The sequence below is a fragment of the Quercus lobata genome, chromosome 3 (genome assembly GCF_001633185.2).
Source record: "Quercus lobata isolate SW786 chromosome 3, ValleyOak3.0 Primary Assembly, whole genome shotgun sequence".
In the NCBI taxonomy this organism is placed as follows: domain Eukaryota; kingdom Viridiplantae; phylum Streptophyta; class Magnoliopsida; order Fagales; family Fagaceae; genus Quercus; species Quercus lobata.
This window is the reverse complement of record NC_044906.1, coordinates 17,369,802-17,440,831: the sequence shown is the minus strand read 5'-3', so window position 1 is coordinate 17,440,831 and position 71,030 is coordinate 17,369,802. Positions and strand designations below refer to the sequence as shown.

General features: G+C 32.3%; 7 protein-coding genes and 1 pseudogene across 8 annotated transcripts; 2 read left to right on the top strand and 6 right to left on the bottom strand.

Moving 5' to 3' along the window:
- Positions 1-6,092: 6,092 nt before the first annotated feature.
- Positions 6,093-7,243, bottom strand: LOC115980459 (annotated as a pseudogene).
- A 6,091-nt stretch (positions 7,244-13,334) lies between these two features.
- LOC115978648 (galactinol synthase 2-like) lies at positions 13,335-15,798 on the bottom strand. Its single transcript, XM_031100481.1, has 4 exons — positions 15,388-15,798; positions 14,449-14,769; positions 13,974-14,108; positions 13,335-13,868 (listed from the first exon to the last, which is right to left on the bottom strand). Exons 1-4 carry the CDS (start codon positions 15,706-15,708, stop codon positions 13,638-13,640), a joined length of 1,008 nt encoding a protein of 335 aa, XP_030956341.1. The 5' UTR covers positions 15,709-15,798; the 3' UTR covers positions 13,335-13,637.
- An 8,159-nt stretch (positions 15,799-23,957) lies between these two features.
- On the bottom strand, positions 23,958-25,891 carry LOC115979234 (galactinol synthase 2-like). Its single transcript, XM_031101214.1, has 4 exons — positions 25,453-25,891; positions 25,014-25,334; positions 24,585-24,719; positions 23,958-24,476 (listed from the first exon to the last, which is right to left on the bottom strand). Exons 1-4 carry the CDS (start codon positions 25,777-25,779, stop codon positions 24,246-24,248), a joined length of 1,014 nt encoding a protein of 337 aa, XP_030957074.1. The 5' UTR covers positions 25,780-25,891; the 3' UTR covers positions 23,958-24,245.
- A 7,168-nt stretch (positions 25,892-33,059) lies between these two features.
- LOC115978626 (galactinol synthase 2-like) lies at positions 33,060-35,374 on the bottom strand. The gene is made up of 4 exons (XM_031100459.1): positions 34,791-35,374; positions 33,930-34,250; positions 33,549-33,683; positions 33,060-33,444 (listed from the first exon to the last, which is right to left on the bottom strand). Exons 1-4 carry the CDS (start codon positions 35,112-35,114, stop codon positions 33,214-33,216), a joined length of 1,011 nt encoding a protein of 336 aa, XP_030956319.1. The 5' UTR covers positions 35,115-35,374; the 3' UTR covers positions 33,060-33,213.
- Positions 35,375-45,935: 10,561 nt separating this feature from the next.
- On the bottom strand, positions 45,936-50,571 carry LOC115979907 (chloroplast stem-loop binding protein of 41 kDa b, chloroplastic). The gene is made up of 10 exons (XM_031101999.1): positions 50,385-50,571; positions 49,211-49,345; positions 48,949-49,035; positions 48,718-48,808; positions 48,549-48,603; positions 48,098-48,158; positions 47,419-47,640; positions 46,946-47,062; positions 46,724-46,813; positions 45,936-46,359 (listed from the first exon to the last, which is right to left on the bottom strand). The coding sequence occupies exons 1-10, from the start codon at positions 50,484-50,486 to the stop codon at positions 46,180-46,182; spliced, it is 1,140 nt and encodes a 379-aa protein (XP_030957859.1). The 5' UTR covers positions 50,487-50,571; the 3' UTR covers positions 45,936-46,179.
- A 2,502-nt stretch (positions 50,572-53,073) lies between these two features.
- Positions 53,074-56,650, top strand: LOC115979908 (Golgi apparatus membrane protein-like protein ECHIDNA). The gene is made up of 6 exons (XM_031102000.1): positions 53,074-53,206; positions 54,093-54,149; positions 54,243-54,446; positions 54,599-54,658; positions 54,981-55,107; positions 56,252-56,650. The coding sequence occupies exons 1-6, from the start codon at positions 53,183-53,185 to the stop codon at positions 56,338-56,340; spliced, it is 561 nt and encodes a 186-aa protein (XP_030957860.1). The 5' UTR covers positions 53,074-53,182; the 3' UTR covers positions 56,341-56,650.
- Positions 56,651-57,821: 1,171 nt separating this feature from the next.
- On the top strand, positions 57,822-63,157 carry LOC115978992 (AP-3 complex subunit mu-like). 2 transcript variants are annotated; one of them, XM_031100932.1, is made up of 8 exons: positions 57,822-58,072; positions 58,315-58,414; positions 59,024-59,134; positions 59,233-59,322; positions 60,029-60,276; positions 60,845-61,054; positions 61,292-61,499; positions 62,268-63,155. In XM_031100932.1, exons 1-8 carry the CDS (start codon positions 58,038-58,040, stop codon positions 62,511-62,513), a joined length of 1,248 nt encoding a protein of 415 aa, XP_030956792.1. In that variant the 5' UTR covers positions 57,822-58,037; the 3' UTR covers positions 62,514-63,155. The 2 variants fall into 2 exon arrangements, with proteins under 2 accessions (XP_030956792.1, XP_030956793.1); XM_031100933.1 differs by lacking the exon at positions 57,822-58,072 and having other exon boundaries at positions 58,314-58,400; positions 62,268-63,157.
- A 6,489-nt stretch (positions 63,158-69,646) lies between these two features.
- On the bottom strand, positions 69,647-70,261 carry LOC115981454 (wall-associated receptor kinase-like 20). The gene has a single exon (XM_031103602.1). It carries the CDS (start codon positions 70,259-70,261, stop codon positions 69,647-69,649), a length of 615 nt encoding a protein of 204 aa, XP_030959462.1.
- Between the last annotated feature and the right edge of the window lie 769 nt (positions 70,262-71,030).

Here is a 71,030-nt window from a genome sequence, read left to right as displayed (position 1 = left end):
CTTACCCGCACTTGGACTGATCCAACACTGATCAAACTTCAAGTCAGAACACAATTTCCTTAGCCTAGCTTCAGCTGACCACGTCTCGGCAAGGAACATGGCAGTGGGGTCTTGTGCGCGAGTGACTACCTCGAGCTCTCGGACTGTGCGTCGGTTCCCAAGCCCACGCACGTTCCAGCAAACCCAATTCATTGAGCTCGGCGGGGCTGGGGAGCAGCCGCCGCCGTTTGGAGGGGAATTTCATTTTGGTTCGCACCATCAAGGGCTCTGCGTTTGGAAGGGAGAGGAGAGATATGTGGCTCAGAGGAGTGTCGTTTGCCTAAGGAAGTTTCTAGGGGGAGACTATCACCGAACTGATTTGGACGTAGCACACGGATCCACTTTCCACCTTCTTGGGCTTGTTTCTGAGTTAGGCCTGGATCCACATTAGTTAAGTCATTAAAAGGAATGGGCTTCTTGAGTTGAGTAACTGACCTTTTGTTTAATGGGCCGGGGGGTTGGTCTGGCAAATAAGTGGAGTCCAGCAATGGGGCGGGAAGAGGGTTATTTGAAATTTGAAACTCTGGCGTCTCCCTGTCAAATCGACTGAGGTCCTTGTCAATGTCACGGATTAGGTCCTCGAAATCCGACTGGATTGGAGATTTTTTCCGGTGATCCTCCGTTATGCATTCCGTATCATCCGGTGATAAGGTGTGTAGAGAGTCGGGGCACATCTCATTCGAACCAGATGGTTTAGCTACATGGGAGGGTGGTTTTGGGGTGGAGGCCAATGGAGATTGGGGTCGGGGGGAGGGTGGTTGCAGGTTGGCCTTGTCGTTGGACTTCTTCGAAAAGAAGCTTGGTACCGAAACCACCTTCTTTCTGGAGGCAAGGAAGGGAGGGGCACGAAGCCATGGACCGTATTGTTGGTCCTCTGTTTTCAGAGTCCCTTCGCTGTCTATCCAGACCTCACAATCTCTGTCAACGTGCGACAGGCAGCCACACCAGTAACATAGATTGGCCAATCTTTCGTATTTAAACGACACCCAATGTGATTCACCATCCTCTAATGTGATAAGTCTTCCCCGGCAAAGAGGTTGAGCGATATCGACCCGGACTCTTACTCTGATGAAACTGCCTCCATCACAGTCTGGCGCATCTTCCGGGTGGAGGATGGAACCTATCGCTTCGCAGATTTGTTCCGCAACTGCTTTGTTCCTGAAGCGGATGGGGATGTCATATGCTTGCACCCAAAAAGCAACCAAGGATTGGTCGGAATGTTTTGTAGCATCTTGGTCGTATCGGGTTATAACCATGGCATGTTTATCAAAGCTCCAATGTTCCGCTGCTAATATTCGATCCACATCGGCTTTGTTGTCAAAAGAGAAGAGAACAACGTGATCTTCAATGTGCTTTATTTTGAATCCAGATTTTGTTCTCCAGAGTGGGGTGAAGGTATTAGCTATGGCGTCCAAATTGAGAGGACGTTTGGTGAGGAATCTTGCTGCTATGGCGTGTATTGAGCTGGCTTGTTCTTTCTTCAAGCTTAGGCCGGAGCCTTCCCTTTCTGACAGGGATAATGACTTCCAGTGTTTGGTTAAAGCTTCCATTTTTTGAGGAGGATATTCGAGCCCCAGTATTTCCCAAGTCCCCTGAAACAAAAGACCACTAGCCTTGCACTAAACTTGTTAGAGCAAGGGACTAAAGACTCCTTCAAAAGAAGGGACGACAATACCACGACCTAACAGAGGTTTCCAAAGAAGCCTTTGCTACAGACGAGTAACCTTTTTTTCCTTTGGATTCTAAACAAACATGTAACAATTCCCAAGATCCTAATTTTATTCTCTTCTATACATGGGTGAGACTCTATTGGGAAAAAAAATCACCGTTATGAAGCTTCCTTAGATTTCCTGCCCCATCTTAGAAAATGTATTTACAGCTTAACGACCCTAGCCGACCATGGCCTACCATGTTAGCAACAGCATCCTCTAATTGCTGCACACGAAACTCCCATGAAGTAGAGGCACCTAGAGAGTCCTAGACCCACTCTTGCAACTCGTGGCACTCCCATAGATGTCTCTCATGTCATGTCATGTCATGTCAATGTTTTTCTTGTCAAACAAAGCGAACTTGTGTACTAAGCTAAAAGGGCAAAACAGTAAAACAGTATTAATTGGGTCCCTGCATGGTACCTTGCTTCTTCCACGTAGAAAACATACAACCATGGCACAACCATAGGCCTCTGGTAGATTTATATTTCTTTTTCCTATTGGGGGCCATATTATTTAGAGGACTTAACCACGGCACTTGGCAAAAAAGGTCACTTTTCTGGTTTTGTTAGTTGGTCCAAAAGGACGACCCATCAATTAAAATAAGAACTTTTCGGGTCATGCAATAAATTAAGATTATGATACATGATATATTGAACAATGGTCCTTAATTTTTATTTTATGTGTCAATTTCATAACCAACTTTTTAGTATTATGTCAAAATATTTATTATCGTTAAATTGTGAATGAAAAATACTAATGTATCTAATACTTTAAATAAAACATTCTTTTTTGCCATGTAGACAAACATATTTGAAGCCACGTTAGCAATTCATTGGAAAAAAAAAATGATAACAACTCATGTGAGAATCTATTATGGTTAAGAATCCCTACAACTTGTTTGGAAAGAAGGAAAATAGTGGAATGAAAATAATAAATCTAAAATGTTTATTCGCTTCTTTTATTTGAGAGTTTTAATGGATGGAATAGAAATTTCATTCCTTCATTTGGAAGTTTAAGGGTGTGTTTGTTTGAAGGTAAAATAAGGTGGATGGAAAATTTTGAAGAGATAATGAGAAGGAAAACCTTTTGGAGTGTGTTTGGTTGGATGAGAAGGAAGAAAAATGAATGGTAGGATCAAAGTGTTTTCTTCCCAGACCCAACAAAAAGTTCTCTCCAAAATGGAGAGAAAACTAAAGGAAAAAATTGGACATCATTTTTGGACAAAAATGCTCATGTGCAATTGCACATAGTCCTGTCCACGTTGCTTTTCTTCATTTTTTTTTTTTTCTATTTTCTTTTTCTTTCCTCTGGACGTTGCTTTTTTTTTTTTTTTAAATTCTTTTAGGGGCAGGCTTCCTACACGTCTAGTGTTCATATATATATTCTTTTGCTTTCTTTTGTGTTTTTTTTTTTAGATGTGATTTTTTTTTTCTAGACATGATATTTATTATTTAATAAATTTAGGTGATTTTTTTTTTGTTGTTGTTGTTGTTGTTGTTGTTGTTGTTGTTCCCTTTTTTGGTTTTAATTTGGCATCATTTTTTATCAAGAATATATGCGTAAATTTATACAAACTCATTTTTTCCATCATTCCATTTTTTCACTCTTAACCAAACAAAAATGAGAGAAATTAAAATCTTTTCTATCCTCATACTTTTTCACCCCTCCAACCAAACGGACCTTAAGTGGGAGAGAATGAACAGGACGGCTCTACATAGAGTCTAGGATGGTCATAGGACCACCTTGACCTGGAAAAAAATAATTATTACGTATAAATCTTTTATCTTTAAAAAAACTTTGTGACCACCCTTTTTAGACCCAACATAATTAAATTTTGGACAAAATTTGACAAGAAGCTTGATTATAGACTAAAGTTATAACTCTATTCAATATTTTTTTATTGGATGTTAATTTTAACAAATCCACCATTTAATTAAATTTTTCTCTTACATTTTCCACACTTGCAAAATTTCAAGAAGATCAAAAATCAATAGCTATGTCATTAATCAAATGTTTAAATTTCTAATTTTTGTAGTCTAAAATTATACATAAAAAACAAGTTTAAGGATTGAATAGTAAATCACATACAATTGGCATGAAGTTTGATATGTGTTTTAAGAATATAGATAACATACAATTCAACGGTTAGATTTTTAAAATATGTAGCAGTGTTAATTTATTTAGTAAGAGTTATAGCCTTAGGCTACCACTAACTTTGTAGTCAAATTTTGTACTTAAACTTATGTTCCCTTAATAATATATATGGTCTTTACAAATAAAAAGAAAAAGTCTAAGAAAAAATTTATTTAACTAAACTTGTGAAGAGATATAGCTTGCAAAATAATAATGAGACTATCAAGCACCAATTTCAAAATAAGAAAATTCAGAGAAAGAAGGAAATTATAAGACTTTATGTTTTGGGTGTGTGCGTGTGTGTGTTTTTTTTTTTGGTCAATGTATGAAGTTCTCTTTTGATTAGACTTTGTATAATTTAAGTTTCTTAATGACCACTTTCAAAAAAATTTCTCAAGCCACCATTGAGAATGGAATGAGGAAACACTAATTACTTTCTATTCCCTTAAAACTTGAAATTGTCATTCCTCCCAAAATTAGTAGGAATTGAAGAGAATGAAATTAGATTTAATGAATTTTTTCCTAAAACTCTCAAATATGCCTATATATCCTACCATTTATTTTAAAATATGGGTCTGATAGTAATATTGTCATAAAATGACCTAATTCCTTTCCTTCTATGTTACTCCCAAACAATGTGACTTACATTCCATTCCTTTATATTAAAACATCCAAACAAGATTACTTAATTTAATTTAATTCCTCTCTTTTTCATTCATTTTCATTAAATTCCTTACATTCCATTCCCTTAAATACTTATTTCCATTACTTAAACTTATTCCATTCCATTATATTCCTTTATGATTTACTCATTCCATTACTTTATGAACTCCCAACCAAAATGTAATTGCTCAATCAAATTCAGCACTCACTCACGATTGTTTCGGAGCTCCTCCTCAAATTTGTCTAGAGAAAACAAAACAAGAAAGAACTTTCTTTGTATACTTTAATCTTGAATTGTGGTTTCAAATTCAATCAACCCTTGAATATGGGAGTAGGATATAAGAGCATTTACATCAAAAATGCTAAAAATTATAGTATTTAGCAACTCAAAACACTATTTTATTTATCTAAACACCCCACTTTATAATATACCCAAAATCAAAGTTTTTTTTTTTTTTTTGGTTGAGTTTGTTGCTACAGTGTTTGATGTAGCATTAGACATGTTTGATGTAGTGTGTTTTTTGTGTGTTGATTATTATTAATAGCATTTTTAGCATTAATTTAGCATTCTTCATGTAAATGCTCTAAAGGAGTGTCCAAACAAGGGAAGGAAAAAATATTTTAAAATGATTCTTTTCATTCATTTCCATTTCATTCCATTCCCTTCTCCCAAAAGTTTAAGTATCCAACCTCCAATAAAGATGAAGATTGAACCATATGCAAAAATCTTGAGACAAAATAGCAGACCCGTCTCTCACCCATGTACGGCTTTAATGTACCATCCTCACCCTGCAGTGTTGACCGTCTTCTCGACCTTCATCTGAACCTTATTTCCACAACGTTTGATGGAACTGGTGGCTATGCACCGTCTTGATCATGAGTGAGTGAGTGAATCTTGAGTGAGTGAATGAGGTGGTAGTACACATGTTAGTTTAGAAAAATATTTTTTTATTTGAACCGTTAGTCATATTAATATTTTCATCATTTAGTTAACGATATAAAACATTTTGACACAATACCAAAAAATTAGGAATCAAATTGACACATAACATAAAAGTTAAGAGCAAATAAAACGATAAGTTGCCCTATTGAATATTATCATGTATAATGACTATGATCATGTTTTATGAATATGGACTAAAACCGACCATTTGACTTTGGATAATGTTTTAGACTTGTACTAAAACGTTAAAATAATGTTTGGAAACTGGGCCAAAACCGCCCCTAACGTGCATTAAAACAGTCACAAATTGAAGGTTGGACATTTGCTGACATAACTTGTAAAAAAAGATCCCATAAAATAAAATAAACACTAACAAAAGAGGAGAGAGAGAGAGAGAATTAACAGCTTATATACACCAAAATATTTGTTCCTTTTAAATTGAAAATATAAACAAAGCAAAGCAAGACAAATTGTCCTGAAACTCCTGACAAAATAATAGGAGTGTAAGTCTTCAACTTAAAACAGAAGACCATAACAAAGTGAGAACTGAAAACATATGTAATATGAAAGTCTTCAACTTAAAACAGAAGACCATTCCAAACTGTACTAATAAAAACCAACCCTGTACCCATTACTCCTAATCCCACACAAGCTTCATTTCTATTGAACTTATAACAAGCACTAAGCAGCAGATGGGGCTTTAATATAGTGAACAACAGCCTCTGACACTGCTGTCAAGAATCCTTTCAAGCCATTTTTCTTAGCACCAGCTTCAGCCTCTACGGAAGCAATTGTGTTCTTGTAGTCCAATGATTCATCATTGTATATGTCCCACCATCTCTTCACTAGCAACTTAATGTCTTCCCTGTCCATGTTCTCTTCCACACCAGTGTACCTCCATGGCTTAGAACCCTATAAACCAATCAAAAATATATTTCATTAGTATTATTCAAGGAAAAAAATTGAAATTTGTTAAAATTTGAGATGGTTACTATAAACAAAGTAGATACTCACGTCAGCACAGTAATAAACAATTTTAACTTTGTCAAACTCAATGTTTTCAGGGTGACGTCATAACATGACCAGCACAAAGTTATAAAGCAGAGAGATTGGCTTGTAAATATCATTGAAAAACATATTCAAAAAGTCCTGAAATAATCACAAAATTTTTTGGTAAAGTACTATATATAAGTTGCTAATATTCACCATAAAAATGAATAAAAGTCATAGATTTATGTGCTTCAAAAGCCAATGAAGCACATCCACAACTTAATAGTCCAATGGCTAAAAGGTAGCTTAATATGAATCTAGCTATCAAATCAAGCCACATGACCCCAAAATGGGTCAAGTATGAACATGCAATTATGTGATGCATCATGCATTTATGTGAATATATTGCATGAGATATACATGGTAGTTTTTCAAACACAACTAGAACTAAGATTTAATTACCTGCTCAGCAAAAGTTGTAGGGGTGGTAACTTGAAGGGTCTCAAGGAGTTCATGGTATGTGGATAGTTTAGGCTCATACACAAAGAAGCCAGCATTGAAGTATAGGGGAGGCTTGGGGCCAAGCTCAGCAGGCCAGTTAACCTTGTCAGGGCACTGCTGGCAATAGCCAATCTTGTGTTGTGGAGTTTCTCCAATTTTTCTCACAAAAGCAGTCCATGACAGCATAGAAGTGGTTGTCCGGTAAGTCAAAGAGGTGATCAATGTTTTCAAACACTTGAATGTCTCCATCAAGGTAAATCATCTTGCATTACTCCACAAACTGCATAAAAAAAAAAAATTAGAAATTTGAGTACCATTTACAAAACTGTAGAAATCATTCAATTGGGTGCCACAAAATCCTTAATAAATCATATAATTGAATCAAAAAGAGAGATTATAATTTATATTATAAAAAATAGAAGTATATATTCTACCAATTATGTACAAACGTTTAATAGGAATAGGATAGATTACAAAATTTTCTTTCAAGATAAAGAATAACCTTAGACTAGTTTTGGAAAATTTATAAAATATAAAGTCTTTGTTTACCGCTATAAGAGAAGTTTGGTTCCATTTTAATTTTAAAGGAAAAGCAAGATTCAGGGGCGAGTGGAATTGTATTTTATTAATAAAAAAAAAGCTTTTCCCTAAATATTAGGAAGAAAGATACACCATTTTTCATTAAAAGCAGTCAAACAAGGCGTTATTTGAAACCAAATAGACCAACTTACAAAATGACCAAAACAACCTCACATGCAATTTTCTCATAACAAGTGTCAGAAGCCCACAAACACAATTTCAAAAAAACAAATCCTTAGATTGAATAGACTTTTATTATTTATGATTTTGGGGCGTTACAAAGTGACTCTTCTAATTTTTCATTAATAAGTGACACTCATATTTTCAAGCAAATTTCTTCATTCGAATCTTAGCTTTATATGTATTTTCACTTATCTCTTAACATTCTCAACAGTTAAACTCGATCATTTTATGAGTATACTATACTTATTTAGTGAGTTCTAGTTAGCTTAGCTAGTAAATTTTTTATTGTTGAGTAAGATATCTAAGATTCTAACTCAGTCTACACAAAAAACTAATTAGTATTTTGACCAGATGATAAATAATATTAATCAACATAGAGTACACATCATATGTTGAAACCACTTACCTCTTCTTAAGAAAATAAAATTTTTTTAAAAAAAAAAAAAAAAAAAAAAAAACCAACATTCAGTATCATAGAGCATAGCTAGTCTTATAACACTTCTTTGGAAAGTGTTGGCTAAGTCAAGCCAAACAATTACATTTTGAGCATATAGAATCTCACTAATAAACAAAATATTTTCACTTGTATTTAAGTTTTGTCGAAAACATTGCAAGCACGATAGCCCTCTGATATGGGGGCATAATATAGGAAGGAAAGGGAGCCCAAATGGTGAAAGTGCCAAGGGACGCTGAATTATTCTTTAGATTTGTGCTCAAGCCAAATGATGAAAATTTATAATGTCTACTTCCCTCAAGGGATGGATCTAAAATAATTCACTTATCCCACCGTTATTCCCGGCTCAATTATGAAAGAAAGTAACAAATTCATCTTATAGTAGTGGTTCCCTAATGAAGGATTTTAGGAAATTGGGTTCTCTTTCATCTCATCCACGGAGGGTTTCAGAATCTATCTTAGCAGATTTTTCTAGATCATGAGAAATAATATTCTCTGAAAGAGCTATTTGAAAACTTAGTAAAAAATTTGATTTGTTATCTCATATTTTCTTTTCTTGAAGAAAATACTAGGCTCAAGTCCATAGGCAATGACAATTTCTTATGAAGACTTGTTTTACCCCCTAAAGGGGGTTCTTTTCCCCATTTTCTCATGGTGCTATTGCACTATTAATTAACTAGGAGTATTTAACTCATCACAACGGAAAGTGACTTACTCCCAAGATTTTACTTTTTTTTATCCAGCACCTAAAAAATAAAAATGAAACCTTACAACATAGTCCTTATTGACATGTTAACAAAGACAATTCAAGAAGAGAAGTGTGTCATCAACATAAATAGTATTTGACCATTAATTTATAACTATTTCGTAATATAATTTTTAGAATAAACTAAATATTTCAAGAACCCCCCTAGTTCACCAAACCCCCCGGATTTCCCATGAAAGGAGCAAAAAAATATATATTTCAAGAACCCTTCTCTAATTTCAAAAGTCAAGTCACAATTTTCCAAAAGTCAACACTAGTGAAAAAATCTAATGTTTATTTCAATTTCATTAGGAACTTAATTATAAAATTTAGGTCTTAACCATTAATATGAAGTGATGAAAACAATGAAAATTTGAATATTTAAGATTTTTTTTCAAAATGAATCCAAATTATTCATATTCGACCAAGTATCTTGATTTCATTCATTCTAAAGTCATGACTTATCGAATCAATCATATACATTATTTAAGAGTTGTGGAATTTTATCATAATCATTAGTTTTTTAATTAAAATTTATGATAGTCATTCATACCTACTTTTTTTTTTTTTAAGGCCACATTCATACCCAATCCTTAAAACTAAGAACTAGTGTAATATATGGTACTTTTGACTTTGTAATGTAAAATTAAAAAAATATCATCTAAACAAACATGTAACAATTTCCAAGATCCCAATTGTATTCTCTTCTACACATGGGTGAGACTCTATTGGGAAAAAAAATCACCGTTATGAAGCTTCCTTAGATTTCCTGCCCCATCTTAGAAAATGTATCTACAGCTTAACGACCCTAGCCGACCATGGCCTACCATGTTAGCAACAGCATCCTCTAATTACTGCACACGAAACTCCCATGAAGTAGAGGCACCTAGAGAGTCCTTTTAGCCAAAAAAAAAAAAAAAAAAAGAGGCACCTAGAGAGTCCTAGACCCACTCTTGCAACTTTTTTTTATTAATAAACCCACTCTTGCAGCTCGTGGCACTCCCATAGATGTATCTCATGTCATGTCATGTCAGTGATTTTCTTGTCAAACAAAGCTAACTGGCGTATTGAGCTAAAAGAGCAAAACAGTAAAACAGTATTAATTGGGTCCCTGCATGGTACCTTTCTTCTTCCACGTTGAAAACATACAACCATGTGGCAGAACCATAGGCCTCTGGTAGATTTATATTTCTTTTTCCTATTGGGGGCCATATTATTTAGAGGATTTAATCACGACACTTGGCAAAAAAGTCACTTTTCTGGTTTTGTTTTTTTTTTTTTGAGAATGTTCTGGTTTTGTTAGTTGGTCCAAAAGGACGACCTATCAATTAAAATAAGAACTTTTTCGGGTCATGCAATAAATTAAGATTATGATACATGATAATACTGAACAATTGTCCTTAATTTTTATTTTGCGTCAACTTTATCTCCAACTTTTTAATATTATGTCAAAATAGTTGTTATCGTTGAATTCTGCATGAAAAATACTGACGTATCTAATCCTCTAAATAAAACACTCTTTTTTGCCATGTAAACAAACATATTTGCAGCCACGTTAGCAATTCATTGAAAAAAAATGATAACAACTCATGTGAGACTTTATTAGGGTTAAGAAACTCTACAACTTAATTGGAAAGAAGAAAAAGAATGGAACGAAAATAATAATTTTAGAATGTTCATTTGCTTTCTTTATTTGAGAGTTTTAATGGATAGAATAGATATTTCATCCCTTCATTTGAAACTTTAAAGGTGTGTTTGTTTGGAGGTGAAATAAGGGGGATGAAAAATTTTAGAGAGAAAATGAGAAGGAAAACTTTTTGAAGTGTGTTTGGTTAGGTAAGAATGATGAAGGAAAATAAATGGTAGGATCGAGGTGTTTTCTCCTCGGATCCACTAAAAAATTTTCTCTCCAAAATGGAAATAAAACTGAAGGGAAAAATTGGACATCATTTTTGGACAAAAATGCTCATGTGCAATTACACATAGTCCTGTCCACGTTGCTCTCCTTCATTTTTTTTTTTTCTTTTTTCTTTTTCTTTCCTCTGGACGTTGCTTTTTATTTATTTATTTTATTTAGGGGCAAGTCTAGTGCTCATATATATTTTTTTTCTTTTGCTTTCTTTTGTGTTTTTTTTTTTAATTATTTTAGATGTGGTTTTTTTTTTTTTTCCTAGATATGATTTTTATTATTTAATAAATTTAGGTGATTGATTTTTTTTTTTTTGTTTATCCCTTTTTTGGTTTTAATTTGGCATCATTTTTTATCAAGGATATATGCGTAAATTTATACAAACTCATTTTTTCCATCCTTTCATTTTTTTACTCTTAACTAAACAAAAATGAGAGAAATTAAAATCTTTTCTATCCTCCCACTTTTTCACCCCTTCAACCAAACAGACTCTAAGTGGGAGAGAATGGACAGGGCGGCTCTACATAGAGTCTAGGATAGTCATAAGACCACCTTGACCTAGAAAAAAACTAATTATTATGTATAAATCTTTTATCTTTAAAAAAAACTTTGTGACCACCCTTTTTAGAACCAACATAATTAAATTTTGGACAAAATTTGACAAGAAGCTTGATTATAGACTAAAGTTACGACTTTATTCAATATTTTTTTTTTTGAATGCTAATTTTAACAAATCCACCATTTAATTACATTTTTCTCTTACATCTTTCATACTTGCAAAATTTCAAGAAGATCAAAAATCAATAACTATGTCGTTAATCAAATGTTTAAATTTCTAATCTTTGTAGTCTAAAATTATACATAACAAAACAAGTTTAATGATTAAATAGTAAATAACATCCAATTGGCATGAAGTTTGACATGTGTTTTAAGAATATAAACAACATACAATTCAACGGTTAGTTTTTTAAAATATGTAGTAGTGTTCATTTATTTTGTGAGAGTTATAGCCTTAGGCTACCACTAACTTTGTGGTCAAATTTTGTACTTAAACTTATGTTCTCTTAATAATATATTTGGTATGTTCCCTTAATAATATATTTGGTCCTTACAAATAAAAAGAAAAAGTCCGAGAAAAAATTTATTTAACTAAACTTGTGAAGAGATGTAGCTTGCAAAATAATAATGAGACTATCAAGCAACAATTTTAAAATAAGAAAATTCAGAGAAAGAAGGAAATTGTAAGACTTTATGTTTTGGGTGTGTGCTTGTATTTTTTTTTTTTTTTTTTTTTGGGTCAATGTATGAATTTATTAGATTTTGTATAATTTAAGTTTCTTAATGACCACTTTCAAAAAATTTCTTGGAGCCACCACTAAGAATGGAATGAGGAAACACTTATTACTCTCTATTCCCTTAAAACCTAAAATTGTCATTCCTCCCAAAATTGGTAGGAATTGAAGAGAATAAAATTAGATTTAATGAATTTTTTCCTAAAACTCTCAAATATGCCTATATATCCTACCATTTATTTTAAAATATGGGTCTAATAGTAATATTTTCATAAAATGACCCAATTCATTTCCTTCGATGTTACTCCCAAACAATGTGACTTATATTCCATTCCTTTATATTAAAACATCCAAACAAAATTAATTAATTTCATTTAATTCCTTTCTTTTTCATTCATTTTCATTAAATTCATTATATTCCATTCCCTTAAATACTTATTTCCATTACTTAAACCTATTCCATTCAATTATATTCATTTACAATTTACTCATTCCATTACTTTATGAACTCCCAACCAAAGTGTAATTGCTCAATCAAATTCAGCACTCACTCACGATTGTTTCGGAGCTCCTCCTCAAATTTGTCTAGAGAAAACAAAACAAAAGAGAATTTTCTTTGTATACTTTAATCTTGAATTGTGGTTTCAAATTCAATCAACCCTTGAATACCAGAGTAGGATATAAGAGCATTTTCATCAAAAATACTGAAAATTATAGTATTTAGCAACTCAAAATACTATTTTATTTATCTAAACACTCCACTTTATAATATACCCAAAATCAAAGTTTTTATATATATATATATATATATTTTTTTTTGTTGAGTTTGTTGCTACACTGTTTGATGTAGCATTAGACATGTTTGATATAGTGTGTTTTTTGTGTGTTGATTATTATTAATAGCATTTCTAGAATTAATTTAGCATTCTTCATGTAAATGCTCTAAAGGAGTGTCCAATTGGTAAAGATTGAGAGAAGGACCCTCAAGGCGGAATAAACCGATAAGTTGCCCTTTGTACTAAAACGTTAAAATAATGTTTGGAAACTGGGCCAAAACCGCCCCTAACGTGCATTAGAACAGTCACAAATTGAAGATTGGACATTTGCTGACATAACTTGTAAAAAAAGATCCCATAAAATAAAATAAACACTAACAAAAGAGGAGAGAGAGAGAATTAACAGCTTATATACACCAAAATATTTGCTCCTTTTAAATTGAAAATATAAACAAAGCAAAGCAAGACAAATTGTCCTGAAACTCCTGACATAATAATAGGAGTGTAAGTCTTCAACTTAAAACAGAAGACCATAACAAAGTGAGAACTGGAAACATATGTAATATGAAAGTCTTCAACTTTTTTAAGTATAAACAGCAGAGGAAAGTCTTTAACTTAAAACAGAAGACCATTCCAAACTGTACAAATAAAAACCAACCCTGAACCCATTACTCCTAATCCCACACAAGCTTCATTTCCATTGGACTTATAACAAGCACTAAGCAGCAGATGGGGCTTTAATATAGTGACTAACAGCCTCTGACACTGCTGTCAAGAATCCTTTCAAGCCATTTTTCTTAGCACCAGCTTCAGCCTCTACGGAAGCAATTGTGTTTTTGTAGTCCAATGATTCATCATTGTATATGTCCCACCATCTCTTCACTAGCAACTTAATGTCTTCCCTGTCCATGTTCTTTTCCTCACCAGTGTACCTCCATGGCTTAGAACCCTATAAACCAATCAAAAATATATTTCATTAGTATTATATATCAAGGAAAAAAATTGAAATTTGTTAAAATTTGAGATGGTTACTATAAACAAAGTAGATACTCACATCAGCACAGTAGTGAACAACTTTAACTTTGTCAAACTCAATGTTTTCAGGGTGACGCCATAACATGGCCAGTACAAGGTTATAAACCGAGGAGATCGGCTTGTAAATATCCTTGAAAAACATATTCAAAAGGTCCTGAAATAATCACAAATTTTTTTGGTAAAGTACTATATATAAGTTACTAATATTCACCATAAAAATGAATAAAAGTCATAGATTTATGTGCTTCAAAAGCCAATGAAGCACATCCACAACTTAATAGTCCAATGGGTAAAAGGTAGCTTGATATGAATCTAGCTATCAAATCAAGCCACATGACCCCAAAATGGGTCAAGTATGAATATGCAATTATGTGATGCATCATGCATTTATGTGAATTGCATGAGATATACATGGTAGTTTTTCAAACACGACTAGAACTAAGATTTATTTCTCAAAAAAAAAAAAAAAAAAAAAGACTAGAACTAAGATTTACCTGCTCAGCAAAAGTTGTAGGAGTGGTAACTTGAAGGGTCTCAAGGAGTTCATGGTATGTGGATAGTTTAGGCTCATACACAAAGAAGCCAGCATTGAAGTATTGGGGAGGCTTGGGGCCAAGCTCAGCAGGCCAGTTAACCTTATCAGGGCACTGCTGGCAGTAGCCAATCTTGTGTTGTGGAGTGTTGCTCCAATTTTTCTCACAAAAGCAGTCCATGACAGCATAGAAGTGGTTGTCCGGTAAGTCAAAGAGGTGATCAATGTTTTCAAACACTTGAATGTCTCCATCAAGGTAAATCATCTTGCTGTACTCCACAAACTGCATTAAAAAAAAAAAAAAAAAATTGAGTATCATTTACAAAATTGTAGAAATCATTCAATTGGGTGCCACAAAATCCTTAATAAATCATATAATTGAATCAAAGAGAGAGATTATAATTTATATCATAAAAAATAGAAGTATATATTCTACCAATTATGTACAAACGTTTAATAGGAATAGGATGGATTACAAAAATTTCTTTAAAGATAAAGAATAACCTTAGACTAGTTTAGGAAAATTTATAAAATATAAAGTCTTTGTTTACCGCAATAAGAGAAGTTTGGTTCCATTTTAATTTTAAAGGAAAAGCAAGATTCAGGGGCGAGTGGAATTGTATTTTATTAATAAAAAAAAGCTTTTCCCTAAATATTAGGAAGAAAGATACACCATTTTTCATTAAAAGCAGTCAAACTAGGCGTTATTTGCAACCAAATAGACCAACTTACAAAATGACCAAAGCAACCTCACATGCAATTTTCTCATAACAAGTGTCAGAAGCCCACAAATACAATTTCAAAATCAAATCCTTAATTTGTCACTCACAGACAGTAGAAACTACGTGTGACACATGCAAGCAAAGAATGGTAAAATTAACAAACAATCAAACATACATACCTCCCAAATACGAAGCTTGGAGTAGTTGATCACGTAGTAAGCCATGGCAAACTGAGTTTGATTCTCAGGTGGATACACGGGCTCAATCTCCCTCACTATGCACCCTTGTGAAACCAAAATTTCACGGTGGTCCTCAGGGACATCAGGCAATATTGCAACCACAAGAGGGTACTTAGTCTTGACCTTTCTCAAGCCCTTGGCTAAGCCAACCACACCTTTCACATAGTCACCGTTACCAGCCAAAAATGTGACATAGGCCTTGGTAGGCATGCTAACGGGTTCGGTGGTGACAGTGGTGGTGGTGGTGATGTTAGGAGCCATTTGAAGTGAGTTTTTGGAGAAAATGTGAATTGAACAAAGGATGTAGACTTTGGGATTGGGTTTGAAAAGGATTTGGAGTGTTCGGCTAGAGAGAAAAATGGTTTCTCTAGGAAAATAAGAAGAAGGGTGTAAGTTTAAGGTTTGAAAGAGAGTAGGAGAGGAAATTTATGTTTGCTCGAGAAGAAAAGTTTGTACTTGAATGGTTTTTTTGTGATGGACTAGGAGTGAAGGGTGGGGGTGTTTATATAGAGCTTGGGGTGGATTTGTTTATGGTAAAATATTGGGATTAATGGTAATTAATAAATAATTCCTGTCGGCATGGGAAAAAAAATTAAGATAGATACGGCCCATATAGGTCCAATTGGCCCACTTTTGCCAACACAATATAAACAGACTAGCACATGCCTCAAAACGACGACGTAGCTTAGAGTAACGGCTAATTTATTGGTAAAATATTCGGATCCTTACGTGTGCCATCGATCTGATCTGACGGTTATAAAGAGTCCTCATTGGGCGGTGCACGAAATGGGGGATCTGACGGTTTTAGTCAACTTTTCACGACATTTAAAACTCTTAACTGATTTTTTTATAATTACAAAAAATAACATATTATGGTCTATTTCTTTGGTTGTTACATAAATTTCAGGATTTTTTGCACCCAATAATTAATGCGTATGGTGAAATAAGAGATTACATGGTATTTGTGACGAAAATGGTGGATAATCTATAGGATACTCACATTTCCAAATTTAGCTTGCAATACTACAAAATCAATACGGAGATTTTTAGGGTAAAATTGATTTATGATAAGATTTCATATTAAATGAGATCTTGACAAGGTTTGGATTGAATGATCCAAACTCAATTACCAATAGCTTTGTAATTTGATACTATACTTAGTTCTCTCTAAGTTTTAGTTTGAGGGTGTAATCAATTAGTTTTGGTCGGTGAGAATGGCAATTTTTCAATTGAATCAAAATTGTTGGTCTTGCCTTATTTAACACCGGCATTGACACCAAACCCTAGGGAAGGAACACCAACACCAAACAAACTACATTTTCGTCGGTTCAATTAGGTCATCTTTCAGTTTCTTTTAATTTCTTATTAGCCAATAGGATCAAAGAAAAAAGAAAAATTCAAATCATGTATTTTCACTTTTTCAGCAAACAAACAACACAAAAATTAAACCAAATCAAATAGACAACTTACACTTTAACACAAAAGAACATACCCATGAGGGAGTTGATGAGGAACTTTAACCAAAAAGAGAATAAGAGATTCGAAAAAGAGGTGGAAAAAAAGCAAAAATGATGGAGGCATGGAGCGGCAATGAGAAGCGGCGTGAATGCGTGACAGAGAGAAGAGAGAGGCATGGAACTCAGAGAAGAAAAGAAAGACTAAGTGGCGACTAAAGTAACAAGTGAAGAGAGTATGGTTTTTTGTTTAAATTTAATGTATAAAACGACATAGGTTTGGTATGGTTCAAACCTGGGCCAAATATTGTCAGACGCTTGTCTAATCACTAAACTAGTGGTACTATCTTGAAATATTTTGTACATAGTAATATTTAATACATATCGATCAGTTTCAGTTTAGATTTTTATTTTCTAAACCCAAAATCGAAACCGAAATTTTTGGTTTTAAGAAATTGAAAACGAAATCAAACATTACCGAAACCAAACTGAAATTTTGGACTCCGTTTGGGTTGTTTTGGTTGATTTATTGGTTTTTTTTTTTTTTTTTTTTTTTTTTTTTTTTTTTGCCACCTCTAGTTTAAATGAGTTTAGGTCACCTACATGTCCTTTTTTTTCACTACGAGTGTTTTTTTTTTTTTTTCTTTTTTGCTTCCTTTACTCGTTTTTTCTTCTATAATTTCAATCAAATTCTCTCCTTCTTATTAAGACCAAATAATCTCAAGTGACTTTCCTTATCTTTTCATCAATATGAGACACCCTCAATTTTAGGCAAATTTCCTCATTTGAATCTTATCCTTCTATTTAGATTCACTTATATGTTTTAACATTCTCATCGACCTATGTCATCTGTTTTATAATAATTATATTTTATTATCAGGCAAAAACACTAATTGATTTTTTGTGTATGCATTCTTTAAACCCATATTTTGTATTTGACAATAAATGACTTTATCAGTTGAGCTAACTACAATCCACATTTTAATAAATACTTTTTTATCTTCATTTTTAATGTATGGAACCCCATTCAAGTGTCTTTGTATTGCAAAGAGGCTGCATAAACTATTAAGTTTTTACCATCATCTAGTTCACAAATTGATTTTATGAAAATATACTAAGTATAATATTTGGCATCTATTGCATACACTCTACGTCTATATATAATCTATAATATATAATAATTCTCTTAAGAGATGGATCTATAATAATTCACTTATCACATTGTTATTACCAGCTCTATTATGAAAGAAAGCATCAGTCTCATCTTATAGTTGTTTCCTAATGAAGGGTTTTAGGATGGTTTTAGGATATTTGTGGTTCTCCTTTATCTCCTGATTCTCCTCCATCTATCCACAGAGGGTTTCCATATCTATCTCAATAGATATTTCTAAAACATGAGATATAATGTTCTCTACAAGTGTTATTTGAAATCTTAGTGGAAGACTTGATTGGTTATTTTATCTTCTCTTTTCTTTTAACAGTTTCGAGTTCATAAGTAGACAGTTGCCCTATAAAGACTTATTTTTACTATAACTCCGATTGATTCCCTTAACAAAGATATTGTCTTTGAGTCGCAAGTTCATTCTTCAACAAGCATGCGATCAGAGCCTTGGGTTCTTCCTACTACTTGGAGCTTACAATTTCATGTTTATTTTACTCCCATCACCCTTCCCTCATAGTGGTATTTTACCATCAATTAGTCAGGAGTATTTAGCCTTATGGTTGTGAAATTTATCACAATAATTGGTTTTTCATTAAAATTCATGATAGTCATTCATACCAATTCTTAAAAATTAGATTAATAGTGTAATATATGTTAGTTTTAACTTCGTAGTGTGAAACTAAGACCTCATCTAAACGAAATCTTAAAACTACCAAAAAAAAAAAAAAAAAACCCTCATCTAAACAAACATGTAAATTCCCAAGATCCCAATTGTCTTCTACACATGGGTGTGACTCTATTGGATACCAAAAATAAATAAATAAATAAATTCACTGTTATGAGCTTCCTTAGATTTTCATCATTAACATAAAGTAAACAACCATAGCTGACCATGGCGGTATGGCCCCTACCATGTTAGCAACAACCTCTAATTACTACATGCGAAACTCCCCTGAAGTCGAGGTACCTCGACCCATTTTTTCAACACGTGGCACTCCCATTGATGACCATCGTCTCTTTTTTTTTTTTTTTTTTTTTGAGAAGGGATGACTATTGTTTCATTGTTTTTCTTATAAAACATAATAATTTTCTAGTACTAAATACTGTGCCTTAATTGTCTTATTTACCACGTAATTGTTTTATGTAACAAATTGTAATTAACTGATTAGTACTATCACATATATACACCCAAAATTTTTTCTTTATCAATCATAATCTATCACGTTAAACAAAATTATTCTATAAGAGCATTGCCATTAGTTAATGCATCTAGCTTGTTACATGCATTTTGCATAGGACAAGGTTTCTAACTGTAAACTTTTATATCTAATAAAAATGTATAAGAAGAGTTTGAGTGATTTCTCTCTAAATTAGTTTAGAGAAAAATATTTTTTTCCTTTAACATAATACTATAGTTAAAAAAAAAAAAAAAAAAGTAAAAACTCCCTCTGTATCAAATACAACAACCCTGTAGATAAAAGCAAGTGTTGCACTTGCTACAATTCCCTTTGCTTTTAAAGAATATTGTAGTGTTGTGTATCTCTTTGAAAACAGATATTTTATTTGATGCTCGAGTATATTAATTTCACAAATATATTGCTTCCCACCCCCCCCCCCCCCCCCCCCCTCCCTTCTCTCTCTCTGCTTCGCCCCAAAAAAGAGCTTGCAGCTCCCACTTCCACAAAAATTTAGTAAATATTTTTCTTTATGTTGTTAGATTATAAACAATTATCATATAAAATTCTAGAATCGTGAATTATCATGATTTTACATTTACACAAAAATAACTATAAAACTTACCTTAATCCATTACTAAAATTTTCTTAAGATCAAGTCTTGAAATTAAAAACTCTTATAGGATTGGTTTCTCTCTCTTGATCCTCTTTTCTCTTTCACCATTTAATGTGTGATAGGAGCTAAATGTCTCTTTTTTTGGGCTGAGAGAGGATCAAATTCCTTGTACATATAACCTCCACTTGCCCACCAAAGCTAGTGAGTTACTTAGGAAACCTACTGCTCCACTAACCTATATTTACGGACATCTAACTTCTTATCAAACCTATAACATACACGAAGTTACCAAATGCTACATTATCAAATAGGACAATTTAGTTTTACATATACATATGTGAGTAACGTGATTGGTTAACTAGTTAAATCCCTCATTGGATACAAATGAAAAGAGTGAGTGGTTAATATAATATAATTAAACCTCATATACAATTACATATTAGGCTTAAAACTTTGGGTCAAGCAGTTTCTCTACAAATTATATTAACTACTCAAAGAGTTTTTCCTAAAGTGTTTCTCACACTTCCCTATCTTGACCCTCTCTTCCCTTATGTTTTGGGGATGGGTTTGAATTTGGCCACAGTGGTTGTGATGGTTGATGGTTGTTGTAGGGTTAGGTGGGTTTTTTATAATATTTTAATATAATTTATTAAAAAATAAAGATTGAGATTTAGAATTGTAAACGTAATTATATAAAATAAAGAAAGTAGGTTTTGATAGTGCAAATATTTTTATGCGCAAGCAAGTAAGAATGCTCTAAAACAAAGAAGTGGGTTCATGGGACCTTCCTTCTTGAAAGTAGAAAATAAACAGTCATCTGGCATAACTAGAAGTAATGTCAAAAAAACAGTGTAAATGGGTCAATGGGACCTTACTTCTTCAAAGTAGAAAATAAACAGTCATGTAGCATAACCATAGGCGTCGGTTAGACTTGGAATTCTTTTTCCTAGTGGGGGCTACGTTTCACCATATTATTTACTATTTAGAGAACTTTAATCTTGCCACTTGGCAAAAAGGGTACTCTTTTTCTAGTTTTGTTAGTTGGACTGAAACGGTAAAACCGACCATTTTCACTTTGGATAATGTTTTAGACTTTGTACTAAAATGTTAGGATAATGTTTAGATATTTGGACTAAAACCGATCCTAAGGTGCATTGAAACGGTTGCAATTCGAGAAGGTTGGACATTTGCAGACATAAAAAATTAACAAAGTTTCCATAAAAAATAAAAATTAACACACACAAAGGGAAAGAGACAGAGAGACACAGAGAGAATTAACAACTCATATATACCAAAATATTTGTTCTTATAAATTGAAAATATGAACAAAGAAAACAAAGCAAAAGCAAGACCAATGGTCCTGAAACTCCTGACATAATAATAGGAGTGTAAGTCTTCAAATTAAAAACTGGTAACATATGTAATAGGAAAGTCTTCAACTTAAAACAGAAGACCATTCCAAACCATACAAATAAAAACCAATCCTATACCCATTACTTATAGTCCTACACAAGCTTCATTTCCATTGAACTTAAAACAAATACGGGACACCCTTAATTTTATCAAGACCAAATAATTTCCATTGAACTTATCAAGACCAAATAATCACAAGTGACTTTCGTTATCTTTTCATCAATATGGGACAACCTTAATTTTAGGCAAATTTCCTCATTTGAATCTTATCTTTCTATTTAGTTTCTCTTATATGTTTTAACATTCTTATTAACCTATGACACCTATTCCATGATAATTTTATTTTATTATTAGGCAAAGACACCAATTGATTTTTTTGTGTATGTGGTCTTTAAACTCATATTTTGTATTTAACAATAAGAGACTTTATCGGTTAAACTAACTAGAATCCACATTTTAATAAATACTTTGTTATCTTCATTTTTAATGCATGGGACCCCATTCAAGTGTCTTTGTATTGCAAAGAGGCTGCATAAACTATTAGGCTTTTGCCATCATCTGGTTCACAAATTGATTTTATGAAAATATACTAAGTATAATATTTGGTATCTATTGCATTAAATCTACGTCTATATATAATCTATAATGGACAAAACTTAAGTACAATATCTTAGGTGCTATTTATTAGGTTTCCCTTCTTAAAATTTAGTCATGTGGCTACTTAATTAAAAAATACATTTCTATCCCATGAGAAAAAATCTTTATAGCGGAATCTTAAAAGAGGAACTGAAAGAACAGCACCAAAGTACTGTACCTAAGTCTTGCCCATCTATAATATATAATAATTCCCTTAAGGGATGGATCTACAATAATTCACTTTTTTCACATCGTTATTACCAACTCTGTTATGAAAAAAAAAAAACATTAGTCTTATATTACAGTTGTTTCCTAATGAAGGTTTTTAAGATGATTTTAGGATATTTGGGGTTCTCCTCTATCTCCTCCACCCATCCACGGGGGGTTTCCATATCTATCTCCACAGATATTTCTAAACCATGAAACATAATGTTCTCTGCAAGTGTTATTTGAAATCTTAGTAGAAGACTTGATTGGTTATCTTATCTTTGCTTTTCTTTTAATAGTTTCAAGTCCATAAGTAGTGACAATTTCCCTATGAAGACTTATTTTTACTATAACTCCAATAGGTTCCTTTAACAAAGGCACTACCTTTGGGTTGCAAGCTCATTCTTCAACAAGCACGCAATCAGAGCCTTGGGCTCTTCCTACTACTTGGAGCTTCAATTTCATGTTTATTTTACTCTCATCACCCTTCCCTCAAAGTGCTACTTTACTATCAATCGGTCAGGAGTCTTTAGCCTCACAAGGTAATCCTTAGGTTTATGTTAACGAAGGCGGTTCAAGTAGAGAAGCAAGTCATTCAACATAAATAGTATTTGACTAGTTAGTCAAGTGCCCATTTGAATATTTCATATTTATTTGCTCTTGAAATTACACTAATCTAGGATCACCATCATCAATTCATCTTTCACTTTCTCACTTGTTTTTTTTTTTTTTTTTTTTTTAAACATTCATCTCTCACTTTCTCACTTGTATTTTTTTTAACATTAATTTATAACTATTTGGTAATATAATTTCAGAAGTCAAGTCACAATTTTCCAATATATGGTCAACACTAATTAACAAATTTTATGTATGTGAAAGCTTAAGATTCTTTTGAAAACCAATCCAAATTAGTCATTACTTTAAAAAAAAAAAAAAAAATTATAATATGTCTTTTCAGTCGAACAAGTATTCTTGATTTCACCTATTCTAAATCATCTCTTATCAAATCAATTAGAGCTAGTAGTATTACATTGTTTTATAATTGAGAAATTTATCATAATAATTGGGTTTTCACCAAAATTCATGATAGTCATTCATACCCAATTCTTAAAAATTAGATTACTAGTATAATATATGGTAGTTTTGATTCTGTAGTGTGAAACTAAGACCTCATCTAAACGAAATCTTAAAATTACCAAAAAAAAAAAAAAAGAACCTCACCTAGACAAACTTGTAAATTCTCAAGATCCTAATTGTCTTCTACGCGTGGATGTGACTATTGGATACCAAAGATAAATAAATAAATAAATTCACCATTACGAAGCTTCCTTAGATTTTCATCATTAACATAAAGTAGACCCCAATAATAGAGAATGTATTTACTGCTTAACAACCGGTGTTAAGTGGGTCCATGGGACCTTACTTATTCAAAATAGAAAATAAACAGTCGTGTGGCATAACCATGGGCATCTATTAGATTTAGAATTCTTTTTCCTAGTGGGAGCTACGTTTCACGATATTATTTACTATTTAGAGAACTTTAATCTTGCCACTTAGCAAAAAGGGTTTACTTTTCTAGTTTTGTTTTCTTTGTTAGTTGGACTGAAACGATAAAACCGACCATGTTTACTTTGGCTAATGTTTTAGACTTGGTACTAAAATGTTAAGATAATGTTTAGATATTTGGACCAAAACCGACCCTAAAGTGCATTAAAACAGTTACAATTTGACAAGGTTGGACATTTGCAGACATAACAAATTAACAAAGTTCCCATAAAAAATATGTTTCTCAAAAAAAAAAAAAAAAAAGTTCCCATAAAAAATAAAAATTTACAAAGAGAGAGAGAGGGAGAGAATTATCAACTTACATACACCAAAATATTTGTTCCTATAAATTGAAAATATGAACAAAGAAAACAAAGCAAAAGCAAGACCAATGGCCCTGACACTCCTAACATAATAATAGGAGTGTATGTCTTCGACTTAAAACAGAAGACAACAACAAATTGAAAACTGAAAACATATGTAATAGGAAAGTCTTCAACATAAAAACAGAAGATCATTCCAAAACCAACCCTGTATCAATTACTGCTAGTCCTACATACGCTTCATTTCCATTGAACTTAAAACAAGCACTAAGCAGCAGATGGGGCATTAATGTAGTGACCAACAGCTTCCGACACCGCTGTCAAGAATCTTTTCAAGCCATTTTTCTCAACACCAGCTTTAGCCTCTACAGAAGCCAATGTGTTCTTGTAGTCCAATGACTCATCATTATAAATGTCCCACCATTTCTTCACTAGCAATTTGATATCTTCCCTGTCCATGTTTTCTTCCTCACCAGTGTACCTCCATGGCTTAGAGCCCTGTAAACCAATCAAAAACATACTTCATTAGTATTACATATATCAAGGAAAAACAATTGAAATTTATTAAAATTTGAGATTTTTATGATGAACAAAGTGGATACTCACATTAGCACAATAGTGAACAACTTTGACTTTATCAAACTCAATGTTCTCTGGATGGCGCCATAACATAGCAAGCACAAGATTGTAAACTGGAGAGATTGGCTTGTAAATATCATTGAAGAACATATTCAGAAAGTCCTGAAAGAATCACAAATTTTTTTAGTAATGTACTATTACTAATATTCGCCATTCACCATAGAAAAAAATGAATAAAAGTCATAGATTTTTGTGCTTCAAAGCCAAAGAAGCAGGTCCACAACATTATGGTCCAATGGCTTGAAAGTAGCTTGATATTAATATATCAAATCAAGCCACATGACCTCCAAACTGGGTCATACACAAATAAGCAATTCATTTGATGCATCATGCAATTAATATGAATTGCATGAGAAACACGGTAGTTTTTCAACCACAACTAGAACTAAGATTTACCTGCTCAGCAAAAGTTGTAGGAGTGGTAACTTGAAGGGTCTCAAGGAGATCATGGTATGTGGATAGATTAGGCTCATACACAAAGAAGCCAGCATTGAAGTACAGGGGTGGCTTGGGGCCAAGCTCAGCAGGCCAGTTAACCTTGTCAGGGCACTGCTGGCAATAGCCAATCTTGTGTTGTGGAGTGTTTCTCCAATTTTTCTCACAAAAGCAGTCCATGACAGCATAGAAGTGGTTGTCGGGTAAGTCAAAGAGGTGATCAATGTTTTCAAACACTTGAATGTCTCCATCTAGGTAAATCATCTTGCTGTACTCCACAAACTGCATACACAAAATTCAAACGTAAGTACAATTTACAGAACTGTTGAAATCGTAAAACTACGTGTGACACATGCAAGAGCAAAGAATGGTAATAACATTAACAAAAATACATACATACCTCCCAAATACGAAGCTTGGAGTAGTTGATGACATAGTAGGCCATGGCAAACTGGGTTTGGTTCTCAGGTGGGTACACAGGCTCAATCTCCCTCACTATGCACCCTTGTGAAACCAATATTTCACGGTGGTCCTCAGGGACATCAGGCAATATTGCAACCACAAGAGGGTACTTAGTCTTGACCTTTCTCAGGCCCTTGGCTAAGCCAACCACACCTTTCACATAGTCACCGTTACCTGCCAAAAAAGTGACATAGGCCTTTCCAGGCATGCTAACAAGTTTGGTAGTGGCAGTGGTGGTGGTGGTGGTGGTGATGTTAGGAGCCATTTGAAGTGGGTTTTTGGAGAAAATGTGAATTGAATACGGGTTTTAAACTTTGGGATTGGGTTTGAAAAGGATTTTAGAGTGTTTGGTTAGAGAGAAAAATGGTCTTTATAGGAAAATTAGAAGAAGGGTGTAAGTTCAAGGTTTGTAAGGAGAAGAAATTTATGTTTTCTTGGGAAGAAAAGTTTGTACTCCGAATGGTTTTTTTGTGATGGACTTGAAAGTGTTGGGTGGGGGTGTTTATATAGAGCCTGGGGTGGATTTGATAATTGTAAAATATTGGGATTAATGGTAATTAATTAATAATAATTCCGTGTCGGCATGGAAAAAAAAATAAGCTGGATATGGCCCATATGGGTCCGATCGGCCCACTATTTCCAACACAATTTAAATAGATTATCGATTAGCACATGCATCAAACGACGTAGCTTATACTAAAGGCTAATTCGTTGTATCTATCTCAAAGTTTGACCTTCAAAATTTACGGTATGCGTTATTTAATCCCAAATAAATCGGATCCTTACGTGTGGCATCGATCTGATCTGATGGTTATAAAGAGGCCTCACGAATTGGGCGGTGCACGAAATGGGGGATAATAAATATATTATAGAGTAGAATAAAGTAGTAATTTTTTTTTAATCCAATAAAGTAGTAATTGATAGTAAATATATTTTAGTCAACTATTCACGACATTTAAAACACTAACTGATTAGTTTATAATAACAAAAGGCAACATATTGTGATCTATTTCTTTGGTTGTAACATAAATTTGAGGATTTTTCGCCCAATAGTTAATGCATATGGCAAACTCAGAGATTACATATATGCATAATTTGTGACGAAAATGGTGGTTAATCTATAGGATAATCACATCTCCTATTTCAGCTTGCAATATTGCAAAATAAATGCGGTGATTTTTAAGGTAAAAATTGATTTATGATAAGATTTCATATTAAATGAGATCTTGACAAGATTGGCTTGAATGTTCCAAACTCAATTACCAATAGTTTGTAATTTGATACTATACTTAGTTCTCTCTAAGTTTTAATTTAGGGGTGTAATCAATTGGTTTTGGTCAGTGTGAATGGCAATCTTTCAATTGGTCCGAAATTTTTGATCTTGCCATATTTGACACCGACACCGAACTGTGGGGAAGGAAAATTGACACCGAACAAATCTGACTGTATATTTCATTTTCATTAAGAGCTTAGTTATATAATTAGGCCTAACAGAGGCCGATCAAGCCATGGAAACAATTAAAATTATAAACTCATAAGATTCTATTGAAAATATTAGGGCAAAAAAACAATTCTATTTGAAACTTGAAATTGAATCCAAATTATTCAAGATTTTTTCCTCGAATATGTCTTTCCGAAAAAGTATTATTGATTTCATCTATATTCCTGACTCATGACCTTTTCAATCAATCATAGCTAGGATTAAGAGTTGTAGAATTTATCATAATTACTGGTTTTTCATTAAAATTCATGATAGTCATACCCAATTCTCAAACTTTGATAACTAGTATATAATAAATATATATATATATATATATATATATATATATGTCAGCTTTGACTTCCTAGTGTGAATTAAAACCTCATCTAAACAAACAAATAACAATTCTCAAGATCCCAAATTTCTTCTACACATGGGTGTGACTTCACTCAATACAAATTACAAGAAGTGATCTACACATGGGTGTGACTTCACTCAATAGAAATTACAAGAAGTGAAGGTGTACAATTACAAATTATTCTATAATTTTTTTATCATTATTTTGACGTAGTAAATTGTAAGTGGTTTTTCATTATTTACATATAAATTTATTATTTTTCTTTATTAATCACACTCTGTAATATTACACATGACAAGAAATTGTGAAAAAATTTATGATATTAAGACTTTTTTTTTTTTTAAAGGAAATTATAAATTCACCGTCGTGAAGCTTCCTTTGATTTTCTTACTAACTAAAGGCAAACCCCATTATAGAAAATACTTTTACTGCTTAGTGATCATAGCCGACCATGGCCTACTATGCATGTTAGCAACAACAAAAAGAAGCAACATCCTCTAATTACTACACACGAAACTCCCATGAAGTTGAAGCACGTAGACTCATTCTTGCAACACTTGGCACTCCCGTAGATATATCTATCATGTCAATGTTTTTCTTATTAAACAAAGCTAACTTGGTTGTTAAGCTAAAAGAGGGCAAAACAGTAAAACAGTCTTAAGTGGGTCCATGGAATTCTTCCGCGTAGAAAATAAATAGCCATGTGGCTTAACTATGGACATCTATTTGAATAAGAATTTAATTTTCCTAGTGGGGGGCCACGTGTCACCATGTTATTTAGAGGACTGATTCTTGCCACTTGGCAAAAGGGTTCACATTTCTAGTTTTGTTAGTTGATCGAAAAGTGTAGGAAGTAGGACCTATCAATTAAACTAAGAACTTTTTTTGGGTCATGCAATAAATTAAAGATTATGAAATATGATAAAATATTGAATATGATAATGTTTTATGACTATGGACTAAAACCGACCAGTTCACTTTGGATAATTATTTGGACTTTGTACTAAAACTTTATAAGATAATGTTTTGGAAATTTGGAGTTATTAAATGCTACGTTGTCAGAATTTTTATTCATACACATAGGGGTAATAGGTTGGCCCACTCCCTTGCAAAGAGAGCAGTTCTAGTTGTTGATACAAATATATGGTTAGAAGAACTACCACAAGACTTGGTTGATGTATTTCAATTTGATTTATCTTAATAAAGTTGACTTATCTTTTCCTTAAAAAAAAAAAAAAAAAAAAACTAAACTACGTTGTCAAATAAGACAATTTAGTCTTACATAATTATGTGTGAGTAGTATAATTGGTTAGTAGTAAAATCTCACATTAGATATTAATGAAAAGAGTAAGTGATTAATATAAAGAGTAAGACTTAAGTACAGTATTTAGGTGCTATTTCTTAGGTTCCTCTTTTAAGATTCTGCCATATAAATTTTTTCTCATAGAATGAAAGTATATTTTTAAGTTTTTTTTTTTTTTTTTTTTTTTGAAAGGAAAGTATATTTTTAAGTTAAGTAGTCACATAACTGAATTTTAAGAAGAGAACCTAAGGAACAGCACCTAAGATACTGTATCTAAGTTTTGCCATAATATAAAATAGTTGAGCTCATACCTAATTGCCCATTAGGCTTAAACTTTTTAGGTCAAGTGATTTTTCTAGAGTTTGGTTTACCTCTAGTACTTTTTTAACTGAAATCTCATTTAGTTTTAACTAGCCTCTGAGCACGCATTTGAGGCTCTTCTATTTTTGTGGACAAAATTTAATAATTCGCATAAATTATAATTTGGGATTAATATATTTTTCAATCACAAAAAATACCTAGGGGTGTGATGAAATAGCCATTCTGATTTTTTCATCACACCTCTAAGTATTTTTTGTGATTGGAAAATATATTAATCCCAAATTATGATTTATGTAAACTATTAACTTTTATCCAAAAGAATAGAAGAGCCTAATTATCATCAATTTTAATAATATGTGCAATTCTAATAAAATTTTAGTAAAAGTGGAAGCATATGCTATGTTAAAATCTATGCACATAACAATAGTACACAATAATTTGTTATATAAAAGTTTTGCAAAATAATATTTGAACCTCATTTTTGAGTTGTGATAGTTTGACACTAAAAATATGTAAACAAAATATTTTAGCCGTAATATAATGTTTTCTTTTTAGCAATAGCTCAATTGGATTGTGAACTTTGTGATGACATAAAAAGATATTCTAGTCATAGAGTGTCACAATTATCATTTTTTTTTAAATAAGAGTTATCAATTTTATAAAAAAAAAAAATCCTAAAAGGCAGCCACTTAGTCCTAAAGGCTAAAAGGTAGCTAGTTATTGCACATGCATAACAAAATTTACAAATGCTAAAAATTGCATGTTGTAAACTCAAAATTTTTTTTATTCAATTTTTAAAAAATTGCCTACAAAATAGGACCACCATTTTTTTTTTTTTTTTTACAATTTCAAGAAAAGAAAATCCTAAATTTTAGGATTTTAGAATCCTCTACTAATAGCCTACTAACAGGTTTTACATTAAAAAAAAAATGTTTTAGGTATTTTATTCCTAAAAGTTTGCCTATTATTTAGAAGCAATTTTCTCCATGATTTTATAATATAATTTTATCTTTAAAGAAAATAAGGGGGAAAAAAAAAACCCCACGTTTTAATGTGTTTAAATGGTTAAACCCCAAGTATTTTTATTCCTAAAAGTTTGCCTATTATTTATAAGCAATTTTCTCCATGATTTTATAATTTTATCTTTAAAGAAGAGAGAGAGAGAGAGAGAGAACCCACATTTTAGGTTTCTCCCCGATTTTTAAATCTTATCTTTAAAGATAACTTCCCCATAATCATTTTTCTTTTTCAAGATTTACGTATATAGGTTTCTCATTAAAAAAAAAAAAAAATTACGTATATAGTAATTGCTTACAGAATCATCAAATGTGTAATGAAAGACGCAACAAAAGACAATATTAAATTTCATATGGTAGGATATTCACAAAAAATTGTCTTTTAACAACTACTTGATAGATTGACTACCACTTCACTCACCCGAATTCATTCAATGTGACTGCTACGCAATCTAACAAAATTATTGATATGTCACCCTAAAAAAAATACAAAAATATAGAGAGTAAGGCATAAATGTAAGAAAAACAATAGAGAAAAATAATAGGAGAAAGAGAGGGCACCACTTAGAACACATACACTAAAATAATTAGTCAAACCCGTTAACCACGAAAAAAATATATCATTACCGCTCTTTAAAAAATAGTCATTAATTAGAGAAAATATTAAACATTCATCAAATCGACCAAATAATAGAACATATTAAAAAAGAAAAGTGTGGTCCTATTTATAGGCAGTATTTTATGTAGGAGTTAAATGATTTTTTTTTTCTTTCAAACTCTAAATCATGATAAGAGAATAAAGTTTTTTTTTTTTTTTTTTCTAAACTCTAATTTAAATTTTAACATTCAACTAAATTTTTTTTTTCTTATATTCACATTTTCAAATATGAGTTCTATTTGAACACAAATTTTCTTATATTCACCATCTGGCACCTCAAACATGGAGGAATGGACATTGGTTAGTAGTAAAACATCTTGTACTTGATGATAATTATCCTTCTTCTTATTTATGTACCCATTTTCAAAGGCAAATACCTTAATCAAAATATAACAATTATGTCGATATCCTTTTTGGCTAGATCTCACTCAATAAATTCGACTGCTTTTACTATCATCTCCAAGAGAAGCTAAACAGCAATTGATCTTGCTTTCATGATGATCATATTTGAACAAAACAATAGAAATATAAGAAAATGTGGTCGTGTAACAGAAATATAAGAAAACGTGAGTGATTTTTTTTTTTTTTTTAAGATAAGATAATGATATGAAAAGGATAATAATAACAAAGTAAGGAAACCAAAATATAAACCAAATACAGGAAAACAAATATTGAATGGCAACTCATAAAAGCAAACATAATGCAAAGAACCCAACACGCATGAGGCATGTAAATAGAGGTGATCAAAGATACTTACATTTTTTCCGTTGACTACACTTCAAGTCCAAAGTCCAAACAGTTCGTTAGAGTTAGAGGACCAAAACACGAAAATCTTGAAGATCAACACCCCAGTGCACGTTCCTTGAAGTTTAGATACGAAAATCTTGAAGATAGACACCCCAGTGCACGTTCCTTGAAGAAATGTGTGAAAGAAATTATAGATGAGGTTGAAATATAAGGGCTATTTTACACAAATATTTGGTTCGTTTCTAGAATATAAGAAGTTGTTCATGAATTAGAAAACCAAAATAGAAAAGACCAATATACATTAACATAATCATACCGTTGAGCAGGAGCAAATTTGAGCATAGCAAATAGAAAAAATGATGATAATAGTGAAAATAAAATTAACACATAATTGAGAGAATTGGAAAACTAAAGAAGAAGCAATTTGAGTTTGAAAATTAACGTGAGTGTAATGTGAGTGTGGTCCTATTTTGTAAATAGTTTTTTACGTGAGAGTTAAATAAACATTTTTACCAAATTTTACCCCTACTTAAACGTAGATTGTAGAGGTATTTCGGAAAAAAAAAAAAAAAAATCCGGTCCAAACAAAAGAAGCCCCTTAAATAGTAGCATAGATAAGAAGGTGTCATATCACTCACTAACTAAATAAAATGTGAATATTAAAACCCACTACCAATCTACCACTTGCTATTGTGTGTGTATATATATATATATATATTTGAACTTGCTATTGTGTATTTAAAATAAAATGAGACCTCCAATTAAAAAAATACTTGAGGTAAGTTAAGCTCATTTTTCTATATGTTATATTAACTACTCAAGAGTCTCCTAAGATGTTTCTCTCCCCAACACATACCTATCTCAACTCTCTTGTCTCTTACGTTTTGGGGGTGGGTTGGGACTTGGTTTTTGGGGGTGGGTTAGGACTTGGTCATGGTGGCGGTGATAGTTGTTGTAGGGTTAGGTGGGTTTCCGATACAGATTTCGGACAAGTTACTTTATAGAAGAGTTATTTTATAATATTTTAATATGATTTATTGGAAAAATAAAGAATGAGACGTAGAATGTGTTGTAAAAGTAAATATATAAAATAAATAAAATGGTTTTTTTTTTTTTTTTTTTTGAGGAAGTAATAAAATGGTATTTGATAATGCAACATGCATAATTTTATGCATAAGCCAATAAAAATGCTCTAAAACGGTGTTAAGTGGGTCCACGGGACCTTACTTCTTCCAAGTAGAAGATAAATAGTCATGTGGCATAAGTGCATAACCATTGGCCGATAGGCATTTAGATTTAGAATTCTTTTTCCTCATGAGGGCTACGTTTCACTTTGGATAATGTTTTAGACTTTGTACTAAAATTTTAAGATAATGTTTGGATATTTGGACTAAAACCGACCTTAACGTGCATTAAAACGGTTCAATTTGACAAGGTCGGACATTTGCCGACATAAAAAAATTAACAAAGTTCCCATAAAAATAAAAAATAAAAATTAAAAAAGAAGGGAGAGAGAGAATTAACAACTTATATACACCAAAATATTTGTTCTTATAAATTGAAAATATGAGCAAAAAAAACAAAGCAAAAGCAAGAACAATGGTCCTGAAACTCCTGACATAATAATAGGAGTGTAAGTCTTCGACTTAAAACAGAAGACCAGAACAAATTGAAAATTGGTAACATATGTAATAGGAAAGTCTTCAACTTAAAACAGAAGACAATTCCAAATCATACAAATAAAAACCAATCCTGTACCCATTACTTAGAGTCCTACACAACACAAGCTTCATTTCCATTGAACTTAAAACAAGCGCTAAGCAGCAGATGGGGCATTAATGTAGTGACCAACAGTCTCGGACACTGCTGTCAAGAATCGTTTCAAGCCATTTTTCTCAACACTAGCTTTAGCCTCTACAGAAGCCAATGTGTTCTTGTAGTCCAATGACTCATCATTATATATGTCCCACCATTTCTTCACTAGCAACTTGATGTCTTCCCTGTCCATGTTCTCTTCCTCACCAGTGTACCTCCATGGCTTAGAGCCCTGTAAACCAATCAAAGACATATTTCATTAGTATTACATATCAAAAAGCAAATTGAAATTTATTAAAATTTGAGATTGTGACTATAAACCAAGCGGATACTTACATTAGCACAGTAGTGAACAACTTTAACTTTATCAAACTCAATGTTTTCTGGATGACGCCATAACATGGCAAGTACGAGATTGTAAACTGGAGAGATTGGCTTGTAAATATCATTGAAGAAGATGTTCAAAAAGTCCTGAAAAAAATTACAAATTATTTTAGTAAGGTAATATATATTACTGGTATTCACCTTTTAAAAAAAAAAAAAAAAAGTCATAGATTTATGTGCTTCAAAGTCAGTGAAGCACATCCACAACTTAATAGTCCAATAGCTAGGAAGTAGCTTGATATGAATCTATCAAATCAAGCCACATGACCTCCAAAATGGGTCATACACGAGCAAGGAATTAATGTGACAATTACTGTGAAAACTAAGATTTACCTGCTCAGCAAAAGTTGTAGGAGAGGTAACTTGAAGGGTCTCAAGGAGTTCATGGTATGTGGATAGTTTAGGCTCATACACAAAGAAGCCAGCATTGAAGTATTGGGGAGGCTTGGGGCCAAGATCAGCAGGCCAGTTAACCTTGTCAGGGCACTGCTGGCAATAGCCAATCTTGTGTTGTGGAGTGTTGCTCCAATTTTTCTCACAAAAGCAGTCCATGACAGCATAGAAGTGGTTGTCCGGTAAGTCAAAGAGGTGATCAATGTTTTCAAACACTTGAATGTCTCCATCTAGGTAAATCATCTTGCTGTACTCCACAAACTGCACACAAAGAATTGGAATAATTCAATTGGATACCAAAAACATCCTATTAATTAAATCAAATTATTGAATAAAAAGAGATTAAATTATCTTATAAGTATATATCTTTGTCATTATATTTTCCCTTGTCACAATATTACATCAATTAAGTATAAAAAATTAATAAAAATAGGACAGATTACAAAATTTTCTTTAAAGATAAAGCATACCCTTAGACTAGATTAGGAAAATTCATAAAACATGAAGGCTCTGTTGGGACCGAGTGAAAAATTGTACATTTTGAAGAGTTTTTCCCCAAATATTTAGAAGAAAGATACACACTTTCTCATAAAAGCAGTCAAACTAGGCGTTATCTGCAACAGACCCTTGACACGAAATTACAAAAATACCCTCACATGCATTTTTGACATAACACGTCAGAAGCCCACAACCACAACACGGTTTCAAAAACAAACATCTTGTCACTCACAGAAAGCAGAAACTACGTGTAAGTAGTCACACATGCAAGCAAAGAATGGTGACATCAACTAATATACATACCTCCCAAATACGAAGCTTGGAGTAGTTGATGACATAGTAGGCCATGGCAAACTGGGTTTGGTTCTCAGGTGGGTATACAGGCTCAATCTCCCTCACTATGCACCCTTGTGAAACCAATATTTCACGGTGGTCCTCAGGGACATCAGGCAAAATAGCAACCACTAGAGGGTACTTGGTCTTGACCTTTCTCAGGCCCTTGGCTAAGCCAACCACACCTTTCACATAGTCACCGTTCCCAGCCAAAAAAGTGACATAGGCCTTGCTGGGCATGCTAACGGGTTTGGTGGTAACAGTGGTGGCGGTGGTGGTGATGTTAGGAGCCATTTGAAGTGGGTTTTGAAAGAAAGTGAGAACTGAACAAAGGTTTGAGTGCTTGTGATTTGGTTTGAGAAGGATTTAGAGTGTTTGGCTAGAAAGAAAATGGGTTTCTCTAGGAAAAGTAGAAGAAGGGTGTATGTTTAAGGATTTTAAAGGTTGAGAAAGAAATGGGTTTTTAAGTGTTTTTGGTTTGGATGAGAGTAGGAGAGGAAATTTGTGTTTGCTTGAGAAGAAAAGTTTGTACTCTGAATGGTTTTTTGTGATGGACTTGGAGTGGTACCGGGGGTGTTTATATAGAGTTTGGGATTGATTTGATTATGGTAAAATATTGGGATTAATTGGTAATTAATAAAAAAATCTTTGTCGGTATGGAAAGAAAATCAAGCTAGATGTGGGTCCGATTGGTCCCACTTTTTGCCGAGACCGTTTCGATTAGAACCAACAAGGAATCACCCGACACCCATTTTCAAAACGACGACGTAACTAGGAGTAATGGCTAATTCATGGTATCTTTTGACCTCATAATTTACGGTATGCGTTACTCAATCCCAATGAAATCGGACTCTTACGTGTGGAATCGACCGAAATCTGACGGTTATAAAGAGGCTTCATGAATTGGACGGTGCACAAAATGTAGGGATAATAAATAACATATACTAGCGTCATGCACTTTGTGTGTGTGCGCGATGATGCTTTTTTATTTTTGTGTTTTTGATATAACGTGGGAGTGGGTAGTTTTTGTTTTTTGGTAGGAACTATGGGTAATTTTTTTTTTTTTAATTTTTAAGTTATAAGAACTCGAGGTAGTGGAAGTACGAAGGAACTTTTTAATAGGATTTTTTTTTTTTTCTTTTCATATAGAAGTTTTTTTTTTTTTTTTTTTTTGAGAAACCTTTTTCATAGAGAAGTGACGTGGGATAGTTTTTCTTTTATAGGAATATTTTTAATTTTTTGTCAATTTACTATTTTAACCCCATGGAATAATGATAGTATTTTCTATAGTAAAAAAAAAAAAAAAAACTAATTTTTTGAATCTTTTTAATATATATATAGAGAGAGAGAGAGAGAGAGAGAGAAGAAGATTCTTAATAAGTCAAATTTCCAAGACATTTAAAACCATAATTTCAAGTTTTTTTGCACCAATAGATTTTTGTTTGGAAAATGCTAGAGATATAAACTATTTTATAATATTTTTTACAAATGGCTGATATGATGTGTGATTATTGATAAGTGAAAAAAATGATATTTGTAGCGGGTTCAAATGAGAACCAATAAGAATTGGCCACATTAATAGTTTATAAAAATATTATAAAATAGTTTGTGACTGTAGTATTATTCTTTTTGTTTTGGATGAACGCAGCCAATAGTTAATGTATTGGTAAAATTAGAGTTTTTATCTCTAGTCTATATATTAAGAGGACTAAAAAATCAGAAAGTTAGTTATGACTTCAAAAAATGTCAAAAATGCCTCTAATCTAATTAAATAATCATTATTCCTAAAAAAATAAAAATTAAGGTTAAAATTGTAATTCAACAAAATTCAAAAACAAAAAGCTAGAAATGTTTTGTTTTTCTAAAAATTAGCATATACTCTCTATTTAAATATATCTAACACATGTTTGAAACATTTTTCCCTTAAAATTAGTACACACTAAACTTAGTAGTTGACTCATTTTCAAAATGCTAAATTTTAGTTTTTTAAAAATTTCTTCCCATGTAACCTCACTAACAATAGACAAATTCAAATTGAAAATTATGATATTAAACTAAAAAAAAACATTATTACGCGTGCGGAGCGTGTGTGATGAGACTAGTATGTGTCTATATATATATATATATACACACACATATGTAATTATGACGAAAATGGTGGATACTTTATAAGATAATAACATTTCCAATTTTAGTTTGCCAAAAATAAAGGTATTTTTAAGGTAAAAGTGATTTATGATAAGATTTCATATCAAATCAGATCCTTATGTGATAAGGTTTCATATCAAATGAGATCCTTATATGATAAGGTTTCAATTTTTTTTTTTTTTTTTTGAGAGATTGATTCAACCTATGACAAGGTTGAATTAATTGAAACTCATGATAAGGTTTTATAACTAAAAAAAAAAAAAAAAAAAAAAAAAAAAAAAAAAAAAAAAAAAAAAAAAAAAAAAAAACTCAACCACCAAAAACTTTGTAATTATAGCATTCACAAAGATTTAAATCTATATTCATGAGTGAAGAGTCTTGTAATTTAATTGGTTGAATGATATTTTCTGATATTTCCAATAAAGATATTTAAGGTTCAATTTTTTCTCCCCAACTATTGAATCATAATATAAAAAAAGGATAAATTATAAGTTTGGTCCTTAATCTTTACACCAAATGTCAATTTAGTTCCTAACATTTTAAATATATTAGTTTAGTCTCTAATCTTTTAGTATTGTGTCAAAATAGTCCTTACCATTAAGTGATTGATGTAAAATGCTTACATGAATAACGGTTAAAATAAAAAATTATTTTTATGCCAAATCAAATGACATGTGTACTACCATTTGGAATTTTTTTTTTAAAGAACAGTTTATGTTAAAGTTGGGATCTCAAAACCAATTTATGTTAATAAATCACTGACTCAAAGCTTTACTCAAGCCTTGTGAAAAAGAACGCAACTTTTTATGGACATCTATTTGGTTGCTGAGAAACTTGAGAAAAACAATGGAAACTAAGGTCTTGAATATTTGTTTTGTGATTTTTCCATGTTTTCAAAAATTGAAGGTTTTCTTCTATTGTGCCTGAGATAATTGAGCTATAGATCTACAATATGATTGCGTTAGGTTCAGATTGAAGTAATATTGTTCGGTAAGTTTAATGATAGGGATAAATGTATGGAATAAATCTATTAATTATAATCATTTTTCATTGCTAGTTAACCAAACCCCAACTTCTAAGTGTTCTATGCTCAGAAGGAGAAAATCAAGCCAAAGAAAATGAAGCACAAAAGCTTGCTGATTCCTTCTTTTCTTACAAGTTTGATTGCCAAAACCAACAAGAACCAACAAGTTATTCCAAAGCTTGAAGCTTTCTTGGTGACTCCTAGTCTAATTGGAAAGCAATTAAGAGGTCCACATTCTTGACCTTGATGCTTTAGAATTTAGATGATCATAGGTCGCTTGTATGGGGTACAACGATTTTGAGATCCCAATTTTAACAAAACCTTTTTTTAAAAATAAAAATTTATTCCAAGTAATAGTATACATGTCATCTAACGTGGCGTAAAAATAATTTTTTATTTTGACCGTTAGCTACCTCAACATTTTCCATTTATTATTTAACGGTAGGAATCATTTTGACACAACATTAAAACTTTAGGGATTAAATTGACACATTTAAAACGTTAGGGATCAAATTGAAATTCAATGTAAAGGTTAAGGACCAAACTTATAATTTACCCTAAAACAAAAAAAATCTTCTATTCATATGTTGTAAGTGAAATAAGAAGAAACAACAACAACAACAACAACAACAAAAACAAAAACCTTAATCCTAAATTTTAGGGTTGGTTATAAATCTTCAACAAATTAGTTAAGGTTGGTCACGTGTATTCTTTTCCTCCATTCTATTCAATTTGAATTCGTACTCTCTTTTATTTTCTTAATTGAAATATCTTTTTTTTACTAATTCTACATATGCTATTTTTTGTCTTCCTTTACCAACTCAATATTTCTTATCGATGCATTAGTCATTCTTCTTTAAACATGACCAAACCATCTCAATTGAATTTATCTCATATTTTCATCGATAGAGACCAAGGGCGGCATTATACTATATTCAAGGGGTTCAAAGGAACCCCCTGACTTTAGGGAAAAAAAATTATATATATATATATATATATATATATTATATATATTTTTTTGTTAGTTTAATACTTTAATTTATTCTTAAAAATATTTTTGCACACTTTGACTTAAATTTTACACACCCTTATTACAAGTAAATCCAACTCTAGTAAAGAGTAAGTATTTGTGAATCGTAAGTGTCACTCTTTTTTATAAATTTATATTATATATGTGAGTATGTCTAATATTGATTATGTAGGGGTAAAATTTACAAGTCAACCGTGGGCTTTGGGCCTCGCGCAGAGTCTAGCCATGACAAGGGGGGAAAACGGGGCCAGAAGATTTCCAGCCCAATCCTGTTGGGCCGGACTTATTTAAGGGGCGTCTAAGGAGGAGTGCCTCCTCGGACACACCAAATGGGAGTCCAACGTACACCCTGTACACAGTGAGGAACCATCCCAAGCAAGAGGAGAATGTTGGACGCCTAAGAGGCAACCACAACTGTCACATTAAATGCAAGGAAACTACTTTTCCAGCCGCATTAATGTGAAGAAGACAGGTGAATAGTATTATCTTGGCCAGTGCAACTCACAGAAAGATAAGGTGGATGTCCGATGGGATAGGCACTCAAGTGAAAGTCCAGATGGTTAACAAGTGTAAGGCCCTTATCAATTTGAGGGTGCTATATAAGAGAAGGAGATCCCCAAGAAGAGGGGATCGGAGAATTAAGAAAAAAGAGAGAGAGAAATGTGAAAGAACTCTGTTGTCTGCAAACAGAGCAAGAGGTGCACTTATACGTCTCCTCGGACCGATATCCCATTAAACGTAAATGGAATATTCTCACGTTCAACATGTTGCATGACGTACATCTAACTGACGTTTACTTCATCTAGTCCCAACTCTGTAACCCACTCTCTACAAATTCATTGTCTGGGAACTATTGGGCCAGAACCACTTACCTGCTGCGCCTAGGCCCCAAAAACCGCCCTTACAGATTATATGCATTACTTTTTGTTAAAATATTATTTGTGTGAATTATGATGTGTGTGGATGTTTGTGTGTACAATATAAATATAATATAAATTTATATAATTAGGAAATAGAGATGATTTATTACATGTGTGTGTTTATCATATTATAATGACTTTTTGTTATAAATTTAGCAAAATTCAAGAAAAAAAATGTTAAAGTTAGTGATTGTCTAAACATTTGATTGGTTAAATAGACACATAGTGTATAATTTTATGTATGAATAGGTGTGGTTGTGTGCGTCAATAATTAATACAAAACTAGTGAGTTTAGTTTAGTCATTTAGTTTAAAATATTTTTATAAAAACAATAACAATTGCATAAAATAAAAATATTAGATAAATCTATCAAAATAAAATGGTCATAGGCTCATAGCTACCCACATTGGCAATAGATACTCATAATGAACTGTCATATAACAATTCAAAATTTGAAAACTTGTGGAAGAAATTTGTAAAATTTCATGTATTATTATTATTATTATTATTATTATTATTATTATTATTATTATTTTGTTGATAACTAGATATAGTTAAGTTCTTTTTTTTATATAAATTTTTTTTTTTAATGACCCCACTAAACAAAATTCCTAAATCCGCCACTGATAGAGACGACTCATATCTTTAAGTAAATATCTTCATTTCGATATTATCTTTTCATGTATTTTCACTTATCCATCTTAACGTTGATAGAGACGACTCATATCTTTAAGTAAATATCTTCATTTCGATATTATCTTTTCATGTATTTTCACTTATCCATCTTAACATTCATATTTCACTTACAATTATTTTATAAATATTTTGCTTCTTAACGGCCCAACATTCAATACTATAAAGTTGGTCTTATAGTAGTTATTAAAAAGGTTATCAAAATAACTTTTCTATCTCTCTTTAATATATAACATTCTTTTACCAATACACTTTAATCTTCATCTTTAATTCCATTCAAGTGTATTTTGACTTTTGTCGTGGAAAGAGATTGTGTACACTATTAGGTTTTTACTATCACCTTGTTAAAAATTGATTCATGTAATTATAATAAGTATAATATTTGTTATTTATTACTTACACTCCACGTCTATATATATATATATATATATATAAAATCAAAGTTTTTAAATTTTTTTGTAGACTTGGTTTCAAAAAATAATTTTGTAGACTTCCTTTAATATACAAACACATTCATAATATATGTCTATTAATAATCACTACAATTATCAAATTATATATTAAAAAAAATTAAAACATGAACCACACAAGTGAGCATTTGAAGAGAGAGAGAGAGAGAGACAGAGAGAGAGAGTCTCTCCTCAACTTGGCTTCGACTTGAGCCTCTCTTCACCTTGTCAAAGGGCATTCTCTGTGCCTCTTATGAGGTTTTTTTTTTCAGCCCTTTGTGGCAATGTTTTTCTTCCCCAGGTCTTGAGCCCATTTTATGTGGCTATGTCTCTCTCGTTGATGGCAATCAAGCCACCCGTAGTAGCCTCTATAAGGTGGTTTCAATCCAGATTTACATTGAATCGGTTTAGATCTAAACTCCTTCACACCAAAAAGTTTGGATCTCAAGGCTAGATTTTTAGTACTAGATGGATTCCTGCTCATGGGTACCAAGCATCTATGTTTCACGATAGGGTGGGCTCTCTCTTACAAATATGACTCGTTTGGTACTGTTGTTTAAATAATAATTTTTAGTGTTTAAGCAATATAACACGTATTTCCACAATATTTTATAACCCACATATATCTCCTCAATACTTAAACAACATTACTAGAAATCTCTTACTAAACGGGCTTAGTTTTCCCTAAGTTGCTTTGTTGGCTTTAAGGTGGATAATTGGAGAGCTTTTTTTTTTTTTTTTTTTTTTTTTGGTCACTCAATTTATATTTATTCTTCTATTGATTTTGATAAAGTTTTCCTGTATTTATAATCTAGTGTATATAAATTTTCCTTGAGAGTTTTGTTCTATCCCAGCATATGCTACAAATGTATATTTCTTTTACTTGTATATCTTTCACATGTATTATACGAGTTACTGGCCAGTGTTAAAATTATGGACAAATTCATATAAATATTAAATAGGGTGACATAACAATATTATAGTCACTTTTTTTTTTTTTTTGAATAATATCATATTCACTTATTTACTTGGATATAAAAATAAAACATTAATTCTAACTAAAAAAAAAAATAAGTTTTAACTATTTTGTAATAAATTTCTAATAAACTAAAAATTTCAAGAACCCTTCTATAATTTCAAAAGACAAGTAACAATTTTTCAATAGTTTACTAGCGAACAAATCTGATGTATATTTCATTTTCTTTAAGAGCTTAGTTATATAATTTAGGCCTAACCATTAATACTTAATCAGTAGGCAATCAATCCATGGAAACTATGAAAATTGTGAATGCATAAGATTCTATTGAAAATGTTAGGAAAAAAAAAAAAAGATTCTATTTAAAATTTAAAATTGAATCCCAATTATTCAAGATATTTTTCTTGAATATGTCTTTCCGTTCGAAAAAGTGTTATTGATTTCATCAATATATCCCGACTCATGACCTTTTGAATCAATCATAGCTAGGATTAAGAGTTGTAGAATTCATCATAATCGTTGGTTTTTCATTAAAATTCATGATAGTCATACCCAATTCTCAAACTTTGTTAACTAGTATAATATGTCAGTTTTGAGTCTTTTGACTTCCTAGTGTGAATTAAAACCTCATCTAAACCAACTAACAATTCACAAGATCTTAATTGTCTTCTACACATGGGTGAGATTCTGTAGATACAAATTAAAAAGAAAAGAGGTCTAAGATTATAAATTATTTCACAACTTTTTTATTACAACTTTAATATAATCATTACTTACATTTGAATCTATTATTTTTTTTTCACTAATCACCCTCTATCACATTATAGTTAAAAAAAGGAGTTGTAAAAAATTTTATAATTTGGATTTTTTTAAAAAGAAAATTAGAAATTCAACATCACGAAGCTTCCTTTGATTTTCTTGATTTCTTCACTAACAAAAGGCAAACCCCATCGCGAAGCACGTAGACTCATTCTTGCAAAACATGGCACTCCCATAGATATCTCTGTGTCATGTCAATATTTTTCTTATTAAAAAAAGCTAACTTGTTTTCTAAGCTAAAGGAGGGCAAAACAGTAAAACAGTCTTAAGTGGTCCATAGAATTCTTCCACGTAGAAAATAAATAGCCATGTGGCGTAACTATGGACATCTATTTGATTAAGAATTTATTTTCTAGGAGGGCCACGTGTCACCATGTTATTTAGAGGACTGATTCTTGCCACTTGGCAAAAAAAGGTTCACTTTTCTAGTTTTGTTAGTTGGTCGAAAAGTCTAGGTCCTCTAGGACCTATCAAATATTAAATTAAGAACTTTTTTTGGGTCATGCAATAAATTAAAGATTACGAAATGTGATAAAATATTGAATATGATAATGTTTTATGACTATGGACTGAAACCGACCATTTCACTTTGGATAATGTTTTGGACTTTGTACTAAAACTTTATAAGATAATGTTTTGGAAATTTGGACTAAAACCGACCTAACGTGCATTAAAACGCTTGTAATTTGACTAAGGGACTACGTTCATGAGAATATTCCATCATATTCTTAGTGGGATTCTTTGATTTTTTCTCCAATTGTAGAATCTTCTATTCCTTGAAACATGGATGACTTTTATTAATATTTATTTTTTATTTTTTTGAGTAAATTGTGGGTATTAAAACGTCAAAAGAAGTGTTTTGTTTACTGTATTTTTTACAATTTTTTATAATAAATTATAAGTGATAAGTTGTTATTAGTTTTAATTTAAATTTAACACAAAAATTATTTTTTTTGTTTATCAATAATAATCATAACAGTTTGTTATTTATGATTTGTTGTAAAAGTTTTGTAGGCATAACATTTCTTAAAATATAAGAATCTTCAAATTTCTACGTTTATTTTTTTTTTAGTCAATCTCTCACTCTAATCCTTGATTACAGCCACTAATTTGTAAACACTTTTCATATATTTTACGTAGGGACAATATTATAAAATATTTGGTGTAGTAACGGAAACAAAATAAGATTTCTTTCGTATCCCATGCTGCAAATATTTTACCTTATTTACACTTTCGGTGATATAATACCATTTATTTTTTGCCATATCAGCATAATACCATTTATTTTTTGCAGTATCAGCACCTCCTAACAAAAAAAATTCTTAAAAAATATAGAGTGGAAAGTGAGAGGAAGGTGTTGAAAAGCATTGTAATATGTCATACATTCATCCTCAAATTGCCACGACTTTTGAACTAGATTGGTTTGGTACAACAAATACACACTAAAATGAATGTTGATTTGATTTTTCATGGTTTCATAAGGAAGTGTCTTATTCATATACCTATCCAAAGAAGAAAAATAAAGACATATGGATAGATTAGGATTTGGTTATTTATTATTATTTTTTTTTGAGAAAGAGTATTTGGTAGTTGATGAAATGAAGGAGGCAACATTGTTTTTTCTATATTTTTTAATGGACAAGTCATTACATAAGAAATTTTCAAAAAAGTTCTTCATAATTACTCAAATGGTAAATTTTTGCATTTCTTGTGAATAAATACAAAAATGATGTTCTTCCGATCATAATTTACGGTTTAACAGTTAACGTATAGTAAAAAAGGGCACTTGGGTGGTTTTGCTCTTTTTTAATAGATGGATTTGCGTTGATCCCAAAGTGTTTTAAATTTTGTTAAGGGCCCAAAGGGTACTCTTGAGTCATTCCTTTGGGCTCTGTCACCGCGTATGTAACAAACTTGTTGTAGATGGCTGCCTAAGATTGATTCATGGCCCAGAACGAGCCAATGGGCCTAGCAGAGACAACAGTTGAAGACAGTGAGGATTACTCTGATGCCTCCTGCTGCTTAATATTATTTAGAAATCCATATTTTTAGGACGTAGGAACTAAGAAGGCTCACTTGGCCATTAGGCTAAGAAGAGAGCTTGAATTGCTTGGGCTCTGTCCCTTGTGTTGGCCTGTGGAAGTGTGATGGAGCCGAAACTGTAGTTAAGGAGATGACTTCACTGTTAGTACTTAGTTGTGTGCTGCTAAGGGGTTTTTTTTTTTTTTTTTTGGATGTGCGTGTGACTTTGATGCAAGCCGTTGGATAATGACAAAATTATTTTGTTTGTTTTGGTTAAAATTAGATGATTGGACTTAATTTTTTTTTTAGCTTCACTATTGCTTTTAGCTTCACTATTGCTAATTTTTGTTGGGCTAACCTTTTTAGTCTTGTATATTTTATTTTAAATTTTAGATTTATAGATTTTTTCATGGTCTTTAAAAGGAAAAAAATGCTAGAATTACAAACTTTTTACAAATTACTAATCGAGTGGTTAGTAAGTAAAAAAATGGGGTAAGTGGTGGGGCTAGATACAAACTAATAAGAATTTGCTACTTCAACAATTTGTAAAAATGTTGTAGAAAAATTTGTGGCTATAATATTACTTTTAAAAGAATCAATGATATTATTAAGGGAGCAAAGTGTAATTTTATAAAATAAAATTGCTGAAATTAATAACTATGTATATATACTTATCAAAAATACCTAAGTATATAGTAATATTTTAAAGAAAAAATTTGGGGGGAGGCAATGCCATTGCTCCTCAAGTCGAAGGCTGGCTGCCTCTGTCCATGTGTGGAAGGCTGCACAGAACTTTGGGCCCAGCAAGATCAAGTAGGTGTCCAGAGAGCAAAATGGGTGATGGGCTTTATATGTAGGATCAGAGCCCAGGCTCCGCACTAATAATGTGGCTAAAGTTTTGGTTCCTTTCCCCCTCTCAATGCATGTCTTATCAGTAATAAGAACCTGGCTAACAGAACCACTTTCACACAAAGAGTCTAGTAGCTTAGTGGTATTGCCTGATTCCCTTTAACAGGAGAACCCAGATTCGCAAATTCTTCAAGTTTGTTGTGATTAATAGGTTGGAAACTAATAAGATCCATATGGGAAAATATTTTCTCTTTATGCATACAGCATACAAAGAGACTTAAAACTAGTATGTGTAACTTTCAATTTTGCTTTTACTAATGATAGCATTGTCCCATTACAAAACATGGCATTTGGTTAGTTATTCCTTATGAACTTGAGAGGGAATTTGAATGAAAAGGAGACCACAAAGAAAACACAGAGAAGAATGGTCTAGCTCTGAAGAACAAGACTCTTGCCGAGAATCAAGTCATCTGTTGAAAAATCGGCCGCTTTCCTGAATGTTCCCCTACCAAAGTCTAAGTTGTAGGAGTCAGCAAGCCCTTCCACTAGGTCAAATTCTGGTTTCCACCCAAGCACACTTTTTGCTTTGTCAATTGATGCAAAGAAATGCTGCATTGCGTTAACAAAATGATGATACCATCAGTAACAAGTGGTAAAGAAGGTGCCATATTAGTAAGATATAAATATGAGGTCCTTTTATGTATGTCACAGGCTATTTATCAATTGGGCAAGACTTAGGTTAGTTCTTTAGCTGTTGTATGTTAGGTTCCCAATTAAATTCAAACGCATAGTTGTATTGATCAATGCAGCACAAACAATGTTTTTTTCCCAATGACAATTGAATCCAATGCAGGCACATATATATTTTTTTTAAATTTAATAGAGGAACCTAAGGTAAAGCACCAAAGGTTGCTTATGCCCTTATCTATATTATTCACATTTTCAGCTATGTGTTCTATACGTCAACATGTACCTGATCACGAAATGGAAATGCCTTCTTTTTACCAAAATCAAATTCCTTAGGGTTGAAGTGAATGATCTCAGGCTCAGGAAATCCACCAGCCTGTCCCAAGTCAAAACAAATGAATAATAAATAACCAAAAGAAGAAAACTACATGGAAAGTTTTCTACATATCAGCAAATCATAAAGTTCCTCAATTGTGTGTCCATTTTGCATATTTTTTGCAAGAATTACCTTTGCACATGCTCTTGCTAATCCATCAAAGGTGACGTACTTATCTCCAGAGATGTTGAAGACTTGCCTGCTGGCCTTTTCATTTCCAAGCACCTGAATAAAAGCTCTAGCCAAGTCCTGGGTTGCAAAACTATGTCACATTAACATCCTCTCACATTCAAATACATTGAATTCTATAAAGCTGTATATATCGTTCTACAAATTCTTAGCTCAAGAATATCATGTGCAACTTGCTAAAGGTGTGTTATGTACTCTTTTCTTTAGTGGTAAGCTTCATACTCTTTGTGTTTTGAACTCACAATCTCATTCTCTACCAATTTTTATGAGATTAGGAAGTTTCATTTGAGCCAAAGCTCATGCGCGTGTTGTACACTTATGTGAGTTGTTGGAATTGTTTCAGCATGCTTGGGGCAATTGTCTAGACTACTGAACCTAGAGAGGCCAATACATATTATCATTGTAATTTATCTAACCTTAACGTGACCGAGTTGTGTTATTTGAACCCCTGAGTTGGGAATTGGAATTGGACGACCAGCTTTCAATCGGTGGAAGAACCACTCTTCAACAGGATTGTAGTTCAGCGGTCCATAGATGTAGACTGGCCTTATAGAAGTCCAATTAACACCCTTTGATGTTAGTAAGCTCTCTGTCTCAAGCTTTCCCTTGTGCCTGCTCTTTGGATCAACTGCATCAGTCTATGGTCAAGGTACCAGCAAGTTAGAAAAGATATGGAAAATATTTTTTTAAAAGTAATCTAGAAAACAGAAATAAGTAAAAAAAAAATTAAACAAGTTAGAAATTGTGTTGTCATCTAGTGCAATCAATGAAGGCTTAATGATTGCATTCACATGGTAAAAATTATTTTTGTCACACTAAAGGTAAGGTTGAAAGTGATGCATCTGGGTTGAACAGAGATTGAGCTCCTAAAGTTCATTGTTTTAGATCAAGGTTAAATAATATGAAGCTGTCTTTTTCTCTTAACTTTGATAATGCCTCTCCTTAAGTCTCTATCATTTGAAAAACTTCATATACATGAATTGTCTTTGATCTAAAAGGCTTGTTCCTTTTGGTAATTTTATAATCTCTTGTTACCCTCACTGCATTTATGGATACAAGTGAACAGTAACCTAAGCAACACAATCCCTAACTTACCTCAAAGTGGGGTAGTAAATCAGACTTGAGATAAACACCGGCTGAAGAGCAGTAAATATACCTGAGAAGTAGTTAAATTTTAGGATGAAACATAACAAATCTCCAAATTTAAAATATAACATTTCAAATAGAGCACAAACTAGTCTTAAAATTAAGTGAAGACTAGCAACTCACTACCAATGGCACATCCAAAGCTCATAAATGAAAATATTAAGTGTATCAAGTTATCTAGTTTTATCAATGTTTTGCTTATGCAGTAATATTTAGACCTATGATTTAGTATGAATCACATAAAAAATTTCAAATTGAGCACAAACTAGTCTTAACTCTTAATCAAGTTCAAGACTAGTAACTTAATACCAGTGGAGCATCTAAAGATTATAATGTAAATATTAAATGTATGGTTAATTAGATTGTGTGAAATATCCTCCCCAAGCTGTTGAGAACTTACTGTTCTAGCTTTGGTAGTGCATCCAAAATGGGTTCAACTTCCTCTGCCTCTCGTCCTGAGAAATTGCCCAAATTTAACAATTACTTAAAGCTGAAGAGTAAGAAATTGTGCCTCTGGTGATGAAAAGTTTTATCATAGTGGAAGGGTGCAGAAATGAGAATGTACACACCATTTATGTCATAAACAACATCAAAGCCTTCAGCTGAGAGACTGGATTTCACAAATTCATAATCCTTCCTGTCTCCTTTCAAATGCAAGATCTAGCATTACAGTCAAGTTTAGTACCTATCAGCACGCTAATTTATTTCTCCAAAGATGAAACTACTGAAACTAGAATCAGAAATTCAGACAGCATTTCATATTGGCTAAAAGATATTTTCAATCCTAAGTGAAAGCATACCTTGGAAGAAAAATCAACAAAGTCCTTGTCAGATTCACCTGGCAATTGTTGAGTGATGGGTGCTTTCCCTCTGGTAAACAAAGTCACCTGCCAAAAGTTAAATGTACCCTTAAAATTAACAAGGTGTCCCAGATTTCATTGAGCATCCATATAGTGATTATATGGATATATGCCAAAAGAGATTCAAAGCTATCAGAAACAGAAACATGGAAGGGAAATGGAACAAGAAAGAAGACAATGAAAAACAAAGGGGGAAAACTACCTGATGACCCTCTTTAACAAGGAGTCTAGACAAAAACACACCAATAAATCTGGTGCCTCCCATTATGAGAATTTTCTTGGCACTTGATGCTGAGACATGTAATGCTCCTTTCGGCTTCCATACCTTTCTTTTTAACTGTAACCAGAATTAGAAATTTTGGAGATGCATTAGTTAGTATGATGCATAAGGAGGATGTGGAGATTTCAATTATGATAAGGAACAGCTCTATTGACTAATGTTTAAGACAAACCACTTCTCTATAGAAGTAGCTGTTGACAGACTTATGCTTGCATCGTCACCAATCTTTTGTACACTCTGAATTTGTTGATACTATGATGGAAACTTGGAAAGCATTCAGTCTGTTCATTCAAATTGAACTAAAGCAAGTGCCATGATTGCAGATGTAGCCGGTCTGTTTGGTGATCCATATGTGAGCCTAGAATTATAGTTTCTTGCTAAGTTTGTAGTTGACAACTGAGTTCCAACAAAACCAGGCAAAACTTATAACTAAAAACATCACACAATGTCAATATATACGTCATCCATTTCTATCTCCACTTTATACAAAGATTTTTGAGAAAGTGAAATTTATCAAGCACCCACCTTGAGAAAATATAAGAACAAAAGCTTATTGATGTATAGTCAATTTATACATAGACTTATGGCATAACCAATCAGAAGTCCTTCATTTTCCCAAGAATGAAATGCATCCAAACTTATATTATATAGACACAAGGTCAATAGGTCATCCATTTCTCTTTCCACTTTGTACAAAGATACTAGAGAGTGAAATTTACCAAGCATCCTCCTAGAGAAAATATAAGAACAGACATGCTTATTGATATATAAATCAGTTTACTCATAGACTCATGGTATAAACAATCAGAAGTCCTTCATTTTTTTTCCAAGAAAGAAAGACATCCAAACTAATATCATGCACACACAAAGACACAATGTCAATATGTCATCCATTTCTCCCTTCACTTTTTACAAACTACAAAGATACTTGAGAGAGTGCAATTTACCAAGTACCCACCTAGAGAAAATATAAGAACAGTAAAGCACATTGATTATTGATATATAATCAATTTATTATGATATGACTAATCAGAAGTCCTTCATTTTTCCAAGAAAACTTATATTAAATCCACACACATAAAAATATAGGAGGAACCTGAATTTGAGATTGGAGTCTGGTGCCATTGAAGTCAGAGAGAGAAGAAGGAAGAAGAGAGAAAGAAGGTTGTTTTTGTTGCACCACCACCAACTTTGCCATGCCACCCAATATAGCCTATCCACCTTTTCTTTTTCTTGTGACTCTTGGGGACTGAACTTTTGAAGGATGTTTTTTTGCCCAACATCACTTCTTTGGCTTGGGTTTCTCTCAGTCTAGCAGTTAGGATAAGACAGTGACCCACCTCACTCACATTGGTTGTATCCTTAACCCCTCATTTAAATAAACGGTCATTGCCTCCTCTTCTTCTTAGTTATTTCTGTTGACCTCTCATTTGTACTAGAAACCAAAGAGAAACAGATTGAACCAAATTTCAAGCCCACTTGACATAGCTTTTCGGTTCCAAAATTCTGGATTTTGACATTGTAGTAATCGTAAAGCCCAAGAGGTTGGACCTAAAGGTAAACCCAATGACGAGATGACCAAGCCCATTTGCTAAATAATATCATTAAATGGTAAGCAAGTATTTTAGTACATTTTCAGTATATACTTTGATCCTTAACTTGCTATTCTTTTCTCTCTATTTTTTTTTTTTTTTTTATTTTTTTTTTTTTTTTTTGAGAAACCCCTAAGCTGGTATTCAATTTCGTTACTAGAAAGACAAGTCTCTTTCAATTGACGGTTGTAACAATGAATGCAACTTACTTTGTGAAGAAGTTCAAGTTCATTTTAAAACCTTAAAAATTCAAGCTTACACCTAAAGCAAAACTCCATCTAAAGCTCCAACTTATCAATGTAACTAAAATAACTCAAACTTCAACAAGTTTGGCTCGGCTTTAATTTTGCTACAAGTCCTAGTTTAGATGGAATAACAAACAAAAAAAAGTTTGAATTTTTTTCAACTTACTATGCGGTAATTTATATAACTATTCATATACATAAAATTTCGATCATATGACCAATAATTCTTATTTAGTAACTTTTAGGCATGTTAATCTTTTGTTATATTCATGAAGGAATAAATGGAAATTAAAATACTTTAAAATATATGAATATGTCGTATTAAATACCATACCATACCCATTTTCCAATGTGGGATTAACCCACTTTTTTTGGATATACACTAGTGTAAGTTTCTTTAAAAAACCTTCTCCAATCTCCCCCTATGTGTGTGTTAAAAAATACTTAGTATTCTAAAAAATAAAATAAAATAAAAAAAACCATACCATACCCTTAAAAAACACAACTGAGCCTTAGAACCTCTAGTTCTTTTGATGTTTTTGTATTAAAAAAAAAAAAAAAAAATCCTTTGATTTTTGATTTTGCTAACATCCTTCAATGACTATTAACTCCTTTAAGAGGAGTCTTCCATTCTCTTATAACAAGTGTGAGTTATGAGAGGAAGGAGTACTCCTCTTATAGGAGTGACTAATTTCACATAATAAAAAGTCTACCAAGAAAAATGCAAGGATCCTACTATATAACCAAAAAAAAAAAAGGTGAGACAAAGCCTATTCATAGATTTTATCCACTTTACCTTCTTCTTCTTTTTTTTGGTGAGAAGAAATATCCACTTTACCTTAGCAAAAAAGATTGCAACAACATTATTGACATTTTTTTTCCAGGTAAAATAAACTACATAGAATTGAGAAAATGTGTTCATGTACAAATTGTGATAGTTCTGATTATTGACACTTTATTTTAATTCGAATGAGTTTTGTGACAAAAGATTTATTATTCTAGATTTAAAATATTTATATTTTACAATAACTTTTTTTTTAATATATATATATATATATAGATATATAAGATAGAAATTCTACTCTAACCTAATCTAAGTGTATATATATGTGAAACTCCCTCATGGAGACTTGAATTCCAGCTCTTGCCCCCATATCCCACAAATACTTATATTTGTGGAGTGACCACCACACCAAGGGTGCGTGGTGGTTTTACAATAACTTGAAAAGAGGATCCCTTGTTCTTTTATTTTGATTATGATCTATTAAATCATTCCACGATCATTAAGCAATCTCAATTAATCATATGAATAAACTCCAAATGGTACAAGAGAATGGTCGAATAAATTGTTATTCATGACTCCTCTTATGTTTTTAACAAATATATACAAAGTTTAAATACCTCCCTTCAATCTTCATTGTAATTATCAAATTATTATTTTTGTTTTTAGAGTCTTCTTATTAACAATAAGTTGTTAAGGACACAATATAATATCAATGGGTACTCAATTGAACTTGTCAAAAGAAGAATCAAATGGGCCTTAATACATTAGAAGAAAGTAGCTAAAAATATACACTCTAACTAAATGTTGTTCGATCTCTCAAATAATATTGATCGATTATAATAAAAAATTCAACTTTAACTCGTATTCTACACAAGTTAACTAGGCACTTTTTTATTTTTTTATAACCATTGACATGATATGTTGTGAAGATAACTCTCATTTGGGTCCATACTGACACCACTTCTATTACATATTAATCACAAATTTATAACAAATCATGTCAATGGTATGAAAAATATTGTGATTTGTGACCCAAAAATTTAGAGAGCCATCATAAATTAGAGCTGAGAAAATCAGTAATATTTTTATATTTCAGGGGCTATTCTGCAAATCTCAAAAAATGTCGGATCTGCGAAAAGGAAACCCGGTCCAAGAAAGAAAAACATTTTTCTTCTGAAAATCTCTCCCCATTTCAAGAGAGAGAGAGAGAGAGAGAGAGAGAGATTGATTTCCCAAAAGACCAAAACTTTTTGATTTCTCAAGCTTTTCCGGCATGGCCAGCGTGGATCTCAACCCGGTGAGTTGACTCAGTTTCCTTTTATGTAATAGTATCTTTTTTTTCTCTCTATATTCATGTATACGTGTATATATGTGTACATGGTGAAAAATATGATTTTGGCGGGTAATTAGATCTGGGTTTTGGATTTGGGATTTGGGTTTTTTAGCTTACCCTTTTGTTTGATTGGTGAGAAAGTTAATTATACATTTGGTTCTGATGGTATTGACAAAGAAAATAATAGGAAACTTGATGTAATTGTGGACTAAACACGCAAATAAACCTACAAATATATTGTGTTGTTTTAGCTGTAATTTAAAGACTAAGGAATATACAAATTTATATAATTGATTCAAATGTCTGAATTGGGTTGGTTGGGTGGGAAGTTTGGCAGTGCTGGGTTGTACATGTTGAGAATTTGTTAAAACTGTAATGGGGTTGCTTTTGGCTTCTGAGAAAATGAATGAAAGGAAAATAAGTTGGAATTGAAGAAGAAGGGTAATTGGATTTAGAAGAAAATTTTCATTGTTGACTTGCCAAGAAGGCATTCAAATTGACTCTTTTAGGGCTAATATAACTATTTGGCTTAGTTGGGGACAAACAGCATTAAGATCATGAAATAAACTTGAAAGTTCAATCTCTAAGAGGGAAAATTTTCAGGTACTTTTGGCACAAGAAGAACTAGTTTTGAATCCCTTTCACATTATTAAGAAAGAGTTCAATTTTGGTTGGACATTTGACATGGACTATAGAAATCTTTTCGATAATTGTTTTAAAAATTTCTAGTATTGTTTATACAGGATCTTGGTAAGTCAAAGTAATGTTTAAATAGGCCTATTTAATTATTTTGGGCTTGTTTCAAATATATTCTTCCCTTTAGATAATGCAATCTTACTCTCATGTGCAGACTGCAGTAGAAAATTATGCCAACCCGAAGACATGTTTCTTTCATGTTATTTTCAAGGTCTAGTATACCTGGTTATCTTCCTCTTTTCAGTTTTTTTTAAAAGAAAAATTTTATTTCAATGCATAAGCTCATTCTTTTTGAATTTGGCAGGCTGCTTCATTGGCGTTTTACATTCTTTCTGCCATATTTGTTAGTAACTTTGTCATCATTTTTGTGGTGACTGTTCTTCTTGCTGCTCTTGATTTTTGGGTAGTCAAGAATGTGAGTGGGCGTATTTTAGTTGGGTTAAGGTGGTGGAATGAAATAAATGATCTTGGTGAAAGTGTATGGAAATTTGAATCTCTTGACCAAGAGGTTAGTATTACATCTTATGCTTTTCTCATGTCAACTTATCTTCATTTGGTCTCATCACCATCTATTAGTAGTCATGTTCAAGCCTTTTAAGAATATATACCATTTGTTGTCGGTTCTTGAGTCTCATATATGATGGTTCTTTTTTGCTTTAGTCATTGGCCCGCATGAACAAGAAAGATTCGTGGCTGTTCTGGTGGACCCTATACCTTACGGTAAGCAAGTACTATGATTTATTATAGCATTTCACAACCCACACAATTCCTTATTGTTTCTCAAAACCCAGGGGGGAGGAGGTCGTGTAGATCTACGCAAATCAAGAAAATGTGGAATGTTCCACTGCTAGATTTTAAATTATAAAGATCTGAAATTTTGTGCGATAACTGAATATGAATATACTTGTAATTGGATTTGAAGATTAGAATTTAAAGCTGACAAGATTTTTAAAGTTAGTATTGCTGGGACCTTTCTGTTTGTAGTTTGGCTTTATTTTGTAGTTTGTTTCGGTATCTAAATCTGCTATTCTTTGATTTATAGGCGGCTCTGTGGATCGTGTTAGCAATATTCTCTCTCATAAGGCTTCAAGCTGATTATCTCCTTGTTATAGGAGTTTGTTTGACCCTCAGTATTGCAAATATTATTGGCTTCACCAAATGCCGAAAAGGTATGCAAGCAGTTTATGTTCCAGAATTTTATAGCCTTCTAATATTAGTTGTTAAGTGTGACCTATAAAATATCTCTTTCCTTAATATGAGTTAATATTGGATTTTCAATAGTAAGCTATCATATCTTACAATAAAAAAATATATATCATATTAATCAATATTTTTGTGGAAGATAATTATCCTTAGTAGGAGGTTTTTTTTTTTTTTTTTTTGGGGTGGGGGTGGGGGGTGGGGGTGGGTGGGTGGTGAATGGGACTTGTGGTTAACATGAGACTTAGAATTTCAACATAAGATTTTACTCATTATTCAATCAAAAATCCATGGCCTGAAAGAATTATGTTTAGGTTTTGAAGCAGTGTGTTGGTTTAGGACTTCATGATGAGTTGAGCTTAAATTATTCTAGTAAGCAAGCAAAGATCTTGTTATGATCCTAGTGTCCCACATGGATTAAGTATAAGCTTAACCATGTGTTTATAAGCTCTTGGACACCCTTCTCTTGCAAGCTGATTTTTAAGAGTGAGTTCTACCCATGGGTTTGTAACATTTAGTATCAAAGCCAATCACCGTGACTTATTGAGTATGGGATCAAATGAGTTGTGGCTTTGTGGTCGGATCTCGGAAAGGGCGGCCTAGAGGCTAGATTAAAATTATTGATGTTGGCCTCCCCTTGCAAGCCGGTTTTCAAGGGTGAGTTCTAACTTATTGTCTTAAAAGGGAAAAGATGATTAATTATTTCAAAGTCTATTTTGGCACAAAGAGTTCCTCTTGAGCTTTGTGCTTGTGTATGCGTCAACATATAGCTCTGCGTTCTTTTTCTCAAAAGGATTTTGGATTAGACTATGCAACATTTACAATGCTACAGTTCAAAATGCCCCAAAAATAAGTTAGGAAGTTTATTACTAGAAACTATTACATGAATTCAAAATAATGTTCCTATAAATGCAATCATCTTGATATACCTATTTGAAACATAAGTGGAACACGAAGGAGTGATTTAATGAGTACACAAATTACAGCTGCAACTTTGAGTGTTATTGCTACCTTTTATCATTTGTAGATACTTATCTATCTTATGATCTAACTATTCATATCTTTTTCAAGATCTAACATTTACAATGAAAAACACATGGTGTTCCTTTTCAGATGCTAAGCAAAAGATTCAACAATTTGCTTCTCAGACCATTGCATCTCAGTTCTCATCCACCATACAATCAGCATTCAGTGTTGTCTGAATCATTCACTGGGGAAGATGGAAATAAAGGGGAAATGCACTTGTGAGAGATTTTGAGAAGTGGAAGAGTCATGTAAATGCTCATTATATTGGCCATTAATTGGAATCCTATTGAACTGTGTTATGGTATAGACGACAGCAGCTTAGAAATTTTGTCTGACTTCTATTTTTTGGTAAAAAAATCTCTAATGGTTTGTATAATTGTATTGAGAGCATATGAAATGCAGTAGTAGAAAGTTGAGATGCTAGTTTGCCTGTAAATTGTTTGCTTATTTCAGTTTTGGGTTGTAATGAGGCCAAGGGCCTGGTCATGACTCATTATGCAAGACTTTTATCTGCCATTCTGCCTTGCGTTCTCATATGGGGGCAGCTTTCATTGGAACCCGCTAGGCAAAAGTTAGCCCAACCTTGTGATCATTATCGACAAATCTGTTGGGGAGGTATCACTGCATCTATACATATATTTGATCTGTAAGTGTAGGCTTAGCAATATCAAAAAGTACCAACTCTACAACTAACCATGAATGACAACTAAAATTAGGAACAACTTAATCATCAATTTCATTTATATAAAAAAAATATATATAAAAAGAGGATAGAGGGGGGAGGGGGGGTGCTAAGGGTTTCACTAAACCAATTAAACACACAAGGACAATGTAAAGGAAGCAGTAATTTACATAAGTAGATGGAGCAAAATGAACAATGAAAGCCTTTTATCTTGCCCATGTTGTTCCACGCCAAGCTTCTTTTTGTTATCTAAGAGGAAGGATTCCCACACTCCATTCCGGATCTTGTTTTGTTCCCTTCAGAAGGAGATTGTGCGTCTTCCACTCTCTTGCTCTTGAATTTTTTTAATATTAAACATTCCTCACTATTTAGGAAAATAAAAGGGGGAAATATTAATTTTTGTATAATTTAATTGATAAAATCAAATATAAAAATCAACCCATTAGTTGAATTCATTTACAATATTGATTAAGCAAGATTCTGGTTCTTTCTTTATTTATTTTTTTTTAAAAAAAAGAAAATTTAGAGGCACAAAAATGTTCATAATATATATATGTATATATATAAAATTGTGAAATGTCATTTCATAATTAGTATTAATAAAAATGATATTAGTAATGTGTCCGTATAAAAATGATGTTGTTTTAATCATAACTTTCACGCTAACCCTAGTGAAAAAGCATTAAATTTTTGTATGGTTAGTTACTCCTCTCTCTTTTTGCCCTTTCAAAACCAAGTATTACTTGTCTTCAATACTTTAATTAATAAAAGGTAAAATTTTAAGTACAAATGGTTCCTTCTTTTTAGACCTTTTTTTCTTCAATTATAATTAAATAAAAAATTTTCAAAAATTATAAATAAATAATTCTTATATAAAAATATTTTTTATACAATTTTATAAAAACTAAGGAAGGATAAAAAAATATATTTAAAAAAAAAAAAGGAAAAAAGGGCCAACCTTTGAGAACTTTTTATACTCTGGCAGTGCTGATCCATTGTCCATCCGCATTAAACGTCTTATAATTGAAAATCAAATTTTTTTCATCGTAATACATTCATTCCCACCTTTCCTACACAATAGGAAGGCCAAAAGAATTGCTAATAGGCATAGCTGAAAACAACACAACACTACACAACACTAAACAACGCACCCATTTCAACCAGCTCGTAATTCTTCTGGTAAAGAGAGAGATGTTACAGTGCATATTTCTTCTATCAGATTCTGGGTAAGACCCATCTTTTCTTTTTTACTTTCAAGCAGTTTCAAATTCCAAGCTTCTTTAGATTTGTTGGCTACAAAGACTAAGACTTGCAAATCATATAAACCCCATAAAAGTTTTTGGATTTCAAAATCTTATTTGTGATGTCTGTGTGTATTCTTTTGGTGATTGATTGTGAGTTCTTTGATGGGTCTTGAGTTAAAAAGACTGGTTTTTTCAATTTTTTTTGTGAATTTTGGATTGCACAGAGAGGTAATGCTTGAGAAACAGCTAACTGGGCATCGAGTGGATCGGTCTATATGTGATTGGTTTTGGGGGCAGGCCATTTCTCAAGGTGATTCCTTCAAGGTACCTGTAAATTACTTTCTTTTTTGTTGTTGTTGTTGTTGTTGTTATTCTTGGATAGATTTATGTTCTTCTTTTGGTTTCTGGATTTATTTTATCATCAAAATTCAGCTTTGTGAATAGTTTGAGCTGGATTTAGTTGTTTTCTGTGTTTGCCTGTTTGGTTTCTGATCTCTTTGAATTCAAAGCTTCTGAACAAGGTTTGCTTCATTTTTAGATTGTAATTTCTGGGTGTCAATGTCAATTAATTACCGTTTATTTGTAAGTTTAGGTGGTGTGTGCATACTGTGTTTGTGTTTTTGTACTGTGTTTGGAATTTGATATTAGAATTTATGCTTGTTTTATGAAAATTTTGCTTTATATTAACATTGTGATTTCAGGAGTTTAATTTTTTTTAGTTTTGCATATAATTCTAGTTGACATGGTTGCCTTTTGTGTATGTTAGTCATGTCTTTTAAAATGTGTTGTTTTTGTAATAATTTTTTTTGGTTTTCTTGAATTCTGAGCTTTGTGCTTTATTTGAGATGTATGAATTCTGGTTCTCAACTTCTCATTATAATAGTTTTTGTTTATTGTCCCTCCTTTTGAACTTTATTTTCTGTTTGTATATAGCTACAACCAGTAATTGCATCATCAACTCATTATCTATTCCAAGTTGTTCGCGAAGGGATCACATTTTTGGCTTGCACGCAAGTTGAAATGCCGCCTTTGATGGCCATTGAGGTAGATTTTCTAGCCGTATAAAGTTTTTGGTAAATATTTTCTTTTTTGTGTGCATTGAATGAATTAGAGTTCCTTCACCTTCAACCATTTGTTTTTAGTTTCTTTGCAGAGTAGCTGATGTACTCTCAGATTATCTTGGAGGTTTGAATGAAGATGTGATAAAGGATAACTTTGTCATTGTATATGAGGTACTTTTATTACATAAGCCTTATTGGGTGATTGTTATTTTTGGTGATATCATTAGAGTTGATCTTCAGTAGAATTTGTATGTACATTTGTTGCAAGGATGAGTTTTATTATGGCCACAAGTGTAATCTATGTGGGATTTTCATACTAAACTTGATTTGGATTTAGAGTTAAAAAAACGCAGAAAAGTTATCATTCATTAGGTGAGGGATTTGTCTTTTGTACATGTTCTGTTTCGTGGTTAGAATACTACTCGTTGAGATTAATATTGTCACTCTTCTCTTTAATGAGGAAATAGCATCTTTTAACTTGATATTGTAAATGTTCATTTTGTGGTTCAAAAGAAAGGCATGAAGAAATGGCTCAGTTCTCCACTTTAGAATTGGTTAAAAATACTATCTTTCGAATGGACAGATATCCGATAAGTACGAATCATACTGCTGATTTGGGTTAACTTCTCTGCATTTTGGATGATCAAACTAAAGAGATAATAACATTATTGATAAATGAAGCTTCTTTATAATTTTTATTAAAAAATGAAGTTTCTTTATAATTGGATATTCTATTTATAAATCTTTAATTTTTCTAATTGTCTTTTCAGACTATTCCCCTTTCATCCATGTTGCCGTTAATTTTCATCATTTAGGTTGTTTCACATTGTTTAGATTTGTCTTTGGTTGAATACACCATGTCTGTTTGTACTTGCAGCTTCTGGATGAGATGATAGACAATGGCTTCCCTCTAACTACAGAGCCTAACATACTGAGAGAGATGATAGCCCAGCCAAACATTGTTAGCAAAATGTTGAGTGTTGTGACTGGTAATAGTTCCAATGTCAGTGAAACCCTTCCAGGTGCAACAGCATCCTGTGTTCCATGGAGAACATCAGACCCAAAATATGCTAATAATGAAGTTTATGTTGATCTTGTTGAAGAAATGGATGCAACTATTAACAGGTACGAGAGTAGGTTTGGCTTAAACATGGCTTCTTCAAGTGATACTTTATTTCATGATTTGGATATGGAGAATTAGGTTCTTACCTTTAGACTTCTGGAAAAATGAGATTTGATTAGTTTCCATCCACTTGAAATGTCAATTCTAGAATAATGAATAATTTGCTACACATGGATTCAGCCAGCCAAATATTATTGGTGTGTTAGAGAGGGCAACACATTTTCTTGGTAATTAATGAAACATCGTTGTTTAATTCTTGTTTTAAAGTGTATTATCTAGCATCACATTCCTTTTTTGAACATTCATATAGTTTTGCTTCTTCATGCTGCTTATGTGAGTTTTCGATGTGATAATGACTTTTTCAAATCTAAATATATCAGCATTTTATGGTTACGTCGACTATTGGAGTCCCACATATGTCTTATAAAAGCTTTCTTATTTAGTAGTTCGATCAGTATGTTTGATATATCTACACTGCATTGTTTCACACTTGAGATGTGCTAAGTAATATTTTTTTGTTCCATAAAAAAAAAAAAAAAAATTAATATTCTGCTTGCGAATTCTACTCAGGGATGGAGCATTGGTGAAATGCGAGATTTATGGTGAAGTTCAGGTGAACTCCCATCTCTCAGGTCTTCCTGATTTAACTCTTTCATTTGCAAACCCTTCCATCTTGGATGATGTGAGATTCCATCCCTGCGTTCGGTTTCGACCTTGGGAGTCGCATCAAATTCTATCATTTGTGCCTCCAGATGGACAGTTTAAGCTCATGAGTTACAGGTGTGTTGTTGAGGAGATATTAATCCCCTAACTATTAATTCTTTTGACTGCGGTGGAGTTCTGCTATAGTTTTATCTTTTACTGACAAGAGTTATATAATTTGTGTACCAGACCGAAATGTATATGAGTGACATGGGTGGGTTTGGGGAAGCAAGGACGATCACAATTTTTATAATCTGCCAATTAGTTCTTGTATATTTGTATTTTAGTTTAAACAATCTGTTTATATTTATACAGGGTTAAAAAGTTGAAGAGTACTCCTATATATGTAAAACCGCAGCTAACATCTGATGCGGGAACATGTCGTGTCAATGTGATGGTTGGAATACGAAACGATCCTGGAAAGACAATCGACTCAATAACCGTGCAATTTAAACTGCCTCCTTGCATTTTATCAGCCGATCTGACTTCAAATCATGGAACAGTAAATATCCTTACTAATAAGGTACTCTATGTTTTCTTTTAGTTATAGTATTTGGTGTTAAACTTGTCACGTAGATTCCAGAGGAAAGAGATTGTTTTTCATGTATGTTCTCATGGTTTGTTTTGTTCATCGAAGAAAGGACTAAAGTACATCTTTAGCCCTTAAAGTTTGGGGTTGTTTTTATTTAGACACTTTACATTTCAGAAATTTTATTTTGGCCCCTTCATATATGATTCCATTTTCATATTGGCCCTGCCGTCCATTTCTGCTGGCAATCTGACCATTAAGTGCCAGATTAAACCACATCACCAATATAATGCCAAGTGTCACTAGATTACTAATGGAAATGGATGGTAGGGCCAATACTAAAACAGAATCAAACGTGAAGGGTCAAAATGAAAACAAACCCAAACTTTAAGGGCCAAAAGTGTATAGTCTTGTAGATAACATGATGTCACATGTCTAGAAAATCAGAATATACATCTCCACTGCTGCTTCTACGACTAGTTAGATTTCTGATAAATGGTATTGCCTGCTTGTATTTATAAAATTCCTAGATACAATACAAAATACCACTAGCAGCAATGAGCTGCAGACCCAAAGATAAATAGCTACGCTTACACTTAAAGAACAGATAAAGGGATTCACAAACTACTATAGAGCATGCTGTTCATGTGATAGAGTTTTTTAAATTCTTGCATAAAACTCTTAGGTTAAGAACTTAAGATGCATTTTTTTTATGATATTTCTTTTATTAGAAAATTATATATAGTTGGTGTGCTTCTGCAGACCTGCTCATGGTCAATTGGACGGATCCCAAAAGACAAGGCCCCTTCAATGTCTGGAACTTTTGTGCTTGAGACAGGGTTAGAGCGCCTTCATGTATTTCCCACATTTCAAGTATCGTTTAGAATTATGGGTGTTGCCCTCTCTGGCCTACAAATAGATAAACTTGATCTGAAGAATCTACCTAATCGTCCCTACAAAGGTTTTCGAGCTCTCACACGTGCAGGGGAATTTGAAGTTAGATCATGATTTCACTTTGACACATCAAGATCATTGGAATTTCGAGCAATATCTTCATTTGTTAGATAGCATTTGGTTGGTTGGTGGTTAGGACATAGGCGAGTGATTTAAACTTGAGTTGATTTTGTTATACAAAACAGCATACCTTGTCATGGAGATATATTATGAGAGAGTGATATGAAAAGGGAAATTAAGGAGTAGAATGGCAACACTGGTCTCAAAAGCTTGGGGGTTCAAGCATGCGGTTTCTTTGTGTATGTGAGAGAGTAGTATTGATCAATTTGGTTAGAAATGATGTCCATGTGAATATTGTCATATGCTGCTACTTTCGATTGCCTGATCCAACATGCTTCAAAATCAAAACACTGTTATTTGATTGCTTGATGATAGAGTAGTTCACTACTATCAATGAGAAAATTTACACAAAAGAAGGATGTAGGAAATATGGATACACTTTTTGCTGCTATCTCTTCCTTTAAAGATTTGTAATATTCACATTCAGAGAAGTTACAAATAAAAAAGGGCTTACAGGAAGCAAATAGTTCAGTTCACTTGTTCCCGAATGGAACTCAACTCTCAGGCCTTGTCTAAGACTTGCAAAGAACAACAATAATTCTAATGACACTTTCTCACTATTGTTGATCTGGTTGTTATTAGTTCTAATAAAAGTGGAGTGGGTTTATTTGTACGCGATGTTCCAACCACAATCTTATCACCTTATCAAGGTGTGAAAAATAAAATATTCTGTAACATTGCTCTTATTCCACGCTAGGAAGAGAAAATGTCAACTCTCTCCTTGTGTGTGCACTTTTTTCTCTCCTAAAATGTTTCACACATGAGATTATTGCTTCAAAAAGAGCTTGACCTCTCTATAACTTTCCAAAACATATAATGATACAAATACTAGAAAGAAATATTCAATGGCACTATCCATACCTTAGGGATAAATACATAAAACCTGTGCCTGTGACTGATTAACTAGTTCCAAGTACACAAGCAAAGCACAGCTTGCAACATGCAACATGAAACAATAGCAGAAAACCATATATCTTTGTTGCTGGATTTTTTTTTTTTTTTTTTTTTTTTTTTTTTTTTTTTTTTTTTTTTTGAGTATATAGTATTGAGAGAAAGAGAGACAGAGGGTCCGGCCCATCTCTAACCTCAAGGGAAGGATCCATGGTCATGGAGGTGGAGAGGTCCCATCAGAATTACAAGCTGCCATCCAACGGGTCATATTGTAAGTCAAAAATTTGTTTCTTTACGGACAAACCCAAAATCCCATCAAGAGAGAGAATCCAAAACTAGCTTAATATTTGAAGTGATCCATTTATGGACCTGGGGGAGCAGAAGGGTCATAAAAGAACATACAGACCAACATGACAAGCACTACACATTCCATAAATATTTTTATCAATAGTAATTTTTTAAGGGGAGATACATTAAATAAGAACAAAAATACATATTTACCTTCTCCCTTTACCTTCCTCATTTTCCTTATGCATTTATTTGCTTCAATATCTCCTCCAATACATTTCAACTCATTAATCAACACACAGAAATAATAAAAGAGTCTCTCACTCTCTCTCTCTCCCCTTATTAATGTGAGAGTACACATTTGATTAACTCCTTATCTTTTATATTAATTCCCACAATTTTACATTTAAGTTGCCAATATATTCGTTTTAATTATTTGATATGAAAATGCTACAACTACAACAACTTATAAAACAAAATCTGCATGGTTAAAATACTACAACAACAACAAAATCAAATTCTTAGGGTCCATTTGGTTGGAGAGGTGAAAAAGTGAGAGGAAAAAAAAAATTTTAATTTCCCTCATTTTTTGTTTGGTTGGGAGTGGAAAAGTGGAGGGATGGGAAAAGTGAGTTTGTATAAATTTACACATATACCCTTGTTAAAAAGTGAGTTTGTATAAATTTACTCATGGACATTTTCATCCATTAAGTAACCTCATTTTCTCCCTTTAGTTTTCTCCCCATTTTGAAGAGAAAATTTTTTGGTGGGCCAAGGTAGAAAACACCTGGGGCTCACCATTTATTTTCTTTCCTCCCCACTCAACCAAATACTCTCCAAAAAAGTTTTCCTTCCCATTTTCTTTTCAAAGTTTTCCATTCATCCTATTTCACCTCCAAACAAATACATCCTTAGTCCCGAGATTTTAGGGTCAATTATGAATTCTTAAATGATTACTCATAGTCAGCCATATTCTTTTGCTCAATTTTATTATATTTCTAAAGCATAATCTTTATTACTTCCTAACTACTTTTATTAATGTTTTTTCTCCATTATCAAAACGAAAATAAAAACATATTTTAAATTCAAGAACTCAAAAGGTAAAAGGAAAATATTTATTCTTAAATAAACATTTACTTAAACATTACACAACATGTATGAATTTATCTCTCCATTATAAGGTGCCGCACAATTCCCTCCTGGCTCCTAGTAGAGCAGGCAATGAGTTCCGCAGCTAGCAAAGGTACTAACATGGACGGAACCATAATTTGAATTTGAAGGGGGCCAAAGTATAAACCAAAGTTAGATTGATACTTGGTGATGTGGTGATTTTTCAATTTTCTTTGAAGAATTTTCAAAATTTGGGACATTAATAATAGAGTTTGGCAATGTTTGAACATCAAACATCGGCTTGTGAATTATTTATATTTTTTTCTTTTGAAAAAAAATCAAACTTTGCAATTGACTTTCTCATAATTTACGAATACAAATTAAAATAAATGTTCATTATTCCATATTAAATAGTTCTACTGTGTCATAAGTTAGTCTTAAAAAAAAAAGCCAAACATATTGAACAAAGTCACAATAAAATTAATGATGATAATTTATTGGATTAATCAACAAACAAACATTAAAGAAGAAAAAAACATATTTTCAATTGTTAACCTTGAAAAAGAAAAAAAATTATCAATTATTATTAATGTTTATTATAGATGTTGGGTGCACGGTTCAAATGCAATCCAGGCCATATTTTAATATTGCTCACATAAAATTTTTTTTTAGAAAGTTTCAACTTATAACGTCTGCTCTTAGTAATAACTCTTTATCATTAGACCAAGATACCAATCAGTTTTTGGTGTAGGCGGGGATTAAACCACAGATTTCTCATTCAACCATCAAAGACTTTACCAATTAAGTTAACTGAAACCCACATATTACTCACATAAATTATTGTTGGACAAACAGTTGAAAAGTCCAATTACTATTATTTTATAAAAAGAAGTGGGCCTGTAAATAACTTAAGCTTTTTTTTTTGGGTTGAGGAAAGCGTGTAACTTAAGTTCAGGTAAAAATAAAAACTTAATAAGAGAGTGCTACAATAGTATTTTACTTAAATTTCAATATATTCTATCACACCTAATAACATCTAAATAAACTCTCAATTTAGTTGGATTTATACATGAGAAATAGATTTTTTTTTTGATACATACATGGGTAATAGAATTGATTGGGTGTGGTTGTGCTTATTCTTAAATATGTGATAAGATGATGTAGCATGTTGGATTGGAGTGGTAAAACATGAGTTTTACACATCCTTATAGAATTTAATATTTTTTAGAAAAACTTCTTCTCTTCTACTATTCAGATTCAAATTGAACAGTTTCAATTTAAAGCAGTCCCTATATGCCCACATTCACTACTTCCAAATCTCCCGTTAAGGCCTTCATGTTTTCTTTATCTTTATCTTCTTTTCATTTCTTTTTCAAAGCTCTTCCATTTTTTTTAATAAAAGGAAAAGAATGTAGTCCAATCTCTGTTAGCAATATTGCATGGTGCAATATCTCTATGTCACTTGCATTTTTTCTGTAATTTTATTCTATCTATGTCCTTTATAAAGATATGGAAAGACCAACAAAAAAAAAAAAAAAAATCAATTTATTTTATCATCTGTAAGGGGGAAAAATGAGAGACATCATTAAGGTCCTCTTCAATCCTCATTGCCATTCAAAGTGTAGCACAATTCTCAAATTGTGAAAATGTCAAAGTACTAGACTGGCCCATAAAGCCTGTTATGCAATTATCCTGGGGTCATGCACTCACAGATTCCTATCCATAAGGAAATCTGTTCCAAAAACTAAAAGGCCTGGGCCCAATCCTAGTAATGGCCAGACTACTCTGCAATTCGTGAGGAATTCAGAATTGTTGGGGTTATTGACAATTGCAGCCAATGGTCAAGGAGGGTATTTGATAGTGACTGTCTATAGCGATGGCAATTTAAATTTGAACTGTGGTGACCTGTCTAGACTTACCTCAAACTTGACGTATTATTATTCCTTCTTATATAAAAGGAGAAAAAATGTATAGTCATGGTTAGGGAGAAAGTATCTTATGCATCCGATATATGTATTATGTCTTTTACAAATATATGGATTACACACAATATGAGATTCACATATTATGAAAAAGATTGCATATATACAAAATACGTGAGATAATTATTATTTGGTTACAAGTGTTAAATACCTTCAATATTATGTGGAGTATAATAACATGTTTTTTTTTTTTTTTTTTTTTTTTTTTGGACATGACTAGGTAAGGATGCTTTGTAAAATTGACCTCATGATCACTTAGAGGATAAAAGTCACATAGAATTGTTGGCTTTGATGTTTTATCTCAACAACGTCCAAAATTCTAGTGGTTCCTATAAAATAAATGAACATATATTATAAGTTTTAAGGTCATTTTGTCACATTTTCATGTGTTATGTTTAGATGGATTTAGTTTGTGGACCTAAGTTTAAACTGGAGAGCCAAGCCTGCTACTCACATCAACACTAATAGTGATGAAGGCTAATGACATATCTTGGAAGCCACAATAAGCTCACAAACGATGGAGTTAATCCTATAACCCACTAACAACTACGATTTGCTTTAATAGACCATAAAGAGGATAATCTTAGAAAGAGAGAGTAAATGCAATATATTTGGTAAGTAAAATCTTGAGTTTTTTTTTTTTTTTGAGAAAGTAAAATCTTGAGTTAATGCTTCCATTTGCTATGCCTTTATAGAAGTTAAAAAAAAAAAATGTCAAAAATCACAAGAAGTAAGGATTGTTTATAATTCATGGATTTTTTAAAGAATATTACAATCATGAGTAGTGGGTTTGATGAGAGATTGAAACAATATGGATTGATGCCAATTTGGGTAAATTAGTTGGCTAAATTCTTCTTAGTTTGTTTCCCTAAAATGATTGACACCCTATGAAGCTACTAAATTCAAGGGATCGTGTTAAGTAAGCATTAATAGTGATGGGCAAGCATTAGGGTGTTTCGTATTTTTGCTGAAATTCATGGGTGTTACAAAAGAATTAAGCCAACTTCAGCATGTACTAGGCTTGCACTTGCATCACCAATGAGCTCATGAGTTTTGCAAATGTTCCAAGCCCATTTACAACTTATTTCCTTGAGCCCAAGGGTGCATGAATAAAATCTCTATTTTGCCTTCCAAACCACATCTCCCCAAATATTCCAATAGGCTTCTCAAGTGAGCATTCGCCATATGGAGACGTAGATAAAAATAAGAATAATGGGCCCAGGAACATTTGGACATGAAATTCGCAATATTGGGCCTCGTATTTTTGTGAAAAAATGGGCCCTACCAAGAAGAAACTATCTTAAGCATCATGTCTCTCTCTCTCTCTCTCTCTCTCTCTCTCTCACACACACACACACTCGCAAATCATTTAGCTGTAAGTCTGTAACTATTCAATATCTTATGAAAAGTTAATCATAACGTAGTCGCGGTTGAATAAATTTTTGAGTTTGATAAATGCAATATAAGTTTCTCTTTGTTGACACTTGACATGGAATATTTTTTTTGCAATCAATTTGTAAACTTTAGTTACTTTAGGATCAATATAACTTACTCTGATTATGTAATGTATTATAAACCTGGTTTAAAATACTAGTATTATTATTTTCGTATATATTCTAATAAATATTTCTATTTACTCAAAAAAAAAAAAAAAATTGTAACGCCACATAGCATTAGAGGGAAAAGGAAGGGAAATATTTCACTAAAAGCCATAATTTTTTTTTTTTTCATTATTTACATATTTATCTTTGGTGCATGACCTTAGTAATATGTTTTCACATTAAACCAAATTTCTTGCCAACTCAGTGGAAATTTTCCCTATTAAATTGAATATATTTTGATGGTTGATAGATAAAATTGAAACAATAATTGAAACCATGACAAAAATAGTGGATCAAAACAATAGTTCCACAAAGGGTAATAGTTATCACACTTTTATTATTATACACTTATCGTACACATAATTGTACATATGCTATCACATGAATTGAAATTGTGTTTTGAAAACACAATTTCAGCTAAAGTTGAGAATTTTATTTTTCAAAATACGATTTCACCATTTTATAATTTTAACTGAAATCGTATTTTAAAACATAATTTCAAAAGAAGTGTGTATAGAATATGAAATAACGAGTGTGAATGTTTCTCTTATATAAATATGTAACAGTGCAAAGATGTTAAAAACCCAATTCCTTTAGCCGTCTGTCAAATGATAACAGTGATAAAGACTAGAGAAATAATCTCAAGCATTGGAAGTGATTCAGCACATAGATCATCTAATGCACGCTGTGACAATATAATTAAAAAGTACACAAGAAGTTATGAAGGAAATGGTAATTTATTTGACTACCAACATTAAGAAAAGCCAAACACGACCCATACTATAGACTATAGAGAGCAAGTGGGAAGAAGCAACAAATCCACGTGATTGAGACACAATAGCTAACACATCAAACACTACATAATTGCGAAAGCCAACGTAATACTAAGTTTTTGGCTCCCCTATTTCCCACTTTGATGTGGCTTGTGACCAATCATGAAGCACAAAATCCAACTAGAAAATACTGGTCCACTAAATACTATGACAATAAAAGCATAGAATTAAAATACCAACAAATTTATTTGATACTTCTAACTATATAGGCTGCTTATCAAATAATTATCTTATGCATTCAATATATACATAATCTTTTTTATAATATGTGAGTTCTATGTTGTGAATACCTCACATATTTAAAAGAGAGATGATATATATTTCAGATGCATAATATACCTTCTGAGGCCTTATAGTCAAAGTCAATTGGGGGGCACCCATTGCAGCTCAATACCGTAGGTCCATGAATCAAAAGAAGATCCAAGCTTCATATCCACCATTGAAGTATAAGCAGTGCACCCTCCAACCCTGAGCCTAATCATATGCGAAGTCATGGCAGAATCTTTCAAGTAATGGCAGCAAAGGGTATTCTTACACCCAAGTCCCTCCTCCACATTGTTCTCAAACTGCCTACAAAAGCTGATTGAAGAACAATTCAGAGGCGACCGAATAATGCGTTCAGAGCAATTAAACAACATGACAGTGTTATGAGTTGATATGTTGAAGGGCAAGTTCTCATCAAGCTTTAACCCTCCTGAACTGAGATCAGAAGAATAACATGTGTCTTTCTGTATTGGGGGTGGGCTTATAATGAGCTTATAAGCACTTGGATTAATACTGAGGATCTTGTAGTAAAACCCTCTAGCTGACAAGAACTCAAGAATGCCATTGTTGCAATAGACTTTATACCTAGGGTCTCCACAGTTGTCATCAGTGCTAAGAGGGTATGGAACATCAATGCTGCCACATTTAGGGCAATTATTGTATGCTTCTGACACATGGGTTACTAAAATGAGAAAAAGAAACATCATAACCATCCTCACTAAAGTGTTCATTGTTAAGACTATAGGGAAAACACTTAGAGAAGCAAGAAGTTCAAAGAGGAAAGTGTGTATATATAGAAATTCACAAAGTTCAGTCCTAAGCAAACCTTTGGGGGACCATTAAAATATAAAAATATCAAACAGTACATTATTGAAACCCATAAATATAGAAATCCAAAGGAAGTGCATTACCACCTATCCTATGAGTGGTAAGAAGCGTGCCCCTCCTTCAGCTTTTATTGGAGAGGCTAAAGAGCTGTATTGAATATACAACTCCCCCACTCATAGAGATGATAAAATAATTACCAAGTTCAACGTGACGTTTGAAGCAAACAAGTTAGTTGTTCTACTCACTTATGTACAGTTCCTTAGGTATTGTATTTTTAAGTTCTTAATTAAATTTAATCATGTGTTTACATTGGTTAACAAATCGCATATATAGTTGAATTTATTCATCCTTGGAAAAAATAATACATTGCTTGCACTGTATTGGTCAATACAACCATATAATTGAATTTGATTGAAGAACCTAAGATACTAACATGCAAAGAAAATTTTAGCCAACAATTTTATACTAGCCCTACAACCATGTTGAGTAGAGTCGGTGAATACAAAACTAGATATGCTGTAACTGTCATTTAACTAGAGCCAATGATAAGTAGACAGACATGACTATGGAAAAAGAAAGATGTTTAAAATAAGAACAATCCTTTACATGTTAAAAAAGTCTAATCATTTGGGCCAACACAAAGAGTCACATAAT

Excerpts from the sequence above, each read along its gene's own strand:
- LOC115978626 (XM_031100459.1), bottom strand. The coding sequence starts at position 35,114 with ATGGCTCCTAACATCACCACCACCGCCACCACTGTTACCACCAAACCC. Across the intron at positions 33,684-33,929 it reads CTACAACTTTTGCTGAGCAG|GACTTTTTGAACATCTTCTT; the intron begins GTAAATCTTAGT and ends AATTTTTTTCAG. Across the intron at positions 33,445-33,548 it reads TTGTTCACTACTGTGCTAAT|GGCTCTAAGCCATGGAGGTA; the intron begins GTAAGTATCCGC and ends ATTGGTTTACAG.
- LOC115979234 (XM_031101214.1), bottom strand. The coding sequence starts at position 25,779 with ATGGCTCCTAACATCACCACCACCACCACCACCACTGCCACTACCAAA. Across the intron at positions 25,335-25,452 it reads CCAAGCTTCGTATTTGGGAG|TTTGTGGAGTACAGCAAGAT; the intron begins GTATGTATGTAT and ends TTGTGTATGCAG. Across the intron at positions 24,720-25,013 it reads CTACAACTTTTGCTGAGCAG|GACTTTCTGAATATGTTCTT; the intron begins GTAAATCTTAGT and ends TGATTCTTTCAG.
- LOC115979908 (XM_031102000.1), top strand. The coding sequence starts at position 53,183 with ATGGCCAGCGTGGATCTCAACCCG. Across the intron at positions 53,207-54,092 it reads CCAGCGTGGATCTCAACCCG|ACTGCAGTAGAAAATTATGC; the intron begins GTGAGTTGACTC and ends TCTCATGTGCAG. Across the intron at positions 54,447-54,598 it reads TTGAATCTCTTGACCAAGAG|TCATTGGCCCGCATGAACAA; the intron begins GTTAGTATTACA and ends TTTTTGCTTTAG.
- LOC115981454 (XM_031103602.1), bottom strand. The coding sequence starts at position 70,261 with ATGGTTATGATGTTTCTTTTTCTCATTTTAGTAACCCATGTGTCAGAA.
- LOC115978992 (XM_031100932.1), top strand. The coding sequence starts at position 58,038 with ATGTTACAGTGCATATTTCTTCTATCAGATTCTGG. Across the intron at positions 60,277-60,844 it reads ATGGATGCAACTATTAACAG|GGATGGAGCATTGGTGAAAT; the intron begins GTACGAGAGTAG and ends AATTCTACTCAG. Across the intron at positions 61,055-61,291 it reads TTTAAGCTCATGAGTTACAG|GGTTAAAAAGTTGAAGAGTA; the intron begins GTGTGTTGTTGA and ends ATATTTATACAG.
- LOC115979907 (XM_031101999.1), bottom strand. The coding sequence starts at position 50,486 with ATGGCAAAGTTGGTGGTGGTGCAACAAAAACAACCTTCTTTCTCTCTT. Across the intron at positions 48,159-48,548 it reads GCACTACCAAAGCTAGAACA|GTATATTTACTGCTCTTCAG; the intron begins GTAAGTTCTCAA and ends ACTACTTCTCAG. Across the intron at positions 46,814-46,945 it reads TAGCAAGAGCATGTGCAAAG|GCTGGTGGATTTCCTGAGCC; the intron begins GTAATTCTTGCA and ends GACTTGGGACAG.
- LOC115978648 (XM_031100481.1), bottom strand. The coding sequence starts at position 15,708 with ATGGCTCCTAACATCACCACCACCACCACTGTCACCACCGAACCCGTT. Across the intron at positions 14,109-14,448 it reads CTACAACTTTTGCTGAGCAG|GACCTTTTGAATATGTTTTT; the intron begins GTAAATCTTAGT and ends TGATTATTTCAG. Across the intron at positions 13,869-13,973 it reads TTGTTCACTACTGTGCTGAT|GGTTCTAAGCCATGGAGGTA; the intron begins GTGAGTATCTAC and ends ATTGGTTTATAG.